This window comes from Aquarana catesbeiana, linkage group LG02 (genome assembly GCF_042186555.1).
Source record: "Aquarana catesbeiana isolate 2022-GZ linkage group LG02, ASM4218655v1, whole genome shotgun sequence".
NCBI lineage: Eukaryota > Metazoa > Chordata > Amphibia > Anura > Ranidae > Aquarana > Aquarana catesbeiana.
In genome coordinates, this window is record NC_133325.1 from 34,349,559 (window position 1) to 34,421,647 (window position 72,089).

The 72,089-nt window shown below is 43.7% G+C and overlaps 2 protein-coding genes across 2 annotated transcripts; both read left to right on the forward strand.

Annotated features, from left to right (window-relative positions):
• Positions 1-30,799: 30,799 nt before the first annotated feature.
• LOC141126493 (olfactory receptor 10H4-like) lies at positions 30,800-31,750 on the forward strand. Its single transcript, XM_073612433.1, has one exon. It carries the CDS (start codon positions 30,800-30,802, stop codon positions 31,748-31,750), a length of 951 nt encoding a protein of 316 aa, XP_073468534.1.
• Positions 31,751-49,410: 17,660 nt separating this feature from the next.
• LOC141129706 (olfactory receptor 51E1-like) lies at positions 49,411-55,240 on the forward strand. Its single transcript, XM_073617799.1, has 2 exons — positions 49,411-49,600; positions 54,462-55,240. Exons 1-2 carry the CDS (start codon positions 49,411-49,413, stop codon positions 55,238-55,240), a joined length of 969 nt encoding a protein of 322 aa, XP_073473900.1.
• Positions 55,241-72,089: the final 16,849 nt, after the last annotated feature.

A 72,089-nucleotide genomic window follows, 5' to 3' on the forward strand; every position in this document is an offset into this window, starting at 1 on the left:
GGATCTTCGTACGCACAGACACACACACCCAGTACGCATGGGCCATGGCCCATGTAGTGGGTGGATATAGGTAGTCCTGGTTTTTTATAACCAGGCCGATACAAACATATATACACTTTTTGCACCCATTAGACTTTATGTTGGAGTGCACACCAATACATAATATACATTGTTTCCATCTTTTTTATTCTTCTTTCCCTGGGTTGTTACTGCAGGTGTCTTCCCTATTTGACCGCCTGGGTGGCCTGCGTATAGGGGGTGCCTCTTAGTGTGACCTCTTGTAAGTCACATCTCTTTGGGATCTTCCTCCCCCTGGAAATGGGGGCTGCGGCGGTGATGCCATGAGACCTCCGGGGGAAGGTGAACGGGCAATCTTTTAACCTTAAAGGGATCTACCCAACAAAGAAGCTCCTGGGTTTAGAACACTCATTACTGGGTAAATATGCTGTATTGATATGTTATGTATTTGTTTCCAATGTACACTGACTTTTTTTGACACATGCATCTCTTGATATAATTTTAGCAAAATTGACCTTTGAAGAAGACCTGGAACAGGTCGAAACGCGTCAGGTCCATTTATATTTTGCCTAAGTCAACCTTCATGTCATGTTGTCATGAATATATATTTACAGTGTATGTGTTGAGTGTTATGCATTGATATACACCCCATGGGAGCTCATTCTTTTTAACCAGTGTGTTCAAGTTTTTTGTACAATAAAGATACATTTTTATGAATTGGCTCTCCACCCTTTCCCTTTTTTTTGCTGCCTAAAAACCCCAAGTGGGGAATTTGTCTCTTTCTTTTTTGTTTCAATCATCAGGGGTGAGCAGCACCTTCTCTCTTCCCTGTGTCCCCCCTTCTTCTTTTGTCAAATTTGGGTGGTTAAACACCCCTTTCCCCGTTGACACATGGGAAGAAAAATATGAGCTCCAGGGTGTAGGGTTATTCACATGTTTTCTTTTCTGGTATTCACGATACTTGAGAGGTTCTTTGTATTCTTACAAAAATGAGCAACTATCAGGGAGAGGAATGGGCCAAATTAATGTTGGGATATGAGACAGATTTCGAACAGGGTGATCGTATGAAAACCCTGATCTTTTCCTTAGTCCAAAAGCTAAATAAAATCTTGGAGAAAAAATCAGCACTTTTCTGGCACGTCAAATCCTTAAATAGGTATATTGAAGAAAAAATTAACCCTCTGGGATTACGGATCCAGGTTTTCCCTAACCTGGATCAAATTAGTGTCGACCTTAAAAACGAATGGGAGGCCAATCTTGATGCATGCTCTCGGCAGATGATGGTTATCCTCATTCGAGAGTATAATAAACAAATAGCATCATTAGATGAAGAAATTAACCATATAGAAAAAGCATTAAAACCTTTTACACAGCATGCCCTCTTTTTGGAACTACAGGGGAACCTTCGGGATAACCTGTCGGCCCATAATAAAGGCATCCTACAGAAAAAAGAATCAAAATTCTGGAGGGACAAATCCGCATTTACAGATGGGCGGGCATATAAGTGGAACACCCAGATCTCGCGTAATTTAAGGAATAAACAATATACAGTACAACAACAACCCAAGAATATTAATAACAAAAAGAATACAAACAATGTATTCAAACCCCATGATAAATCTGATTCCAACCAAATTAAAAAGGGACCTCCCAAGGGCTCTGGGAAATTCAAAAGAAATCGAAATAACAGGGGTTCTCCTGAACAGGAAAGGAAAAAACGTATTGTGGAAAATAATGGGGAAAGTGCACATGATTCTCCTATAAGTGAGCAACCTACACTTTCCAATCTTGGACCATATGGTCCAATGATTGGAACAAGTGAAACAGATCCTCTACCTCAAAATATCCCCACAAACACCACTCATACAAACCAAACATCAGGGCGCCCGAAAACTGGACCTCAGAGTCCTTTAAACCCAATACGGGGATCTCCCCTATCCCAGACAAACAGGGGAACAGGAAATTTGGACGCTTTTGTCACAAGGGGACAACAGAATCCCTCAGCGTAATTAACCTGTCATCTCATCCCCTTTCTGCAGCAGAAAATAGCGTACTTTCACGTGGTTTAACTTTTTGCCCACAGAACGACTTTGACATCTTTGAAGTGATCACTGATCTGCATCTCTTTGCACGCCGGCTACTACTTAAAAGCCTCCATGCAAAAGTAGATGAAAATGACGATACAATGGACTGGCCTAGCTTTAACATGAGAGAGTTTAAGGCCCTACGGGACTTGACTCTCCTATTTCAGGAAAGCAATAATCTGGACCTCATTGATCAAATTGATTTGGAGACTTTACTCTCCACTGTCAACGAGTCTACTCAGTACCCCACAACACGTTTTAAGAAACCTTCTGCAAAATTTCCTCCCCTCAGTTTGAATCCAAGTATTGAGATCTTTGTTAAACAAACATTAAGAGATCTTCTAAAGCTCCAACACATCAAGAATGCACGCCCTGAAAATTTAACCAAAGAGGAGTCTCAAGCTTTAGACTCCTTATGTAAAAATACCAAAATTACAATTAAGCCATCTGATAAGGGCGGCAACGTGGTCTTGATGAATAATGAAGACTACGTATGTATGTGCCAAAATATCCTTGATAATGAGGAGTGGTATAGGACCGTCCCCATCAGACTCATACAGGCCTCCTACACTGACTTTTATAAACTGATTCTATCAGCATTTGAAAGGGGAGTTATTACTAAGGACCAATACGAATTCATTTGTATCAAATATCCAAGGGTGGCAACCTTTTATAGTTTGCCCAAGATACATAAGAGCCAGACAGATCCCCCTGGACGACCCATCGTCTCGGGCAATGGGGGTATATCGGAAAACCTGAGCCGACTTATCGACTCCTTTCTGCAACCCTTCGTCCTTAGTATGCCCTCCTTTCTGAAGGACACAATACACCTGTTACAAAAAATTGATGAGCTTACCCTTCCAGCGAATTCTCTCCTGGTAGCTATCGATGTCGAGGCCCTGTATAGCTCGATCCCCCACAGACAGGGGATCGCTGCTGTGCGGGCGGTTCTGCATCGAAACCAAAAATATGATGAGGCACTGAACGAGTTCATTGTGGACGGACTTGACTACATCCTACACCATAACTTTTTTTGTTTCAACAATTCCCACTACCTCCAGGTGCAGGGCGTGGCCATGGGCACTTGCTGTGCCCCGGCCTACGCCAATCTGTACCTGGGGGAGTGGGAGAGGGCCCTCCGAGATGATGGGGACCTCGCGGTGTACACGGGCCACATCCAATTGTGGCTACGGTACATTGATGATGTCCTCATCGTCTGGGAGGGTTCGGAGGAAATGTTACTTCAATTTTTGAATCATATTAACCAAAATAAATACAATCTGAAGTTTACTATGACCTATGATCCTGATCAAATGACATTTTTGGATGTCAAATTGATACGTACCCCTGACAATAAGATCTCAAGCACTCTTTTTCGCAAAAGCACGGCCGGCAACACAGTGTTGCACGCCGAAAGCTTTCACCCTACAGTTCTGAAGAGGTCGATACCATATGGTCAGTACCTGCGTCTACGCAGAAACTGCTCAAGTGATACCCTCTTCAAAGAGGAAGCCTATAAGTTACAAACCAGATTGCTGGCACGTGGCTATAGCCGCTCCTGCTTACGAAAGGGATATAATAGAGCAATTGCACAATCTCGGTCTGAACTTTTATCCCAACACAATAAAAAGCCTATGGAGGGTACTAACATTGGCCCCACTAGGATCATCTTGCGGTTCTCTAGACAACATCAGGTGGTCAACAATGTTATCCAAAAACATTGGCCTATATTGTTTAATGACCCAAAGGTCTGTAACTTTATCTCCAATAAACCATCAATTACTTATAAACGCGCTACATCTTTACGAGACAGACTAGTTCAAAGCGAGTTCAAAGATGAAATAAAGAGATCCAAACATTGTGTGACTTTGGGGTCCTTCCCCTGTGGACATTGTTCTACCTGCCAATACATCAGACGGGAGAAAACTTTCCACCTCCCAAATGGGGCACTGTTCAAGCCCAAACACTTCACGAATTGCCAAACTAGAGGGATCGTTTACCTTATGTCTTGTGAATGTGGGGCTTATTATGTTGGTAAGACCAAACAGGAATTCCACCGTCGCATGTCCAAGCATATTTATCATATGCAAATTGGTAATTATTATCTACCATTGGGCCGACATGTGATGTCAGTGCACAACTACAAAATGCCTAAAGTATCCTTCACCGCTCTCGATAGAGTACATATACCAAATCGAGGCGGTGATTGGAACAAAATCCTGTTGCAACATGAACAAAAGTGGATATTTCAATTAAATGCCACCTCGTTCCCAGGACTTAATGATGCTATATCTTTTGCCCCGTTTTTAGAAGGGTTTGTTTCGGGTAAGACCCAATAAGGCCCTTTTTGCCCTCTGCCAACCTTAGAAAGCCAATGTGCCCCCTAGGGGGGGCTCCCCTGCTTTATCGGTTCCCACGTCTTTCCCTTCCCTTTCCCTTTCCCTCCCCCCCCCTTCCCTTCTTCCACTTCCCCTTCCTTCCTCCCCCTTTCTCCCCCTCCCCCTCCCTCCCCCCTCCCTTTCCCCATCCCCTTTCTGATAGTTTAGGGACACTCATGACCATCTATGTATTCATTCTGCGTACACTTTTTGATGTGCAGTGTACATGCAATTCTTGATTTCCATCTGTGTTGTCTCTTCTTTTGCTCTAGAATGTGTTTTTTATCTCATGTTTTTTATCTCATGATATCTCTATATACCTAGATATGTGAATTTGCCCTGCATATATGGATGTCTTATATGAAAATCTTTTTTGCCAAAATTGTGTGCATCAATATAGGATGACACACTTACATTCATATTTGTTACTACTCTTGTACTTTATTGATCTTGTACAATTATTGAAATGTTGTCCCCTTTATCAGCTTGCTCCCCTTCCCCCTTGGAGTAGCCATCGTGGCTGCCTGCGCCGCCCCATTCCCGGGGTTGGCTCCCCCAGATGTGTCTTCCCGGCAAGGTAAGGCGGGGAGGCGGGACTCCTCTATGGATGGTTCCCCCTCCCGCCGTTCCCCATTGGATACCCAGGGTGGACCTGGTTGCCAGATTGGGGATTCCCCCTTGCCGGCGGCGTTCAGGGACATCCCCGGACGTCTCCGCTCACTGCGCATGCGCGGGGCCCCGCGCGTGCCACGTGACGCGGGTAGGTCACGCAGTTGCGACGGTGATGACGTCAGTGGACGGGGCGCTTGCTCTCCCTGAACGCCGAGGAGATCACACGAGGCCGCTTCGCGGCCGCCATGCCCCCGCACTAGGTCCCCCCCGGAGCGGTCTTATCAGTGGAATACTGACACCTGCCATCAATCAACCCACATTGGAGCTCCGCCCTAATCTCAAGGGCCTATATACATTCCCTCATCCCCTCTCTATCACTCTGAACACTTCCTGTCTAGCTGATGGTCTCCCCTACGGCTTCTCATCGTAAGTACACTATTTGGTTTCACGTTATTGCACTTTTGCTGCCCTTTAATATAATTTTTGGTCTATTACAACGACCATATACATATACATATTAAATACTCAATATTTTTTATTTTATTCTATACTTTCAGACTTGCCAAATGGTAACCTGGACAGGCGCTTATTTAGCCAGTTCTAGGCAGTGACCTATCCCGGGTCAGGTCATACCTAAGTGCAAGCAATATTGGGCAACATAGTGTGATTTCTGCACTGTTTTTATCTTGCTTATAAGGTAATTTACCTGGCACACCTGATATATAATTTTTTCCCTCACTAGAGGGCACTGTTCACCTGGCTTTCACATTTATTATTTTGCAATGGTTTTTGTTCCTCACCATATTTTTGTGTGTTCACTTCTCACACACCTCTTTGTTCACATCAGGGATTTATATCCCAGGTCTTTATAACTTTTTTCACTTTCCTGTTTTACCTTTCATCAATCACATTCCCTATTCTACTTACACTCCTTTATAGGGTTGAGGTACTAATTCGTTTTCTATTACCTCCTTTTTGATTTAGATAATTTTTCTACCCTAGTGTGCACTCCGCCATATCTCTCATATCTAAATGGGTAATTTAAACCACGATTATGGTATATATATGTGGGTGTGCATACACGCACATATATGTCTGTGCGGATCTTCGTACGCACAGACACACACACCCAGTACGCATGGGCCATGGCCCATGTAGTGGGTGGATATAGGTAGTCCTGGTTTTTTATAACCAGGCCGATACAAACATATATACACTTTTTGCACCCATTAGACTTTATGTTGGAGTGCACACCAATACATAATATACATTGTTTCCATCTTTTTTATTCTTCTTTCCCTGGGTTGTTACTGCAGGTGTCTTCCCTATTTGACCGCCTGGGTGGCCTGCGTATAGGGGGTGCCTCTTAGTGTGACCTCTTGTAAGTCACATCTCTTTGGGATCTTCCTCCCCCTGGAAATGGGGGCTGCGGCGGTGATGCCATGAGACCTCCGGGGGAAGGTGAACGGGCAATCTTTTAACCTTAAAGGGATCTACCCAACAAAGAAGCTCCTGGGTTTAGAACACTCATTACTGGGTAAATATGCTGTATTGATATGTTATGTATTTGTTTCCAATGTACACTGACTTTTTTTGACACATGCATCTCTTGATATAATTTTAGCAAAATTGACCTTTGAAGAAGACCTGGAACAGGTCGAAACGCGTCAGGTCCATTTATATTTTGCCTAAGTCAACCTTCATGTCATGTTGTCATGAATATATATTTACAGTGTATGTGTTGAGTGTTATGCATTGATATACACCCCATGGGAGCTCATTCTTTTTAACCAGTGTGTTCAAGTTTTTTGTACAATAAAGATACATTTTTATGAATTGGCTCTCCACCCTTTCCCTTTTTTTTGCTGCCTAAAAACCCCAAGTGGGGAATTTGTCTCTTTCTTTTTTGTTTCAATCATCAGGGGTGAGCAGCACCTTCTCTCTTCCCTGTGTCCCCCCTTCTTCTTTTGTCAAATTTGGGTGGTTAAACACCCCTTTCCCCGTTGACACATGGGAAGAAAAATATGAGCTCCAGGGTGTAGGGTTATTCACATGTTTTCTTTTCTGGTATTCACGATACTTGAGAGGTTCTTTGTATTCTTACAAAAATGAGCAACTATCAGGGAGAGGAATGGGCCAAATTAATGTTGGGATATGAGACAGATTTCGAACAGGGTGATCGTATGAAAACCCTGATCTTTTCCTTAGTCCAAAAGCTAAATAAAATCTTGGAGAAAAAATCAGCACTTTTCTGGCACGTCAAATCCTTAAATAGGTATATTGAAGAAAAAATTAACCCTCTGGGATTACGGATCCAGGTTTTCCCTAACCTGGATCAAATTAGTGTCGACCTTAAAAACGAATGGGAGGCCAATCTTGATGCATGCTCTCGGCAGATGATGGTTATCCTCATTCGAGAGTATAATAAACAAATAGCATCATTAGATGAAGAAATTAACCATATAGAAAAAGCATTAAAACCTTTTACACAGCATGCCCTCTTTTTGGAACTACAGGGGAACCTTCGGGATAACCTGTCGGCCCATAATAAAGGCATCCTACAGAAAAAAGAATCAAAATTCTGGAGGGACAAATCCGCATTTACAGATGGGCGGGCATATAAGTGGAACACCCAGATCTCGCGTAATTTAAGGAATAAACAATATACAGTACAACAACAACCCAAGAATATTAATAACAAAAAGAATACAAACAATGTATTCAAACCCCATGATAAATCTGATTCCAACCAAATTAAAAAGGGACCTCCCAAGGGCTCTGGGAAATTCAAAAGAAATCGAAATAACAGGGGTTCTCCTGAACAGGAAAGGAAAAAACGTATTGTGGAAAATAATGGGGAAAGTGCACATGATTCTCCTATAAGTGAGCAACCTACACTTTCCAATCTTGGACCATATGGTCCAATGATTGGAACAAGTGAAACAGATCCTCTACCTCAAAATATCCCCACAAACACCACTCATACAAACCAAACATCAGGGCGCCCGAAAACTGGACCTCAGAGTCCTTTAAACCCAATACGGGGATCTCCCCTATCCCAGACAAACAGGGGAACAGGAAATTTGGACGCTTTTGTCACAAGGGGACAACAGAATCCCTCAGCGTAATTAACCTGTCATCTCATCCCCTTTCTGCAGCAGAAAATAGCGTACTTTCACGTGGTTTAACTTTTTGCCCACAGAACGACTTTGACATCTTTGAAGTGATCACTGATCTGCATCTCTTTGCACGCCGGCTACTACTTAAAAGCCTCCATGCAAAAGTAGATGAAAATGACGATACAATGGACTGGCCTAGCTTTAACATGAGAGAGTTTAAGGCCCTACGGGACTTGACTCTCCTATTTCAGGAAAGCAATAATCTGGACCTCATTGATCAAATTGATTTGGAGACTTTACTCTCCACTGTCAACGAGTCTACTCAGTACCCCACAACACGTTTTAAGAAACCTTCTGCAAAATTTCCTCCCCTCAGTTTGAATCCAAGTATTGAGATCTTTGTTAAACAAACATTAAGAGATCTTCTAAAGCTCCAACACATCAAGAATGCACGCCCTGAAAATTTAACCAAAGAGGAGTCTCAAGCTTTAGACTCCTTATGTAAAAATACCAAAATTACAATTAAGCCATCTGATAAGGGCGGCAACGTGGTCTTGATGAATAATGAAGACTACGTATGTATGTGCCAAAATATCCTTGATAATGAGGAGTGGTATAGGACCGTCCCCATCAGACTCATACAGGCCTCCTACACTGACTTTTATAAACTGATTCTATCAGCATTTGAAAGGGGAGTTATTACTAAGGACCAATACGAATTCATTTGTATCAAATATCCAAGGGTGGCAACCTTTTATAGTTTGCCCAAGATACATAAGAGCCAGACAGATCCCCCTGGACGACCCATCGTCTCGGGCAATGGGGGTATATCGGAAAACCTGAGCCGACTTATCGACTCCTTTCTGCAACCCTTCGTCCTTAGTATGCCCTCCTTTCTGAAGGACACAATACACCTGTTACAAAAAATTGATGAGCTTACCCTTCCAGCGAATTCTCTCCTGGTAGCTATCGATGTCGAGGCCCTGTATAGCTCGATCCCCCACAGACAGGGGATCGCTGCTGTGCGGGCGGTTCTGCATCGAAACCAAAAATATGATGAGGCACTGAACGAGTTCATTGTGGACGGACTTGACTACATCCTACACCATAACTTTTTTTGTTTCAACAATTCCCACTACCTCCAGGTGCAGGGCGTGGCCATGGGCACTTGCTGTGCCCCGGCCTACGCCAATCTGTACCTGGGGGAGTGGGAGAGGGCCCTCCGAGATGATGGGGACCTCGCGGTGTACACGGGCCACATCCAATTGTGGCTACGGTACATTGATGATGTCCTCATCGTCTGGGAGGGTTCGGAGGAAATGTTACTTCAATTTTTGAATCATATTAACCAAAATAAATACAATCTGAAGTTTACTATGACCTATGATCCTGATCAAATGACATTTTTGGATGTCAAATTGATACGTACCCCTGACAATAAGATCTCAAGCACTCTTTTTCGCAAAAGCACGGCCGGCAACACAGTGTTGCACGCCGAAAGCTTTCACCCTACAGTTCTGAAGAGGTCGATACCATATGGTCAGTACCTGCGTCTACGCAGAAACTGCTCAAGTGATACCCTCTTCAAAGAGGAAGCCTATAAGTTACAAACCAGATTGCTGGCACGTGGCTATAGCCGCTCCTGCTTACGAAAGGGATATAATAGAGCAATTGCACAATCTCGGTCTGAACTTTTATCCCAACACAATAAAAAGCCTATGGAGGGTACTAACATTGGCCCCACTAGGATCATCTTGCGGTTCTCTAGACAACATCAGGTGGTCAACAATGTTATCCAAAAACATTGGCCTATATTGTTTAATGACCCAAAGGTCTGTAACTTTATCTCCAATAAACCATCAATTACTTATAAACGCGCTACATCTTTACGAGACAGACTAGTTCAAAGCGAGTTCAAAGATGAAATAAAGAGATCCAAACATTGTGTGACTTTGGGGTCCTTCCCCTGTGGACATTGTTCTACCTGCCAATACATCAGACGGGAGAAAACTTTCCACCTCCCAAATGGGGCACTGTTCAAGCCCAAACACTTCACGAATTGCCAAACTAGAGGGATCGTTTACCTTATGTCTTGTGAATGTGGGGCTTATTATGTTGGTAAGACCAAACAGGAATTCCACCGTCGCATGTCCAAGCATATTTATCATATGCAAATTGGTAATTATTATCTACCATTGGGCCGACATGTGATGTCAGTGCACAACTACAAAATGCCTAAAGTATCCTTCACCGCTCTCGATAGAGTACATATACCAAATCGAGGCGGTGATTGGAACAAAATCCTGTTGCAACATGAACAAAAGTGGATATTTCAATTAAATGCCACCTCGTTCCCAGGACTTAATGATGCTATATCTTTTGCCCCGTTTTTAGAAGGGTTTGTTTCGGGTAAGACCCAATAAGGCCCCTTTTGCCCTCTGCCAACCTTAGAAAGCCAATGTGCCCCCTAGGGGGGGCTCCCCTGCTTTATCGGTTCCCACGTCTTTCCCTTCCCTTTCCCTTTCCCTCCCCCCCCCTTCCCTTCTTCCACTTCCCCTTCCTTCCTCCCCCTTTCTCCCCCTCCCCCTCCCTCCCCCCTCCCTTTCCCCATCCCCTTTCTGATAGTTTAGGGACACTCATGACCATCTATGTATTCATTCTGCGTACACTTTTTGATGTGCAGTGTACATGCAATTCTTGATTTCCATCTGTGTTGTCTCTTCTTTTGCTCTAGAATGTGTTTTTTATCTCATGTTTTTTATCTCATGATATCTCTATATACCTAGATATGTGAATTTGCCCTGCATATATGGATGTCTTATATGAAAATCTTTTTTGCCAAAATTGTGTGCATCAATATAGGATGACACACTTACATTCATATTTGTTACTACTCTTGTACTTTATTGATCTTGTACAATTATTGAAATGTTGTCCCCTTTATCAGCTTGCTCCCCTTCCCCCTTGGAGTAGCCATCGTGGCTGCCTGCGCCGCCCCATTCCCGGGGTTGGCTCCCCCAGATGTGTCTTCCCGGCAAGGTAAGGCGGGGAGGCGGGACTCCTCTATGGATGGTTCCCCCTCCCGCCGTTCCCCATTGGATACCCAGGGTGGACCTGGTTGCCAGATTGGGGATTCCCCCTTGCCGGCGGCGTTCAGGGACATCCCCGGACGTCTCCGCTCACTGCGCATGCGCGGGGCCCCGCGCGTGCCACGTGACGCGGGTACGTCACGCAGTTGCGACGGTGATGACGTCAGTGGACGGGGCGCTTGCTCTCCCTGAACGCCGAGGAGATCACACGAGGCCGCTTCGCGGCCGCCATGCCCCCGCACTAGGTCCCCCCCGGAGCGGTCTTATCAGTGGAATACTGACACCTGCCATCAATCAACCCACATTGGAGCTCCGCCCTAATCTCAAGGGCCTATATACATTCCCTCATCCCCTCTCTATCACTCTGAACACTTCCTGTCTAGCTGATGGTCTCCCCTACGGCTTCTCATCGTAAGTACACTATTTGGTTTCACGTTATTGCACTTTTGCTGCCCTTTAATATAATTTTTGGTCTATTACAACGACCATATACATATACATATTAAATACTCAATATTTTTTATTTCATTCTATACTTTCAGACTTGCCAAATGGTAACCTGGACAGGCGCTTATTTAGCCAGTTCTAGGCAGTGACCTATCCCGGGTCAGGTCATACCTAAGTGCAAGCAATATTGGGCAACATAGTGTGATTTCTGCACTGTTTTTATCTTGCTTATAAGGTAATTTACCTGGCACACCTGATATATAATTTTTTCCCTCACTAGAGGGCACTGTTCACCTGGCTTTCACATTTATTATTTTGCAATGGTTTTTGTTCCTCACCATATTTTTGTGTGTTCACTTCTCACACACCTCTTTGTTCACATCAGGGATTTATATCCCAGGTCTTTATAACTTTTTTCACTTTCCTGTTTTACCTTTCATCAATCACATTCCCTATTCTACTTACACTCCTTTATAGGGTTGAGGTACTAATTCGTTTTCTATTACCTCCTTTTTGATTTAGATAATTTTTCTACCCTAGTGTGCACTCCGCCATATCTCTCATATCTAAATGGGTAATTTAAACCACGATTATGGTATATATATGTGGGTGTGCATACACGCACATATATGTCTGTGCGGATCTTCGTACGCACAGACACACACACCCAGTACGCATGGGCCATGGCCCATGTAGTGGGTGGATATAGGTAGTCCTGGTTTTTTATAACCAGGCCGATACAAACATATATACACTTTTTGCACCCATTAGACTTTATGTTGGAGTGCACACCAATACATAATATACATTGTTTCCATCTTTTTTATTCTTCTTTCCCTGGGTTGTTACTGCAGGTGTCTTCCCTATTTGACCGCCTGGGTGGCCTGCGTATAGGGGGTGCCTCTTAGTGTGACCTCTTGTAAGTCACATCTCTTTGGGATCTTCCTCCCCCTGGAAATGGGGGCTGCGGCGGTGATGCCATGAGACCTCCGGGGGAAGGTGAACGGGCAATCTTTTAACCTTAAAGGGATCTACCCAACAAAGAAGCTCCTGGGTTTAGAACACTCATTACTGGGTAAATATGCTGTATTGATATGTTATGTATTTGTTTCCAATGTACACTGACTTTTTTTGACACATGCATCTCTTGATATAATTTTAGCAAAATTGACCTTTGAAGAAGACCTGGAACAGGTCGAAACGCGTCAGGTCCATTTATATTTTGCCTAAGTCAACCTTCATGTCATGTTGTCATGAATATATATTTACAGTGTATGTGTTGAGTGTTATGCATTGATATACACCCCATGGGAGCTCATTCTTTTTAACCAGTGTGTTCAAGTTTTTTGTACAATAAAGATACATTTTTATGAATTGGCTCTCCACCCTTTCCCTTTTTTTTGCTGCCTAAAAACCCCAAGTGGGGAATTTGTCTCTTTCAGATTTTGAAGATTATCATTTAACATAAATTTATTTTGCGAGCGCTGTTTTGTATGTATTTAAAAAAAATGAATGCAGCCGCCACATCTAGGAATTGGTTTTACACTATTGGAGCAATTATGTTTCATTACATGCTGTGCGCATCCCATGAGCTTGTTTTCCAATGAGGTGATCTGAGGATCCGACAGCAAGTCATCACGCTTGGTGTATTCCACAGTCACAGCCATTATATGCTTACCATGATCCTCTGTAGTGGGGGATCATGGTCGTTTGGTAAGAAGTGATTTCTTCTATAGCGGTGGTGGATCACATGTTTGTATCACACAGCAGATGAAGAGTCATCTCAATTTTTTGGACGGACTTGACTCCCTATGTGCCAGTTCACACAGGGGCGGCATGACCTGCACACGACTTCAGCGGCGACTTGCAAAACGACTTCTGCATAGAAGTTAATGCAAGTCCCCTGAAGTCACCCCAAAAATACTACAGGAACCTTTTTCTAAGTCGGAGCGACTTGCGTCGCTCCTATTAGAACGGTTCCGTAGTACAGAATGGGAGGCGACTTGTCAGGCGGCTAGGTCGCCTGACAAGTCGCCCCTCTGTGAACCGGCACTATTTGTGCATGGGTGGATGTTGCTATTTCCAGCCACTCACTGAGACTGTTTATTTGTACTTTTATTTTTACTCTTCTTTATTTACATTTTTTTTATCACTTATGCCCCGTACACACGGTTGGATTTTCCGACGGAAAATGTGTGATAGGACCTTGTTGTCGGAAATTCCGACCGTGTGTAGGCTCCATCACACATTTTCCATTGGATTTTCCGACACACAAAGTTTGAGAGCAGGCTATAAAATTTTCCGACAACAAAATCCGTTGTCGGAATTTCCGATTGTGTGTACACAAATCCGACGGACAAAGTGCCACGCATGCTCAGAATAAATAAAGAGATGAAAGCTATTGGCTATTGCCCCGTTTATAGTCCCGACGTACGTGTTTTACGTCACCGCGTTCAGAATGATCGGATTTTCCGACAACTTTGTGTGACCGTGTGTATGCAAGACAAGTTTGAGCCAACATCCGTCGGAAAAATCCTAGGATTTTGTTGTCGGAATGTCCGATCAATGTCCGACCGTGTGTACGGGGCATTAATGTTCTTTTCTTTACAACCCCTGACATTTAATGTTTATGGGATGTATATTTAATATTTAATATTTGTGTTTCACTATTTATTTTGAAATGTCAATGATTTGCACAGTACATTTAATTCATTTACGGTTTACTCATATTCACTGGTCTTGCGCAATTCTAATGTTTCTATTTAATTAATTATTATATATTATTATATATATTGATGTTGTATAAGAGAATCGCTGCTTCCATTTCACATCTTGTATACCACTATAGGTGTTTATTGCTTTCCTTGGATATCACCCATAGGCGTTTACCTTAGTGCAGTTTTTTTCCCCCCTTTTTTCCTATAGAGATGCAGCAGCTGTATGAACACAGCCCCGAGTCCTACTTTCTCAGGCGTATGGTTGCAGGTGTAATGCCCTGAACACAAACAGTGTGCATTGGGGGCCACTCACCCAACCATGCAGTTGTGTCATATTAAGACCTATGGCTGTGTTCATACAGCAGATGCATCCTCATAGGGTTCCCGGTGGCCCCAACCTCACAAACAAACTGATCATTCACACTGTATGGGCCAGAGAACCCGAGTGAATGTGCCCTTAATTTTTTGTTTTTATTTTTTTTTACACTTTCCTTTATTATTATTATTTTTTTAATTACTTACATTTTTTATATTTATTTTTCACAATGTTGTTGGGGAGGGAGCTAATAGACCCCTGATATCACACTTTTGAGACAGAGAAAGGCATATCAATTCTTCAGACCCTTTCTCTGCAGCCTCAGCTGCGCTCTATACAGAGGCTCCTGTTCATTCACAAACTGAAGCATAGTACACACAGTTTACTATGCTTCAGTTATGAATGAACAGTGATTGGAACTGATTACTCATTGTATTTATTCAGGAAAGGAAGGATTCGGTAAACATTACATACATATTACATTCCCCCTATGCCTGCTGCAGCAGCTGGCGGGAGCAAGAGGAGAGAGGGGAACAGTCTTCGGGGGAAAGAGGTTTGCTTATCGGCAGCCCTGGTTACCGTAGACCAGATGGGTGTCCTTTAGGGCACTTTCACACTGGGGCAGGCAGGGTTTGACGGTGAAGCACCGATAAATAGCGGCGGTTTACCATTGCTTTTGCGCCACTTTTCGGACGCTAGCGGGGCGCTTTTAACCCCCGCTAATGGCCGAAAAAGGGTTAAAAGCGCTGGCGCTCAGGGGCACTTTAGGAGCGGTGTATACACCGCTCCTAAAGGACCTCAAAGATGCTGCTTGCAGGACTTTTGTTAGCGTCCTTCCAGCGCACCGCCCCAGTGCGGAAGCATTCGAGAGGCGCTTTACAGGCGCTTTGCAGGAGCTATTTTTAGCACTATAGCGCCTGCAAAGCACCTCAGTGTGAAAGTAGCCTTACTGTAATGCTGCGTACATACGGTCAGATTTTCAGATGGGAAATGTTCGATGGGAGCTTGTTGTAGGAAATTCCGACCGTGTGTAGGCTCCATGGGACATCGGAATTTCCGACAAACAAAATTGGAGATCAGGATCTCAAATTTTCCAACAACAAAATCCGTTGTTGTAAATTCCGATCGTGTGTACACAATTCCGACGCAAAAAGTCCCACGCATGCTCAGAATCAAGCAGAAGAGCCGCACTGGCTATTGAACTTCATTTTTCTCAGCTCGTCGTGCGTGTTGTAAGTCACCGCGTTTTTGGCGTTTGGAATTTCCAATAAGATTTGTGTGACCTTGTGTATGCAAGACAAGTTTGAGCCAACATCTGTCGGAAAAGAAAACATGGATTTTGTTGTCGGAATGTGCGATCGTGTGTACGCGGCGTAAGAATGCTTACATTCTGGTCCGAGCTTCTCCTTCATACTGTTTAGTGTCCTCTGTGTTCCAGGGACGCCCACTGTTGCTTGCCCTGGAGGGGTTGTCGAGGTCTTCTGTCTTTTCCAGTATGCCCACCTTTGTGCTGTTGTTCAAGGTGTGGGATTCAATGGGGTTTTTTTTCCCTCACTCAATATACCCCTATTTGGGGCACTGACAGCCTCCCCGAGCTATCAACCCTGCAGGGCTTTCAGTGGTGGGAACGGGCAGGGGTACTTATTCTTTCACAGCTATATGAGAGGGGTTCACTTAAACCCTTTGAGCGGCTGTCGATGGAATTTCCCCTGAACCAGATGTGGTTTTATCAATTTTTGCAGCTGCACTATGTACTACAAACCCAATTTCCTACCTCTCCTGTTTGGTTTTCTCGGGGGGCCTGTGTTGGAGAGAGTAGCTCAATTAACCTCTTCTAAAGGCCTTATCTTCGGTACTTACTTGTCTCTATAAGAGACTACTATTCATTAATTCCACTTGTCCTCTAAAGTGGAAACAGAATATTGTGCCTATTTCTAACAATGCTTGGGAAGAGATTCTTCGGGTCCTCCCATTTGTGTCTCTCTCACCCTCACACAGGTTAACCAAAATTTTTATATTACACAGGATGTATAGAACCCCCGGAATTTCTGTGTACTATTGGCTTTAGAGCCAATTAAGTTTGTCCTAGATACAGCAATTCAGGGTCTTTGATACATCTATTATGCTGTTTGTTCACCAAGGTTCTCTAACAAATATCTGAGGGCTTCACAGAACAGCTGTATTTATACTGAGATTAAATTACACACTATTTACCAATTAGGTGACTTCTGAAAGCAATGTGTTCCACTAGATTTTAGTTAGGGGTATCAGAGTAAAGGGGGCTGAATACAAATCCACGCCACACTTCTCAGATATTTATTTGTAAAAAATGTTGAAAACCGTTTATCATTTTCCTTCCAACTTCACAATGTGCCACTTTGTGTTGGTCTATCACATAAAATCCCAATAAAATACATTTATGTTTTTGGTTCTAACATGACAAAATCTGGAAAATTTCAAGGGGTATGAATACTTTTTCAGGGCACTGTAGTTACTGTAGACCATTTGGGTGTTCTTTACTGTAAGAGTGCTTGCACTGAAGACCAAGAAGATTTTCCCAGCTTTAAGAATAGTTACTATAGACCAGGTGGGTATAGTTTACTATGATAGTGCCTACACTATAGATCAGGAGGGTGTTCTTAAATCTAACAGTAGTTACACTGTAGACCAAAAGGGAGTTCTTTGCTGTAAGAGTAGTTACTGTAGACCAGGAAGGTGTCCGTTACTGTAAGAGTGCTTACACTCTAGATCATAAAAGTGTTTATTAATGCATTAATAGTTACAAACAAAGTGTATACAATTCAGCACTCCTATCTTATTACAAATGTATCCTATTCAAATCTCCACATGAAGAAAATAGGTCTGCCAGACCCTGTTAGGTACCATAAAGCGGCACATTTGTCACAGATCTTGAGCTGATGTGCCCCCAATTCAACTAAAGGATGGGTTCAATTTGAACAGTCTTTTGCCAATTGTAAACAGGGGGGCCTCCCATGGCTGCAGACAGAATCTCTCTGCCAAATCCTCTATCACCCGACAATCGGACTTACACTAGCAGTGGTGAAATCCCTTTGATCTGTTGTCATTAGGTATGAGCTTCGAGTTCGACTCGAACATCGGCTGTTCGCCAGTTTGCTGAACAGCGAACAATTTGGGGTGTTCACGGCAAATTCGAAAGCCGCAGAACACCCTTTAAAAGTCTATGGGAGAAATCAAAAGTGCTAATTTTAAAGGCTTATATGCATGGTATTGTCATAAAAAGTGTTTGAGGACCTGGGTCCTGCCCCAGGGGACATGGATGAATGCAAAAAAAAGGGAGCAGTGATTTTAATAATGCTTAAAGTGAAACAATAAAAGTGTAATATTCCTTTAAATTTCGTACCTGGGGGGTGTCTATAGTATGCCTGTAAAGGGGCGCATGTTTGCCGTGTTTAGAACAGTCTGACAGCAAAATTACATTTCAAAGGAAAAAAAGTCATTTAAAACTACTTACGGCTATTAATGAATTGCCGGTCCGACAATACACATAAAAGTTCATTCTTAAAAACGGCATGGGAATTCCCCACAGGGGAACCCCAAACCAAAATTAAAAAAAATAAGTGACATGGGGGGTCCCCTTTAATTCCATACCAGGCTCAGCAAAAAATAGCGTGGGGTCTCCCCTCAAAATCTATACCAGACCCTTCAGGTCTGGTATGGTATGTCATTTCTATTTAAGGGGAACCCAGTGCCAAAATGTAAAAAAAAAAGGCATGGGGTCCCCCAAAAATCCATACCAGACCCTTATCCGAGCACGCAACCTGGCAGGCCGCAGGAAAAGAGGGGGGGATGAGAACCGTACCAGGCCACATGCCCTCAACATTGGGAGGGTGCTTTGGGTTAGCCCCCCAAAACACCTTGTCCCCATGTTGATGAGGACAAGGGCCTCATCCCCACAACCCTTGCCCGGTGGTTGTGGGGGTCTGCGGGCGGGGGGCTTATCGGAATCTGGAAGCCCCCTTTAACAAGGGAACCCCCAGATCCCGGCCCTCCCCCCTGTGTGAAATGGTAAGAGGTACAAAAGTACCCCTACCATTTCACAAAAAAACTGTCAAAAATGTTAAAAATGACAAGAGACAGTTTTTGACAATTCCTTTATTTAAATGCTTCTTCTTTCTTCTATCTTCCTTCGGTTTCTTCCTCCATCTTCTTCTTCTTCTGGTTCTTCTGGTTCTTCCTCCGGTGTTCTCGTCCGGCATCTTCTTCTCTTCATCTTCTTCTCCGGGCCGCTCCGCATCCATGATGGCATCCATGATGGCATGGAGGGAGGCTCCCACTGTGTGACGCTTCTCCTCTTCTGACGGTTCTTAAATAACGGAGGGCGGGGCCACCGGGTGACCCCACCCCCTCTGACATCACGGGGATTACCACAGGGAAGTCCCCGTCAAGTCCCTGTGCGTCAGAAGGGGGCGGGGTCACCGGGTGGCTCCGCCCTCCGTTATTTAAGAACCGTCAGAAGAGGAGAAGCGTCACACAGCGGGAGACTCCCTCCATGCCATCATGGATGTGCAGCGGCCCGGAGAAGAAGATGAAGAGAAGAAGACGCCCGGAGGAGATGCCGGACGAGAACACCGGAGGAAGAACCAGAAGAACCAGAAAAAGAAGAAGATGGAGGAAGAAACCGAAGGAAGATAGAAGATAGAAGAAAGAAGATAGAAGAAAGAAGAAGCATTTAAATAAAGGAATTATCAAAAACTGTCTCTTGTCATTTTTAACATTTTTGACAGTTTTTTTGTGAAATGGTAGGGGGGTACGCTTGTACCCCCTTACCATTTCACACAGGGGGGAGGGCCGGGATCTGGGGGTCCCCTTGTTAAAGGGGGCTTCCAGATTCCAATAAGCCCCCCGCCCACAGACCCCCACAACCAGCGGGCAAGGGTTGTGGGGATGAGGCCCTTGTCCCCAGCAACATGGAGACAAGGTGTTTTGGGGGGCTACCCCAAAGCACCCTCCCAATGTTGAGGGCATGTGGCCTGGTATGGTTCAGGAGGGGGAGCGCTCTCTTGTCCCCCCCTTTTTTCCTGCGGCCTGCCAGGTTGCGTGCTCAGATAAGGGTCTGGTATGGATTTTTGGGGGAACCCCACGCCAATTTTTTTTTTATTTTGGCGCGGGGTTCCCCTTAAAATCCATATCAGACCTGAAGGGGCATATAAGCCTTTAAAATGAGCACTTTTGATTATTCATGTTCTTGTCCCATAGACTTTAACGGTGTTCGCGTGTTCGAACAAATTTTTTGCCTGTTCGCAAGTTCTTGTGTGAACCGAACAGGGGGGTGTTCGGCTCATCCCTAGTTGTCATCATGAATGCGCACCCCTCTGAAATAATTACACATACTTATTATTATTATTATTATTATACAGGATTTATATAGTGCCAATAGTTTATGCAGTGCTTTACAATATAAAAGGGAGACAGTACAGTTATAAAACAATAAAATACAAGAGGATTAAGAGGGCCCTGCTCAGAAGAGCCTACAATCTAATAGGGTGGGGCAGGTGGTACAAAAGGTTGTAACTGGGGGGAATGAGCTGATGGAAGTGGTAAAAGATTAGTTAGAGATGTTATGGGCTTTCCTGAAGAGATAAGTTTTCAGGTACCGCCTGAAGGTAGCAAGAGTAGGGGATAGCCGGACAAGTGGAGGTAGCGAGTTCCAGAGGATGGGAGAGGCTCCGGAGAAATCCTGGAGACGAGCATGAGAGGAGGAGACGAGAGAGCTTGAGAGTAGGAGGTCTTGAGAAGAGCAGAGAGGACGATTTGGGTGATATTTGGAGACAAGATTGGTGATGTAGCTTGGGGCAGAGTTGTGAATGGCTTTGTATGTTGTGGTTAGTATTTTGAATTTAATTCGCTGGGTGATTGGGAGCCAGTGTAGGGATTGGAGGAGACGGTTGGCAGACACTGAGCAGTTGGTAAGGTGGATAAGTCTGGCAGCAGCATTCATGATAGACTGAAGAGGGGAGCAGCCTATGGAGAGGCAGGCCAATGAGAAGGGAGTTGCAATAGTCAAGGCGAGAGATAACAAGGGAGTGAATGAGGAGCTTGGTAGTTTCATCTCCTTCACTGATGTGCACTGATGGGGCTGCACTGATGGGCATTGATAAGGCAGCATTGATGGGCACTGATGAGGTGGCACTAATGAGGTTGCACTGATGAGGTGGCACTGATGGGCACTGATGATGGGCACTAATATGTGGCACTGATGGGGCACTGATAGGCGGCACTGATGGGCACTGATAGGTGGCACTGATATGCAGCACTGATGGGTACACATAGGTTGCACTGATGGGTACTGAAAGGTGGCACTGACAGGTGGCACGGATGGGCACTGATAGACAGCATGGATGGGCACTGAAAGGTGGCACGGATGGGCATGGATGGGCACTGATAGGTGGCACTAATGTACATTAATGGATGGTACTGATGGTGCCAAACAATAATGCCTGCCAATCAGTTATGCCCATTGTGGGCACTGATTGTCATCCATTGTGGGCACTGATTGGCATCCGTGGTGGCCACGTGTGGCATACCTTGTGGTGACTAGTGGTGGGCATCCCTGGTGGTCCTGGTGGCATTCCTGGTGGTCCAGTGTGGGCATCCTGGGGGGGGCTGTGCTGATAATCAATCAGCGCAGACCCCCCCCATCAGAAGAGCAGCCAATACTGCCCTCCTCTACTCGCGTCTGACAGACACGAGTGAGGAAAAGCCTTACAACTGCTCTTGCTGTTTACATTGTGATCAGCCGTGATTGGACACGGCTGATCACGTGGTAAAGAGTCTCTGACAGGGACTCTTTACCTAGATTGGAGTTGCGGTGTGTCAGACTGACACACAGCAACAACGATCTCCGCAATGCCCCGGGGGGCATGCAGCGGCTTGATATTCTGGCAACGCCGTATGACGTCCGGTCAGGATATTGCAACCACTTTGCCGATGTCATATTGTTATATGGCGGGCGGCAAGTGATTAAAAATTTTTGACAGCTAATTACTAAAGGGTTTAATTGCTTCTATTTGTTCTTGTCTCATTAAGACAACTCTGACATGTCTCATTAAGTCATATTAACCTGCACGCTTGCCGAGGGACTCCACAGAGGATTAGGAATATGGAATACTCCGGGGTGATCATTTGGCTTTAAAGAGACTATAATAAGTTGGCTTGTCATTTAGCGGTTTTGCTCTAAAGGAATCGCAATGTTAGGTGATTATGAATAAACAATATTTGCTGCAAACATATTATGTAATCGTTTGCAGAATTCTATTATACTGAAATGTTTTATCACAAGAATCATCAACATCAAAGAAGACCATTAAGCTGCACCCTCCATAATAATATAAACATACCTCAACAGGAGAGATCATGGGAGATATAACACACCATTAGGGAAGGGCCGAACACCCCCCAGTTCAGTTCACACCAAACACTGCGAACATGCAAAAAGTTCTAGCGAACCCTATTAAAGTCTAGGGGACACGAACATGAAAAATCAAAAGTGCTCATTTTAAAGGCTTATATGCAAGTTATTGCCATAAAAAGTGTATGGGGGCCCGGGTACTGTGCTAGGGTACATGTATCAATGCAAAAAAAAAGTTTTTCAGGAGCAGGGATTTTAATAATGCAAGTGAAACAATAAAAATTAAATATTCCTTTAAATATCGTGCCTGGGGGTCCCTTTGATCTGCCTGTATAGTGGTGCATCTGTGCAATGTGTAGAACATGCCGCACCAAAATGACATTTCTAAAGGAAAAAATGTAATTTAAACTTGCTTGCGGCTATAATGCATTGCTTTTTACATTTTTTCTACTTTTCGGGTCCGTCGGTCGGCGTAATTGAAGATGGATGGACATCGCAGGACATTTTTTTTTCTTTTTCTTTTTTAATAAAGGCATTGTCAAAAACTGTCTGTTGTGGTTTTTATTTTTGGCACTTTTTTTGGTGATGGCGTAGGGGTATAATGTACTGATAGCGGGATCTGGGGGTCCCCTTGTTAAAGGGGGCTTCCAGATTCCGATAAGCCCCCTGCTCGCAGCCCAGGGTTGTCGGGAAGAGGCTCTTGTCCCCATCAACATGGGGACAAGGTGCTTTGGGGCAGGGGGGTGCAGCGCTCGCTTGTTCCCCCTTATCCTGATCTCCAGGTTGCATGCTCGGATAAGGGTCTGGTATGGATTTTGAAGGGGCCTGGTAGGGACTGGGGGGGGACTCTACGCTGTTTTCTTCCTTGATTTTTTAATCTATATTGCCAGGAGCCAGCAATACATTACAGCCGCAAGCAAGTTTACATGAAATATTTTCCTTTAGAAATTTCATTATTGCTACAGCATGTTCTACACATTGCACAGATGTGCCACTTTACAGGCAGACTAAGGGGACCACCAGGCACGATATTTAAAGGAATATATTTTTTTTTGTTTCACTTTAAGCATTATTAAAATTAATGTTGAGGGCATGTGGTCTGGTATGGTTTTATGTTTTATTGAGGGATCTGAACTTGGATGGAGTATAGGAAGTATGGAATGCCCAATGGAATTTTGCAGAACTTGCTGGGACAGCTATATACACTCAGGCATTTACACTGCATTTCTCCTCCTGCACATCACTTGACCTCTACTGTTCATTCCTCTCTCCTCCTGCTCTCTAATGTTCACTCCTCTCTCCTCCTGCACTCCTCCAAGCCTGGCACAACTTTCACATAATTTTCCAATTGAATTCAATAAAAAAGTTTTAATCTTGGGGTAATGTTGTGTGAATTGTGAATGAAAATATCAGTAAACAAACCCCCAGCAGCAGCCCGTACATTAGGGGCGCCCGGGTACCGCCCCCCCTCTCTACCCCCTATATGACTAATGGATAGATTCATGATTAGCATGAATCTATGCACGGCCACCGCTGCCACCCCCTATTCAGGCGTCCAGCCCTTTTCAGGATGCTGGGCACCTGAATTACAGCGGCGGGGGTGTTTTTTTTAAGCACCTGATTAGAGCCATAGGCTCTAATAGGCTTCAAAATATGCGGGATCGTGGCGCAGAGCATTGCGCCATGAGCCCATCCAGGTGTTACAACAGAAAATGAATATTCGCTGTTGTAACGCTGATCCTCAATCCGGCCAATCAGAAGTGGGTGTGAGACTCATTTTCTGATTGACCGAAAAGAGAAGACTCCCAATTGACCGCCGAGAAATTGGGAGGAAACGGGAACCAGAGCCATCTCCCGCGGAGAGCAGGAGAACGAGAGAACCGCCACTGCTGAGAGCCCGGGAAAAGCGCTGCATAGATGGGGTAAGGGCACCAGTCCCGCCCGCCGATGGACCGAGTGACCGACGGCCGCCACTGCAAACCCCTAAGTATATGAATGAAGAGCGTACGCAAAGTTAGGAAAAATGCCTTTCATGGTGTTATTAGACACTGCCGCAAGTGTAAAAGTGGTTGTAAACCCTTTTTTAGAACTTCTACCCATAGGTAAGCCTAGAATAAGGCTTACCTATAGGTACTGTAAATATCTCCTAAACGTGCGCCGTTTAGGAGATATTTACCTTGTAGTTCACCGATGATGTCATCAGCGCATGCGCTGTGAAGAAACGGCCCTCTGCTGATGGCTCCGGCTCGCACATGTGCGGGATTGACATCACGCTGCTCCGGCCAGTCACACAGCCGGAGTCTGTGACCTCGGAAGGAAGAGGGGCGAAGATGGATGCGGCCTGCAACTGGGACATTGCGGCCTTTGATTGCAGGTAAGTGGAGCATAATGGGCTAGTATACGATGCGTAGTAGCCCATTATGCTTTTACTTTGCATGGTTTGCAGGGAACAAAAGAGGAAGTAAAACCCATCAGGAAGATCATTGCATGACTCTATCTATGGTTGCCGCTGACATCCCCTATTCAGGTGTCTGGACCCTTTTCGGGCGCCGGGCACCTGAATTACAGCAGCAGGGGTGTTTTTTGGAAGCACCTATGCACCCAAAAAGGTGAACAGCGGGCACAATGCTGTGCGTTCGCTGTTCACTCAGCTTGCTTTGCTAACACTGACCCGCCTCTCAGCCAATCAGGTGCTTGGGTCTGTTACCTGTCACCTGATTGACTGAAACGTCAGGTGCTGTGATTGGACGCCTGATAAAGAGGACGGAAGAAGACATCGAGGAGCGTGCAGGACACCGCAGCTGACCCGCTGCGAGACAGGTAAGTTCCGGGCGATGCACACTGGCAGCATTTGATGGGGCACAATAGCGGCAATTGATGGGCACACTGGCAGCATTTGATGGGGCACAGTGGCGGCAATTGATGGGCACACTGGCAGCATTTGATGGGGCACAGTAGTGGCAATTGATGGGCACACTGGCAGCAATTGATGGGCACACTGGCAGCAATTGATGGGCACACTGACAGTGTTTGATGGGCACAGGGGCTGCGTTTGATGGGCACAGTGGCTGCATTTGATGGCACAGTGGCTGCGTTTGATGGGCACAGTGGCTGCGCTTGATGGGCACAGTGGCGGCAATTGATGGGTGCAGTAGCTGCATTTGATAACACAGTGGCCACAATGGATTTTTTCTTTTTTCAGTTTGTTTGCGCCCCCCCAAAAAATTTTGAGCACCAGCCACCACTGTCATCAGGGTTTACTTCCTTTTTAAGTAAGGCTAATAGAGAGGGCTAATCTCCCCAGCGAGGACACATACAAACTAGGCAATGGAATCTAACCCTTACCTGGTCTAAAATAAAAATAAAAAAAGTTAAAAAGTTAAAAAGTTTTTCATCTCTATACACTTGTCAGATCAGTTGAACCAGAGGGCCGCAACCTGGGAGTCATCAGCAGCGAAACCCATGCTTGTGAAAACCAGATGGTTCCACAGATCTCTGGCTTTCCCTGTTCATTCCCCAACTAGTTCATTCCCCGACTTACTTGGGGTAGGCGGAACACTTTGGTGGGGGTGGGTCAGCCACGCCTCTTGACCTTTGACCTGTGGGGATACGCCTTCTGACCTTTGAGCTTTGGAGCAGGTCCCTATTCCAATCCCTGAGTCTTAACCTTGTTCTTCAAGGGAAAACCCTAATCCTAGCCCCTAACCCTAACCCCCTAACCCTAACCCTAAAACCCTAACCCTAATCCTAACCCCTAACCCTAACCCACTAACCCTAAACCCTAACCCTAATATGGCTTTTTCTGAGACTCCACTGGTACTCTGTGAGGTTTATTTACTAAAGCTGAAGAGTGCAAAATCAGGCTCTCTTCTGCATAGACACTAATCAGCTTTTAACCTCAGCTAGTTCAATTAAGCTTTGGCAATAAAACCTGAAAGCTGATTGGTTTCTATGTACAAGTGAGCCTGATTTTGCACTCTTCAGCTTTAGTAAATAAACCCCTGTGTCTCCTCTATGATCTATGCCACCGCCTAGCCCCAGCTTCTATAACCAAATCCTGGTTTAGCCAGTTGGCCCCCTCCTGCCAGTTGGAACAGACTCCTGCCCATGTTAAGATCTACAGTGATTTGTGGAGAGATTTGACCCTTCAATGAGTTGCTGAGGAAGGAGGAGGAAGGAGGAAGAAGAAAATGACTCAGAATTGCCAAGACCATCCGGTCAAGCAAAGGGCCCAGAAAGTCTCCAGAATCAATAGAGAATGAATGGACCAATCAGTGTAAACAGGCCATTCACCAGCTAAAGAGAAGTTTGACCAATGCCCCTGTCCTGGCTTATGCTGATCCAATTTGGCCTTATGAGTTACATGTTGACACCAGTTGGACTAGGTGGGGTGTTATATCAAGAGCATGAAGGACACCTATGACCTGTTGCCTATGTGAACTGGAGCCTTACTCACACTGAAAAGAACTATTCCAGGCACAAACTGTCTTGAAATTAGACATGTGCAGGATGAAAAAAATTGTTTTGTTTTGATTCGTTATTTAAATAAATTAGTTTAGTTAATTTTGTTACATTCGATTCATTTGTTTTCGGAATTTGTTTCATTCATTTTGTATTCGAATTCCAAAAATTCAACTGAATTTGAAAAAATCTGACCGCAATCGAAAAAAAAATCGAAAACATTTATCGAACCGGTATTCGAATTTGAAAACGCATTCAAATTCAATTTTTTTCCATTTAAGTGCAGCTGTCCTATGGTCCGTTGGCATGGACCATAGGGTGAGTACATGGATTGAAAACTGGCTACAAGGGCGAGTTCAGAGGGTGGTGATAAATGGGGAGTACTCAGAATGGTCAGGGGTGGGTAGAGGGGTCCCCCAGGGTTTTGTGCTGGGACCAATCCTATTTAATTTGTTCATAAACGACCTGGAGGATGGGGTAAACAGTTCAATCTCTGTATTTGCAGACGATACTAAGCTAAGCAGGGCAATAACTTCTCCGCAGGATGTGGAAACCTTGCAAAAAGATCTGAACAAATTAATGGGGGGGGGGGCAACTACATGACAAATGAGGTTCAATGTAGAAAAATGTAAAATAATGCATTTGGGTGGCAAAAATATGAATACAATCTATACACTGGGGGGAGAACCTCTGGGGGAATCTAGGATGGAAAAGGACCTGGGGGTCCTAGTAGATGATAGGCTCAGCAATGGCATGCAATGCCAAGCTGCTGCTAACAAAGCAAACAGAATATTGGCATGCATTAAAAAGGGGATCAACTCCAGAGATAAAACGATAATTCTCCCACTCTACAAGACTCTGGTCTGGCCGCACCTAGAGTATGCTGTCCAGTTCTGGGCACCAGTCCTCAGGAAGGATGTACTGGAAATGGAGCGAGTACAAAGAAGGGCAACAAAGCTAATAAATGGTCTGGAGGATCTTAGTTATGAGGAAAGGTTGCGAGCACTGAACTTATTCTCTCTGGAGAAGAGACGCTTGAGAGGGGATATGATTTCAATATACAAATACCGTACTGACCCTACAATAGAAATAGAACTTTTTCGCAGAAGAGAGTTTAACAAGACTCGTGGCCACTCATTAAAATTAGAAGAAAAGAGGTTTAACCTTAAACTACGTAGAAGGTTCTTTACTGTAAGAGCGGCAAGGATGTGGAATTCCCTTCCTCAGGCAGTGGTCTCAGCAGGGAGCATCGATAGTTTCAAGAAACTATTAGATAATCACCTGAATGACCACAACATACAGGGATATATAATGTAATACTGACACATAATCACACATAGGTTGGACTTGATGGACTTGTGTCTTTTTTCAACCTCGCCTACTATGTAACTATGTAACTATGTTACATTAGGCTATTGATGCTGACTGTCTGAAAATTCCAAAATTAGAATAAAATAGAATTAAACAGAAACAATATATAACCATCTTCCCACATTCGAATTTCAAATAGAATGAATTCACATTTGAATAGAAAATAATAGAAAATAATAGAATAAAAAATAAGAGAATAGAATAGAAAATCCAATATGAATTTCTGAAGATGGTTATATTCTTTATATTTCTTTCTATTCTATTGTTTTTCTATTTTATTCTATTCTCTTATTTTGTATTCTATTATTTTCTATCATTTTGGATTCCAATGTTTTGAATTCTATTTTAATCTATTCAATTCAAATTTATTCTATTCGAATTTCGGAAGACAGTCATATTCTATTTTATTCAATTCTATTCTATTAAATTTTATTCTATTCTTTACTATTCTTTCATTTTTATTCTATTGCTTTATTATTTTATATTCTATTTTATTGTATTATTTTTTAGAAAATCGATTTTTAATATTTTTAAATTTGATTTTGATTGTAATTTGTTTTCGATTTGAATTTCGTCCAAAATTCGGTTCATTATTTTGGATTTGTTTAAATTTGTTACTAGTGTAATTCGGTAATTCGGATACATTCAAATTTCCTGAATAACAAAAAATGTGTCCGAATTTCAATTTGGAACTAAACGAACTGCACGTCTACCTGTGGTTTATACTTACTATAGCCTAGCTGGAGGAACGGGAGAGCTGAGAAATCATCATGGCTGGCAGTAAGGGGAGCGGGGGGGTCTTCTCAGCACTGTAAAAGTGATTTAACTCAGGCCGAAGACAAATCACTTTGGAAAAATGCTATGTATGTTGTCATCAGGTGTCAACAAAGACTTGAAGGCACATAATAATAATAATATTAATAATAGCAATAATATTACTGCTAATGATAAGAATAGTAATAGTAATAAATAAAAAATAATAATGAACATTCTGCTGGTCCAATGGGGGAGTCATGGGAGGAGCGGAGCAGTCCAGATTTGTCCTTTTCCAGCAATGTCTTAAATTTTGAAGGATATTGTGGGTTCTAGGGTGAAGTGGTGGATGTAAACCATTCACCTTGCTCTGGGTTTACTACACAATTGGCATGGTTAGAGACCTCTACCATTCATCTATTCAAAGTGTACTGATGTATCGAATCTTAGTTTGGTACCCCAATTGTTCAGTGAGGAATAAGACTCTCCAGAAAATAATTCACACTGCACAGGAAATGTTGGGCTGTAAATTTTTGTTGGATGGTTTTTCCGACGGAACTCCGCTCAAGCTTGGCTTGCATACACACGGTCACACGAAAGTTCTCAGAACTTTTCGACCGTCAAGAACGTGGTGACGTACAACACTACGATGAAGTTCAATGTTTCTGAGCATGCGTCAAATTGTATCCGAGCATGCATGTTTTTTTGCGTGTCGGAATTGCATACAGACTAACGGAATTTCCGATAGGAACTTTTTCCGACAGAAAAATAGAGAACCTGCTTTCAATCTTTTGCTGGCGGAAATTCCGATAGAGCATACACACGGTCGGAATTTCCGTCCAAAAGCTCACATTGGACTTTTGCTGGCGGAATTTCCACTTGTGTGTACAGGGCATTAGAGAGAGTTTTTTCAAGGGCTATAAAAACATTAAATATGTAAATAATATCCAATTATCCAATTCGGGTGGTTTTGGGTTACTGTTATTATAACAGGTGTTTTTAGTAGTTTGTACTTGATTTATGTACTCTGCATGAGTGTGTGATGTCATGTTTTATGTTTTTTAATGGTTTGTTAATGTATTCTATGCATTAAGATAAAAAGCCTTCTGTGTGCAGTAGCCTTGTTAGGCCCCCTAATACATACCTGAGCCCCTCTTGATCCAGAGATGTCCATGAGTGCCTTGGCCGTCTGGGACCTTCCCTCCTGGCTGAGACCCAGCAGCGGCGCCATTGGCTCCCGCTGCTGTCAATCAAACTCAGTTAGCCAATAAGGAGTGAGAGGGGGCTCCGTGTCCGAATGGATACACGGAGCTGCGGCTCGGGTGCCCCCCATAGGAAGCTGCTTGCTGTGGAGGCACTCAACAGGAGGGAGGGGCCAGTAGCACCAGCCAGGGACCTGTGAAGAGGAGGATCTGGGCTGCCCTGTGCAAAACCACTGCACAGAGCAAGTAAGTATGACATGTTTATTTTTTTAATTGAAAAAAAACAAGACCTTACAATCACTTTAATGTGAGGAGTAGGATAGAAAATGAATTGGGAATTTATTTTTGCAATGTCAATAAATATTATGTTATCTCTTATGTTGTGCATGATTCAATAACATCAATAACCTCAAGCCAACAAAAAAATAGAGATATGTTTTACACCATTAATAGACAAACTAAGATCAGTTCAGATTTAATCCAAAATTTATTTTCATGTTTCATTTTTTTTTTCATGTTTTATTTTTCATTGGGAAAGCTTGTTCATTCTATCTTCACTACTTCATTCGATTTCAGACACTAATTAGTCCATTAGTGGCAGATGTAACAGCTGTGGTCCACTGGGAAGACTTGGATGCAGTGATTGTAAAGTTTCTACATCTAGTTTGTGAGTGAGGTGATAGCTTTATGAAACCTATAAAAGCCCAACTGAATTCAAGAGAAAATCATTGTGATGGCAATAGCACTAATATTCACACAGCCTCTATGAATTACCTGAAAAGTGTTCAGGTTGAATAGAACATTTTAGGAATTGTTGATTTTGCAAGACATAAATCCAAGTCATGAGTTTATCTCCGAAAAATGTTTCTGTGACCAACTTTGTTCTGGTGGGGCTTGTTGAGATTGAGTCATTTGGATATGTATGTGCTGTTTTGGCTCTAGCATTATTTTCAGTCACATTGTTTATGACTTCTATGATTGTCTATGTAACCTGGACAGAGAAAAGCTTGCATGAGCCTATGTACATCTTAATATGCGTCTTGGTTATGAATGTGATGTTGGGGAACGCATCATTTTTTCCCAAGCTGGCCATTGACTTGTTGTCTGGATGCTCAACAATCTCACTCGCAGGATGTCTCTGTCAATCTTTCTGTCTCCAGCTTTATGGAACTTATGAAATATTTACTTTTACAACAATGGCATATGACCGATATCTGGCTGTAGGCCACCCTCTAAGATACCACGCTTTGATGACTAATGTTACAGCTCAAACAATATCACTTGCCATATATGTTTTCAATGTGGTGATAGTAATTGTGGGTACATTGTTGACATTAAGGCTAACTTTTTGTGGGGTAAATATTAACAATGTCTTTTGTGAGATCCTGTCTCTAATACCGCTTGCTTGTAATGATATAACAGTTATTGTTATGTATGGAACAATTTTGACTTTGTCATTGGTGATTGGCTGCTTGCTTGTTATAATGTACTGTTACATAAGAACAGTTGTCATCTGTCTGAAACTTTCTGCAGAATCCTCCCAGAAAGCTATACATACATTGATGACTCACATATTGGCCTTCTCCATTTATATTGTCACCATTCTGTTCATTGATTTCAGGTACAGTCTAAGCACAGGTTCTGTATCAAGCAAAGTTGATGTTATCATACCTTTGATTGGAACTGGCATAGCTACTACTGCAAACCCTCTGATCTACGGGATAAGGACCAAAGCTCTCAGAGAAAAAATTTCATGCAACCTGTATAAAATTGTTGGCAAATCAAAAGAATAAAATTATTTTTTATATTTTTTCAGCAGAAGTCTTACCATTGTGAAGATGTGTTATTTTTCCAAATTTTCTTTCACTTTTTTTAAAATTTTGTTGGAAACAGAGGGCTGTGTTCCAACCTGTTGGAGTGTTGCCTGTTAGTGTTTCAAACACTTGCTGCTTGAGGTTGCTTCAGCAGGGTGTGTTAGAGAAGTGTCATCTTGTGTTATGGGTATTTAGTTTAGTGCCAATCAACAGGTTTGGGGGCATTATGAGCTGGTTGGGAGGGTATTAAATATTTCATATACTTCCAGGCACATGGTCTTCTCTCCTGAGCTTCTGCCTGGTGATGATGCTACAGTGAGCACTCTCTTTCTCCCAACCCTTTTGGCTTCGGGATTGGAGTGGTGCAAGGATTTACCCTACTGGCTGTAAAGGATGTTCTCTCTTGGACATAGAGAAAGTAAACTGCAGCTGTACCCCAAAAGAGTGGTGGTGAGTGATTGGTTGAGTGGAAAAGGGAAATTAAGAAAGTAGAGAAGGATAGGGCAATCTAGTGGTGAAAACTGAGACCTACACACCTAACACTCTGCTACATTTCTCACATTGTTAAGGAATGCAGTCTCTGGCATTACATTACATGTAAACATACCAGTAGAACAACCAAAAAGAACAATGTAAAAAACAGATAACTAGTAAATATTTCAAGTAAATGTAGCTCCTATTTAGGTGCTAGCTAAGTTAGGAAAATGTAGTTCTTTGGCTCCTCTAATCAGTGGAGCAGCATGTAATTGCTTTTGTCAGCTCTGAGGAATTTCACTAGCTGTGGGTTTGACTGCTCCCCCTGGTTTTCTGGAGAAGTATGGAAACTAGTGGGCTGGAAAAGTCAAATTTATAGTTGTAATATTTATGTGGTTCCAGACAATCCCTGGGGGGAGGGTGCCCAGTAGGTGGCTAGGGGAATGCTTGAGCCTGAAAGGTTGCTGCCCTTCTGGGTAGTCCAGCTATGTTTTTGCCTCATGCCTGTGCATTTGCTCAATGAGGTCCCAGCTGAGTCAGCTGAGGTGGGGGTCCTATTCTACTGAACTTTCCTGGAGCTAATTGATGGATTTCTACTTGGGGATCTGGTTGGAGAGTTCACGGGAGACATGGTTGGTGGATATTGGACATCTAATTAGCCAAGGACATTTGTGAGTACAGACTGGAGTGTGAGATCCCAGTGACTGTGTATTGTTGCTATCCCTCTGGAATCATGGTCAGCCTGTGTTAAAAAAGTGGACATCTTTTACATATATAGTTACATAATAGGTAAGGTTGAAAAAAGACAAAAGTCCATCAAGTCCAACCTATGTGTGATTATGTGTCAGTATTACATTGTATATCCCTGTATGTTGCGGTCATTCAGGTGCTTATCTAATAGTTTCTTGAAGCTATCGATGCTCCCCGCTGAGACCACCACCTGTGGAAGGGAATTCCACATCCTTGCCGCTCTTACAGTAAAGAACCCTCTACGTAGTTTAAGGTTAAACCTCTTTTCTTCTAATTTTAATGAGTGGCCACGAGTCTTGTTAAACTCTCTTCTGCGAAAAAGTTTTATTCCTATTGTGGGGTTACCAGTACGGTATTTGTATATTGAAATCATATCCCCTCTCAAGCGTCTCTTCTCCAGAGAGAATAAGTTCAGTGCTCGCAACCTTTCCTCATAACTAACACCCTTTATTAGCTTTGTTGCCCTTCTTTGTACTCGCTCCATTTCCAGTACATCCTTCCTGAGGACTGGTGCCCAGAACTGGACAGCATACTCTAGGTAGCCTATCATCTACTAGGACCCCTAGGTCCTTTTCCATTCTAGATTCCCCCAGAGGTTCTCCCCCCGTGTATAGATTGCATTCATATTTTTGCCACCCAAATGCATTATTTTACAGTTTTCCACATTGAACCTCATTTGCCATGTAGTTGCCCACCCCATTAATTTGTTCAGATCTTTTTGCAAGGTTTCCACATCCTGCGGAGAAGTTATTGCCCTGCTTAGCTTAGTATCGTCTGCAAATACAGAGATTGAACTGTTTATCCCATCCTCCAGGTTGTTTATGATCAAATTAAATAGGATTGGTCCCATCACAGAACCCTGGGGAACCCCACTACCCACCCCTGACCATTCAGAGTACTCCCCATTTATCACCACCCTCTGAACTCGCCCTTGTAGCCAATTTTCAATCCATGTACTCACCCTATGGTCCATGCCAATGGACCTTATTTTGTACTGTAAATGTTTATGGGGAACTGTGTCAAATGCTTTTGCAAAATCCAGATACACCACGTCTACGGGCCTTCCTTTATCTAGCTGGCAACTCACCTCCTCATAGAAGGTTAGTAGATTGGTTTGGCAAGAACGATTCTTCATGAATCCATGCTGATTACTGCTAATGATACCGTTCTCATTACTAAAATCTTATATATAGTCCATTGTCATCCCCTCCAAGAGTTTACATACTATTGATGTTAGGCTAACTGGTCTGTAATTCCCAGGGATGTATTTGGGGCCCTTTTTAAATATTGGTGCTACATTGGCTTTTCTCCAATCAGCTGATACCATTCCAGTCAGTAGACTGTAAAAATTAGGAACAACGGTCTGGCAATCACTTGATTGAGTTCCCTAAGTACCCTCGGATGCAAGCCATCTGGTCCCGTTGATTTATTAATGTTAAGTTTCTCAAGTCTAATTTTAATTCTGTACTCTGTTAACCATGGAGGTGCTTCCTGTGATGTGTCATGAGGATAAACACTGCAGTTTTGGTTACTGAAGCCCCCCGATTCACTTGTGAAGACTGAGGAGAATAATAAATTCAATACCTTCGCCATCTTCCCATCCTTTGTATATGGTCTGTCCTCCCTTTTTTACTGTTTACATACTTAAAGAATTTCTTGGGATTTTTTTTGCTCCCGCTATGTGTCTTTCATGTTCTATCTTAGCTGTCCTAATTGCACCCTTACATTTCTTGTTGTATTCTTTATAAAGTGTGAATGCTGATGATGATCCCTCAACCTTGTATTTTTTGACGGCCTTCTCCTTTGCTTTTATATGCATTTTTACATTGGAGTTAAGCCATCCAGGACTTTTGTTTTCTCTTTTAAATGTATTAACCAATGGAATGCATTGGCTAATGCCCTTATTTAATATGCTCTTAAAGCAAACCCATCTCTCCTCCGTGTTCTTTGTTCCTAATATTTTATCCCAATTTATGCCTTTTAGCAAGGTTTGTAGTTTAGGGAAGTTGGCTCTTTTGAAATTCAGTGTCTTTGTATTCCCCTTATGTTTCCTATTTGTGTGATTTATACTGAAACTAATTGACTTGTGATCGCTGTTACCTAAATTGCCCCGTATTTCCACATCTGTGATCAGGTCTGTATTGTTGGTAATCAGTAGATCCAGTAATGCTTTATTTCTAGTTGGTGCATCTACCATCTGACCCATAAAATTGTCCTGCTAGGCATTAAGGAACTGGCCTTAAATGAATGTGCGGTTCCCTCCGCCCAGTCTATGTCTGGATAATTAAAATCCCCCATTATGATAACACTTCCCATCCTTGCTGCTAATCCAAATTGTGATAGGAGATCTGTCTCCACTTTCTCCCTCAGGTTAGGGGGCCTGTAGCATACTCCCAGTATTATTTTCCCCTTAGCTTCATCCCTTTGGAGCTCTTCCCATAAGGATTCCACCTCCTCCCTAGCTCCCTCAGTGATGTCATCTCTCACATTCACTTGTACATTATTCTTGATAGATATGCATACCCCTCCCCCTTTTTTACCCTTTCTATCCTTGCGGTAAAGGGTATACCCTTGAATGTTTGCCAGCCAATCATGAGAGCTGTTGAACCAGGTCTCTGAAATTCCTACAAAATCCAAATCCTCCTCGTACAGCAGTATCTCTAGTTCACCCATCTTGTTCGCCATGCTCCTGGCATTGGTGAACATGCCACATAGTTTAGACCAGTCGCATATTGTCCTTGCATTGGGTTTTCCGAGATTGCTTTTAGCCACTTAGGGCTCAACTAATGTGCTGGTGTTCCCCCTGAGGAAGCCACATGTCCCTGTGGCATAATGCATAGGGGAGAGGCAGTAGGACAGCACAGTGCTTGTACCCTGAATAAGATTCTGTGTATGCATGCAGCTTGCAGTCATCAAATAGTTAGGTGTATTAGTCTAGCAGCAGCATTCACAATAGACTGAATGGGGGATAGCCTGTGAAACGGTATGCCAGCTAGAGAGAGAGGTGCAGTAGTCAAGATGGGATATAACCAAGGACTGAATACGTTGTTTTGTGGTGTAGTAGTCAGGAAGGGGCGAACTTTGGAAATATTGTGGAGCTTAAGGCGGCAATATTTAGCCAGTGATTGGATGTGGGGCCAAAGAAGAGGTCAGGGTCTAGGATTACACCCAGCATCCTGGCGTGTGTGGAGGGACCAATGGTTGTGCTGTTGATCTCAATGGTAAAGTCATGGGGGGATCAGGGAGGAGGAAAGGTTACAAACTAAGTTTTAGAAAGATTGAGTTTAAGGAAGTGGTGTGACATCCATACTGATATGTCGCTCAGTAAATTTGTGTTACGTGAAGAGATCAAGGGGGTGAGTTGGGGAGTGGAGAAATAGATCTGGGTGTCACTAGCATAGAGGTGGTATTGAAAGCCATGGGAGGTTATCAACTGGCTGGGGGAAGAGTTATGTAGAGAGAAAAGGAGGGGTCCAAGAAAACAGCCTTGGGGTACCCCAACAGAAAGAGGAAGAAGAGCGAAGATGGTGTTGGTTGTGATGCTGAAAGTGCGCTGAGGTAGGTAAGAGGAGAACCAAGAAAGAGCAGAGTTGTAGAGGCCAAGGGAGTGGAGTTTACTGAGTAGGAGTGGGTGGTTAACTGTGTCAAAAGCAGCAGAAAGGTTTAAGAGTATGAACAAGTAGTAATGACCGTTGGTTTTAGAAGTTAGTAGGTCATGGTGAGTTTTAGTAGGGCAGATTCAGTGGAATGTTGTGGGTGGAAGACAGACTGTAGGGGATTGAGAAGGTTGTTGTCAGTGAGGTAGCAACACATATGATTGTCGACAAGACATTCAATAAGCTTGGAGACAAACAAGAGCAAGGAGATGGGTCTTAAGTTATTCAAACAGGTGGGGCCCAGTGAAGATTTTTTAAGTATGGGGGTCACCAGTGCATGTCTGAGTGGGGAAGGAAAGGTGCCAGAGGTGAGAAGGAGGTTAAAGGTGTGGGTTATAGAGTTTAGCAAGAAGGGGGTCATAGTAATTTTGAGGGTACACGGTCCAGGGGACAGGTGGTGAGGTGGGCCTCAGAAAGGAGTATGGCAACTTCCTTAGTGTTGAAGGAGGAAAGTATTGAGTGTGGGGTTGGACCTGATGTGTTGGTTGGAGGAGAAGGCTGGACGCTGAATAGCTTATCATGAATTGTGTCGATTTTGTTTTTGAAATGATTGTCAATCTCATGGGTAGTAAGTAAGTTGGTGGGAGGAGGCAGTGGGGGGTAAAGTAAGGAATTAAGGGTAGAAAAGAGTTGACAAGGATTGGATAAGAGGGTTTGATAGGAGAAGTGTAGTAGGTTTGTTTAGCACCGTGGAGGCAGAAGTTGTATTTGAGAAGGGCAGGTTGGTAGTAGGGATGAGCTTGATGTTCGACTCGAACATCTCGTGTTTGCCCGTTCGCCGAAGAACAAACATTATGGGGCGTTCGCAGGAAATTCGAGCACCCATGGAACACCCCATAATGCACTGCGAGATCACAGTGCATTGCTGTATGATGATTGGCCAAAGCATGCACCTGACCTGCATGCTTTGGCCAATCCCAGCGCCTTCTGCTAAGAGAGCCATAATTGGCCAAAGGCAGGGTGCCTTTGGCCAATCATGGCTCAGGGGGACTAAGTTCACGCCCCACACTCTATAAGGCTGCCTACGTGGCGGCCCTGTGTAGTGTTGTTGGCATGGACGGAGAGATAGCTTAATTTAGATTAACCAGGCAGGTTATTCAGTTAGTGGCAGTGTATTTGATATATATATACAGTCAGTCTAGTATATATATATATATATATATATATATATATATATATATATATATACTCTGCATCAGAGGCACAACTAGAACCTTCAGGGCCCCGGTGCAAGAAACCATGATGGGCCCCTCTTCCATCTGAGCCCCAGGCTTCCAATTTTGGGAGGGTGTCCATGGACACCCTCCCAAAACCCCCTCAGGGTGGGACGTGCATCCAGCGCAATCACAGTGGCCCTTTACCATGTGATATCAGCTGATCACATGTAAACAGACTTGCCAGTTATCTGCAGCCCTTTCCTCTCATGCTGTGTCTGTGTTAGAAAAAGGGCAGCCATTAACTCTCAAGAATGTCAGTAAATTGTTTACACTGATAAACAGTATCCCAATTATCAGTGCCATCTATCAGTGCCCATCAATGCTGCCTATCAGTGCTCATCAATGCCGCCTATCAGTGCCCACCAATGCCGCCTACAAGTGTTACCTATCAGTGCTCATTAATGTTTACCCATCAAATCTGCCTATCAGCACCACCTATTAGTGCTCATTAATGCCGCCTAACAGCGTCCATCCGTGCCACCTATCAGTACTCTTCAATGCTGCCCATCAGTGCCCATCAATACTGCCTGAGTTCTGCCTATCAGTGTTCCTCAGTGCCCATCAGTGCAGCCTATGAATTCTGCCTATCAGTGCTCATCAATGCCCATCAGTGCCACCTATAAGTGCCCATCAATGCCTCCTATCAGTGCAGCCTTTCAGTGCCCCTATTAGTGCTCATCAGTAAATCCTATCAGTGCCTCCTATCAGTGCCCACCATTGCCTCCCATCGGTGCCCCCTATCATTGCCCCCTAGTGCCTTCTCAGTGCCCCCTATCAGTGTCCCCTATCAGTGCCCCCTATCAGTGTCCCCTATCAGTGCCTTCTCAGTGCCCCTATCAGTGCCTGCCTTCAGTGCTCATCAGTAAAACCTATCAGTGCCTCCCATCGGTGCTCCCTATCAGTGCCTTCTATCAGTGTCCCCTATCAGTGCCCCTATCAGTGTTCCCTATCAGTGCCTTCTATCAGTGTCTTCTATCAGTGTCCCCTATCAGTGTCCATCGGTGTCTTCTATCAGTGTCCCCTATCAGTGCCTCCTATCAGTGCCCATCAGAGTCATCTGTCTTCTCAGAACAGCACGGCTCTGAGCGGAGAGCGTGTCTCTCATGTAACAGCAGCACAGAGACACCAGCATTGACAGTTTTATATCCCACTCCATCTGTCCTCTCTCACACGGAATGACACCGGACACACAGCTGATCTGTTCCCCCTTCTCCCCCCTCCCCTCTCCTGTGTGCTCCGCGGGCAGTCAAGTGTGAAGCTAACGAGCTCACATTTCCCGTGGAGCACACACAGAGGAGAGGGGGGGGGGGAAGGGGGAACAGATCAGCTGTGTGTCCGGTGTCATCCCATGTGAGAGAGGACGGACGGAGTGGGATATAAAACTGTCAATGCCGGTGTCTCTGTGCTGCTGTTACATGAGAGACACGCTTTCCACTCAGAGCCCTGTGAATAGCAACCCAGCTCCCCCCCCCCCCACAGTGGCGGAATGCCAGGGCCCCGATTGTTGCAACCCTGGTAATTCCGCCACTGCTCTGCATCCAGTGTAGCCTAAATCTACATTCTACAGCGAATTCCGTTGTGTACTATTTCTAATCTACTTCAGGCAGTGTATTTGATATATATATATATATACAGTCAGTCTAGTATATATATGTATACTCTGCATCCAGTCAGTGTAGCCTAGATCTGCATTCCGTGGTGAACTATTTCGAATCTACTTCAGGCAGTGTATTTAATATATACAGTATCCCACAAAAGTGAGTACACCCCTCACTTATTTTATTATATCTTTTTATGTGACAACACTGAAGAAATGACATTTTGCTACAATGTAAAGTAGTGAGTGTACAGATTGTATAACAGTGTATATTTGCTGTCCCCTCAAAATGACTCAACACATAGCCATTAATGTCTAAACAGCTGGCAACAAATGTGAGTACACCCCAAGTGAAAATGTCCAGTTTGGGCCCAATTAGCCATTTTTCCTCAATGGTGTCATGTGATTAGTTAGTGTTTCAAGGTCTCAGGTGTGGATGGGGAGCAGGTGTGTTAAATTTGGTGTTATCGCTCTCACTGTCTCATACTGTCTCATACTGGTCACTGGAAGTTCAACGTGGAACCTCATGGCAAAGAACTCTCTGAGGATCTGAAAAAAAGAATTGTTGCTCTACATAAAGATGGCCTAGACTATAAGAAGACACAATCCACTCAAAACAGGCCTCGCCATGGTCAACCAAAAAAGTTGAGTGCACATGCCTAGCATCATATCCAGAGGTTGTCTTTGAGAAATAAATATGAGTGCTGCCAGCATTGCTGCAGAGGCTGAAGGGGTGGGGGGTCAGCCTGTCAGTGCTCAGACTGCACACTGCATTAAATTGGTCTGCATGGCTGTCATTCCAGAAGGAAGCCTCTTCTAAAGATGATGCACAAGAAAGCCCACAAACAGTTTGCTGAAGACAAGCAGACTAAGGACATGGATTACTGGAACAATGTCCTGTGGTCTGATGAGACCAAGATAAACTTATTTGGTTCAGATGGTGTCAAGCGTGTGTGGCGGCAACCAGGTGAGGAGCACAAGGACAAGTGTGTCTTACCTACAGTCAGTCAAGCATGGAGGTGGGAGTGTCATGGTCTGGGGCTGCATGAGTGCTGTTGGCACTGGGAAGCTACAGTTCATTGAGGGAACCATGAATGTCAACATGTACTGTGACATACTGAAGCAGAGCATGATCCCCTCCCTTCAGAGACTGGGCCGCAGGGCAGTGTTCCAACATGATAATGACCCCAAACACACCTCTATGATGACCACTGCCTTGTTAAAGAAGCTGAGGGTAAAGGTGATGGACTGGCCAAGCATGTCTCCAGACCTAAACCCTATTTAGCATCTGTGGGGCATCCTCAAACGGAAGGTGGAGGAGCACAAGGTCTCTAACATCCACCAGCTCTGTGATGTCATCATGGAGGAGTGGAAGAGGACCCCAGTGGCAACCTGTGAAGCTCTGGTGAACTTCATGCCCAAGAGAGTTAAAGCAGTGCTGGAAAATAATGGTGGTCACACAAAATATTGACACTTTGGGCCCAACTTGGACATTTTCACTTAGGGGTGTACTCACTTTTGTTGACAGTGGTTTAGACATTAATGGCTGTGTGTTGAGTCATTTTGAGGGGACAGCAAATGTACACTGTTATACAAGCTGTGCACTCACTACTTTACATTGTAGCAAAGAAGTTTTTTAAGTGCAGCAACCTTTTGGACTTTTCTTCTATATACAAGGTCGGTGGGAAGACCTGATTGCTGGCACTAAACTGTAAGCAGAGTGCGGTTCTCCTCTACAAGTGAATATATATATATATATATATATATATATATATATATATATACTCTGCAGCTTCCAGTGTAGCCTATATATCTACAGTGCATTCCATGGTTGCTACTACTTTTCTGGCGGTGTACACATTACACAATACAGTGCAACTGTAGTTCAGTTGCTACTACACTTCTGGTGGTGTACCCAGTACACAATACAGTTCAATCATAGTGCAGTTGCTACTACTTTTCTGGTGGTGTACACATTACACAATACAGTGCAACCGTAGTGCAGTTGCTACTACTTTTCTGGTGGTGTACACAGTACACAATACAGTGCAGTGTGGTGTTGCAAAACAAAATATACATCATGCCCTGAAGGCCACCAAGGAGAGGCAGACGCTCACAGGCCACTAAAAGAGGGCAAGCAGGCTCTGTGTCTACAGTCAACAGTGCTGGTCGTGGCATCTCCTTCCCTAGCCCCACCATCATGCATGGAGTAGTCCCCCAAATTATTCGACCACAGTGTCGGGTACACGCTGCAGGAGGATGCGCAGCGATTAGAAGGCTCCAATGTTGGTTACCAGGTTGAGGAAGGAAGGAAGTAACGTGAGTTTAGAGAGAGGGGGCACCCAAGAAGGACAAGAAACTGGCAGTCATGTTACCCTAGTTGCAGCATACTGCCAAGTTTGCTCCAGTGACAAGGAGGGAGGGTCACTGACTCTACTTGGGTGTCTGATAGAAGAGAGGAGGAGGAAGCACAACTCCAACGAGGCAGGATGTCCTCTAGGGGGCAGTTTAAGGGCAGCCACCCTACTGCATCACACCGCAGAGCTCCGCAGGTGCAGGGCGCTGCTGACTCCCCGCTTATGTTGAAAAGTTCCTTGGTGTGGGCTTTTTTTGACATGTGTGCAGTAGATTGCACCATTGCTGTTTGCAACCTATGTCTGAAGCGGATCAAGCGTGGCAAGAACAGCAGCCGCTTGGGCACCACATGCTTCACCAGACATATGACGACCTCCCATGCAGTCCGTTGGCAACAGCACTTGAAAGACCCACATCAAAGAAAAAGGCGGACTTCTCCTTGCTCCTCATCTGGGATCTCCAACCCCAATATACCTCCAGTCCTCTCAAAAACCTGCACTGAGAGGAATGAAGGTATAGCAATAGGGGTCCCAAGTACTTGCAGCCAATCTGCTATCAGTACACCTCCATTTGATTTTAGCAGGCAAATTTTCCTACCCCAGTTGCTAAACTGTAAAAAGAAATTCAGTCCCAGCCATCCACATGCTCAGCTTCTGAATGCTAGCTTGGCCAAATTGCTAGCACTGCAACTGCTGCATTTTCACCTGGTAGACTCTGCCCCCTTTATGAATTTGTGGAATGTGCTGTACCTCAGTGGCAGGTTCCAAAACGCCATTTCTTTTCATGGCAGGCTATTCCGGCTCTCTACTGGCATGTAGAAGGCAATGTTTTGGCCTCGTTGGACAGGGCGGTAAGCAGTAAAGTGCATATTACCGCTGACTCATGGTCTAGCAGGCATGGGCAGGGATGTTACCTTTCCTTCATGGCGCACTGGGTAACTCTGCTGGCAGCTGGGAAGGATGCAGGACCGGGTTCAGTATTGTTGGAGCTTGTTCCAGCACCATACCTCCAAAAGGCTAGTGGTGATTCTGCCACAGCTCTCTCCTACACCCCCTCCTCTTCTTCTTCCTCTATGGCCTCTTTTACAGATTTCTCCTCTGAACCAGTGGTGCTCCGTAAGCGTTCAAGGGCCTACGCAAGCACTCAGGCAAAAAGATGCCATGCGGTGCTTGAGTTGGTCTGCTTAGGGGACAGGAGCCACACTGGGGCAGAGATTCTGTCAGCTCTGCAGGGGCAGGCTCAGAGGTGGTTGACGCCACGCCAGCTTCAGCCAGGATTGGTTGTATGCGACAATAGCACCAACCTTCTCTCTGCCCTCCGACAGGGACACTTGACCCATACCCCATGTTTGGCACATGTCTTGAATTTGGTGGTGCAGTGGTTCTTGAGCAGGTACCCAGGCTTACAGGATCTCCTGAGGCAGGCCAGAAAAGTCTGTGGTCATTTCTGCCGGTCATACAATGCCAGTGCTGGGCTGACTGACATTCAAAGGGAATGCAACTTGCCCACCAACCGCCTCATTTGTGACATGCCCACCAGGTGGAACTCAACGTTGGCAATGCTGTGGCGGCTGCACTCACAGCAGAGGGCCATCAATGAGTACCTGTGTGAGTATGGCACCAGGACAGGGTCAGGGGAGCTTGGCTTTTTTTCGCCACGCCAGTGGCTACTGATCAAGGATGCATGCACTGTCCTGTCACCATTTGAGGAGGCCACGAGGATGGTGAGCAGCGACAATGCATGCATCAGTGATACTGTCCCACTTGTCTTCCTGTTGGAGCACACGCTTTGTGGAATAATGGACAGGGCACGTGAGGCAGAACAGCGGGAGGAAGAGGAGGACTTCCTTACCTCTCAAGGCCCCCTTTATCCAGATAGCATTCCTGTGGGCCCGCCAAAAATACAGGAAGAAGAAGAGGAGGAGGATTGTGTCAGCATGGATGTAGAGGATAACACTCAGAAGCAGTTTCAAGGGATGGTTTTCAGTCCCCAGAAACCCAAGGAGTTGTACGTAGTTGGGAGGAGGTAGTTCCTGACAATGTCATCCTCAGTGACCCAGAGGACTCACAATTGAATGCTTTTGCAAACTTACACTGCATGGACTCCCTGATTCTGCAAAGCCTGTGAAAGGACCCTAGGATTCGTTGTATCAAGGAGAGGAACCATTACTGGCTGGCAACCCTTCTTGATCCATGTAACAAGGGTAAGGTTGCACTCATCCTGCCTTCGCAGAGGGAGCAGAGGATGAAATATCTTCAGGAGGCCATGAAGAAAGGTTTGTGCAATGCGTTTCCAGACCCTGGGATGTTACAATTTCCTGGTGCTGGACAACGTGTTGCTGAGGCTTCGTTCAGTCAGAGGAAGAGTGGTGGAGAAGGTGGCCGGCTGACCGATGCCTTTAGACAATTTTTCAGTCCTCAGCGCCAAGTTCTGATTGGTTCAAGCAACCACCAGCGTCTGCATTACATGGTGCAGGAATATCTAGGGGCAAGAGCAAACTTGGAGACCTTTCCACCAGACCATCCACTGGGTTACTGGGTCTTGAGGATAGACCACTGGCCAGAACTTGCTCAATATGCAATTGAGCTACTGGTCTGTCCCGCATCCAGCATTCTTTCTGAAAGCACATTCAATGCTGCTGGAGGGTTTGTAACGCATCATAGAGTGCGCCTGTCCACAGACTCCGTTGTAAGGCTCACATTCATAAAAATGAATCAGTCTTGGATCAGCAGCAGCTATCAAGCACCTGATGCTGATGTAACTGATTGATTTTTGTATGGATGTGGGATCCCTTGAAGACTGTCTATGCTGAGATACTATCCTATTCCTCCTCAATCTTGATGATGCTATGATCAACAATATTTTTGGTTTAGGGCACCACCACCACTGCCTAAGGCCCAATTTTATTGCCCCTGTTTAACAGGGGCATGTAATTACAATTTTTGATCAAGTACTTCACAGCAGGGCCCATTCCTGCACCCAACAAGAGTATCTGTGAGAGGTTACAGTGTTGTGGCACCACCACCAACACTGTCTAAGGCCCAATTTTTCTGTCCCTGTTTAACAGGGGCATGTAATTACAATTTTTGATCTAATATTTCACAGCAGGGCCCGTTCCTGCACCCATCAAGCATAACTGTGAGGGCTTACAGTGTTGTGGCACTACCACCACCGCCACCACCAAAGGCCCAATTTTTCTGCCTCTGTTTAACAGGGGCATGTAATTACAATTATTGATCTAATATTTAACAGCAGGGCCCGTTCCTGCACCCACCAAGAGTATCTGTGAGGGGTTACAGTGTTGTGGCACCACCACCACTGCCTAAGGCCCAGTTTTTCTGCCCCTGTTTAACAGGGGCATGTAGTTACAATTTTTGGAATAATATTTAACAGCAGGGCCTGTGTTCCTGCGCACAAGAGTAACTCTGAGGGGTTACAGTGTTCTGGCACCACCAACACCAAGGGCCGAATTTTTTGCAGAGTATATAGGGCAGGCCGTACAGTATATATACTTCTGTTCTGAGTATATAGTGCCTGGGGGTGCCAACGCCATTTATTTTTTAAATTTGGGTGCGGGGTTCCCCTTAATATCCACCTAGGGGATACCCCCCAGGCACGATATTTAAAGGAATATTTCATTTTTATTGTTTCACTTTAAGCATTCTTAAAATCACTGCTCCTGAGGAAACTTCAGTTTTTAAAACTTTTTTTGCATTGTTACATATCCCCTGGGGCAGGACCTGGGTCCCCAAACACTTTTTAGGGCAAAAACATGCATATAAGTCGTTAAAATTAGCACTTTTGATTTTTCACGTTCGTGTCCATAGACTTTAACGGTGTTCGCGTGTTCGAACAAACCTTTTTGCATGTTCGGATGTTCCGGTGCGGGGAGGGGGGGGGGGGGTGTTCGGCTCATGATGATAAAATGATATGATAAAAAGCTGCATTTGGAGGCCCTCTATTTTTTCTATTATAAGAGGGCTATAAGAGAGGCTAAAAAAAACTGTTTCCGGGAGCGAATCAGGGAGGCAGCCAACAGCACAGCTGAACTCTTTAAGATCTCTTCTGAGTTAACCCACCCGGAAGCTTCCATCTCTGCTCCTAAGGAGTCACAGAATTGGTGCTAGGAGCTTGCCAACTTCTTTGTCTCTAAGGTTAAGACCATTAGAGATAATATCATCAGGCCAGAGATTGTGCAGGAGGACATCTGTCGAACAGTGATGGCCCCTGGACTGTCCTGTTTCCAACCGGTAACTGCTGAACAGGTGGTTGAGGTAATTGCCCCTTTGAGACCATCTTCCTCCCCCCTAGATGTCTGTACTGCCAGTTTGGTTAAAGAAACCGCTGTTCTTCTTGCCCCCTTTATTGGGGAGATAGTTAACTGCTGCTTCAGGACAGGCACCGTCCCAGGCGTTCTGAAGCAGGCCGTGATCTTGGCCCTGCTGAAGAAGCCAACCTTGGACCCTGCTGTCCCGGGCAACTATAGGCCGATTTCCAACTTGCATTTTGTGGCAAAGGTGATGGAGCACTTGGTGGTTATCCAGCTACAAGCCTATCTTGAGTCCTTCTACCTTTTGGACGAATTCCAGTCTGCATTTTGACCGCGTTTGATACCATAAACCATACAATTTTACTGAGGCGGATGAGAGCAGTTTTGGGCATGAGTGGGTCGGCTTTGGTATGGGTGGCCTCTTTTTTAGAGGGCAGAGTTCAGGTAGTCAAGACTGGATCCTTTTACTCTAAGAACACCGCTTTGGACTGCAGAGTGCCACATGGTTCTGCCCTGTCTCCTCTGCTGTTCAATATCTATATGAGGCCTCTTACCGACCTCCTAAAGATCCACGCCGTCCAGTACCATGTATATGCAGATGACACCCAGGTTTACCTGAAGATTTCTAGGAACCAGCCGGCTGATGCCACCCTTGCCATCTGTCTGGAGGCCGTCAACATATGGATGTCCACCAATTTTTTGAAACTCAATGGTGGAGAAACTGAAGTAATCATCTTCAGTGATCTGGCTATTCCTCCATATATTCTGCCTTGGCCTTCCTCATTTGGTTCTGCTCCGGAGGCAGCCTCCCAGGTTTGTGACTTGGAACTCGTCTTAGACTCAGGTTTAACCCTGGTCCCTCAAGTAAATAAGGTGGTCAGTGCATGCCACTGGCAGCTAAAACTCCTGAGGGTGTTGTTCAAATGCCTGGATCTACCGGACAAGAAAACCGTCATCTGTGCCATGATAGGCAGCTGCCTAGACTACTGCAACTCATTATATCTGGGATTGTCAAAAAAAATAGTGCAGAGGCTTTAACTCATACAGAATGCTGCGGCAAGGCTACTTATGGGCATCCCTTTGAGGGATCATATCACCCCAGTTCTTTGTGCCTTGCACTGGCTGCCGGTTTACCATAGTACTCTGTTTAAAGCAGGTTGTATCATGTTTAAAATCATGAGAAGCTTTGCTCTGAGTTACCTCTGTTCACGCTTCCACAAACGAGTTCTGGGCAGATCACTTAGATCGAGCAGAAGAGACCTCCTCCACAGCTCTGTGCCTAAGAAGACCCCTGGTGGTCCCACCAGGGTGCCGTACTGTGGAATAGCCTCCCTGCCGAGCTCCAGGAGGCCCCTACCATCCTGGTCTTTCGCAGCAAATTGAAGACTTGGCTCTTCACACAAGCCTTTCCTGCGTAGCCTTTCTGGTTCCATTTTTCATGCTGCTTTCCTGCTGCTGTCTCCTCCTAGTCCCTGGGTTTCTCCAGGGACTCCGCCAAGTGCGTCGGGACCCTTCGGGGTAAGAACGTGCTATATCAAGATATCTCTCAACTCAACTCAACTCATCCCTAGGTGGAGTGAAGTCTTGCAGAGATTTTGTTTTATGACACACTCGATCAAGAGCATGGTTGTGTGTCTTGGGACTGTTTGCCAGGGTTGTAGCAGGCAAGAACTGGTTCTGCACTTAGAGAGAGGAGCAAGTGTGTCCAGGGAGGATGACAGTAAGTTGTTGTAGACAGAAGTGGCCAGCTCTGGGCAGGACAGGGGTGCGATATTTCATAAATGAAATCAGCAGCAGAATGAAGAAGGGACATGTTTTAGTATTCTGGGTATTGCATTGATTTATGTACTGGGCAGGAGTGCATGATGTATTGTTTTTATGTTTTATATGGTTTGTTAATGTAATGAGTAGGATTGAAATGTAGTTGTGAATTTTTTATTTTTTTTTGCAAAGACAAAAAATCATATCTTATTGTATCATATAGGCTCTTATTGTAGCACCCTCTAGTGTGTGCTATCTGTAAGGTAGGTTTGTTAATGTAGTACATTTAGTTTGGCTCAGGGCTAACCCTGAGCTGTGAATCTGGGTCAGGGTTAAGTGAATCAGGGCTGGGTGACTCATCCTGACAGCTCCTCTGGTTCCTCCCCCTGTTCTAGAAAGTTGAAGAAACATCTAGGACTAGTGGGTGGAGGTTAAGAGGTGCTGTTTGGAATATTCATTAGGGCCTCAGCAAATCCCCAGTAAAGGGCTGGCAGAGGGTAGGTTCACCTCATAAATTGGCATGAGCCATGCCAGCAAGGGCAGTCGTGTAGAAGATGGAGATATAGTGCTGTGGAGACTGTCGGTGGCCCTCTGGGGTACCCCCTTGTCTGGGGGGGGGGCCTTGGGCAAGGACTCGGGTGCTGGAAGGATCCTGCCACAACACACAGAGGAAGCCCTTCCTAAACCCACAGTAGCAAGTGTGAGAACAATGTGAGTAGAGCAGCACTACTGGGGGCTTACAAGGGTGGAGATTGCCAAATGTAGCCAGTTCTCCCTGAAGGCTGCGTTGTGTCAAGTCTTCATTCCTTGCCTGGGAGATCTCCTACAGAGTCAGCCGGGTGAGCTGGTGAAAGTCAGTTTGGAGGACTGTGAAGGAAAGTTAGCCTGGAGGACTAGAGAAAGAGGCAGCTGCAGTCAGATGGTTTGGCAATGCCTGAAAAGGTGGTGCTGGGGCCAGTAGCCAGAGGAGGGAACGAGTGCAAGCTGATCACTGTGTACTACTACACAACAAGGGACTCAGAGTTCCTGTCTGCAAAAGGCCATTGCGAAATATGACTGTGCCTGTCAGATTCATCTACGCTGATCCAGCTGGAGTCTTATCTTATCCTATCTTTTATGATTGTGCATGATTGAGTTATCGATAACATCAAACCAACAAAAGAGTTTTACACTCATACCATGCAAAACTATGGTCAGTTCAATTTGTAATTCTAAATTTCTTTTCATGTTTCATTTTTTTTTCAGGTTTTATTTTTTATTGGGAAAGCTTGTTAATTTTATCTTCACTGATTCATTCCATTTCTGACACTAATTAGTCCATCAGCGGCAGCTGTAACAGATGTGGTCCACTGGGAAGACTTGGATGCAGTGACTGTGATAGTTTCTAAATCTAGATTGTAAGTGAGGTGACAGCTTTATGAAACCTATAAAAGCCCAACTAAATTCACGAGGAAAACAATTCAACAAATGTCGCACTAATATCCACACGACATCTATGAATTACGTTTTTAAAGCTTTCAGACTGAATAGAACATTTTAGGAAGACATAAATCCAAGTCATGAGCTTATCTCCGAAAAATGTCTCTGTAACCAACTTTGTTCTGGTGGGGCTCATTGAGATTGAATCATTTCGATATGTATGTGCTGTTTTGGCTCTTGCATTATTTACAGTCACATTGTTTATGACTTCTATGATTGTGTATGTAACCTGGACGGAGGAAAGCTTGCATGAACCTGTAATGGAAATTTGTAAGTTCTGTATATAATTGTATTGTATTTTGTATGTATTGCACACTGCCCTCACTGTGCACACGGCACTAATAATGTTTTCAGTAAATGTTTACATTCTTTTGAGTCCTGATTAGAATAAGCCTGCCTATGTAACGCCCCTTGTTACCATAAACGTACAATTGTAATATTAATGTGATACCTACGTAATCATGTGCATAAAAACCTTCAATTGCGTCATAATAAAGCAGAACAGTAATTTGGAAAGATGCTGAGCGTATCTTTTGTGTCTGTTCCCTACTGCAGTAGATATTATTAATTTGGAACCACTAATCAATATGAGGATAGGAGTTGCCTATCATCAATTCAACCGAGTCAGCATGGCGAGCTTTGCCTTAGGAGGGGATTCCAGGTGACCCTGAGTATCCGAAACGAGGAGCTTGAGACGATCCGGGAATTTCTGATAATCAGCCGGCTGAGGTAAGCCTTTTGCTTACATTTGAGTTATCAGACTTCCTTGATCGGTAAGGCATTTTCGGGACAAAGGGTACCTATTTTACTCCCCTTAATCGAACTGTATTGATTGGTGGTTATATGTTATGTTGTCCCTGTCTATTGTCCATCGGAGTGTTATAAATAAGAAAGGGAAGAATAGTACTGTTCACAGGTATATGTAGTACATCTGCTAGATAAAGTAGTTTAGAGGCAAGAGGGTATAGGCACAAGTAGAGAAGAGAGAAGACTGGCCAGTCATTATGGGCATTGAATTAAGTAAGGGAATGAAGGGTAAGAGACCCTCAAAAATGCCCAGCGCAAGAGGAGCGCTACATATGAACCAAAGGTGCGGTTCCGCCTATACTGAGCCCCTAGATTAATGGTTAGAGTGGACAGGGATCCACAATGGGTAACTGGGTTACCAAAGTCCACAGGGACTAAGAATCGTGCAGAGTAAACAGCTAGAGAAACAGCTATCTATGTGAGCAGGATGGATCAAGGGTGACATTAACACTAGACAGAAAGGGACATTTTCATGTTAAGTTGTGGGATGAATTTGGGGTCAGGCACTACAACTATTAGAGTCAGAAACAGAGAAATGAGAATTAAAACAGAATACTTTATATGTTGTCAGAGAGGGAAGATGGGATGAGCACTCTGGCTCCCCATCTGATCATAGAAGCTAGATATAAAAGTTATTTAAACAAAATAAGGAAAGCAGAATTTAGGCAGGGAAATATTAAAGAGTTAAACGAAAGTGAGAGAATGATATGCATGTGTTGTGTACAAATGGGAAAAATGTAAGCGATTTTAGAGAGATATTGGAGTATGCGTGTGCGAATGCTGGGACCTTTAGTTCTATTGCTTGTGTGTGTCATGTAGGCAGATGTGACCCCCTCCTTTGTGCTCTCATGAAAGAAATGTGGCTGGGATGAGAGGTTAGTGATAAGCTGGAAGGACATCATGCCAATTCCAGTTTTTTAGACAAAACATTTATAACAAAATGTGCCAGGTTAACGAATCTAATGGTAAACAATGTGATCACAATTATTTTGAATCTGTTTTCCAAACATGGTAAAATGAAGGTTACATTTAACCGTGTATTACACAAATTGAATATCCTTTGATAGTGGAAACAGTGCATTTAAAAAAGGGAAATTAAGTAAAATTAAGTAGTAATGAGTATTAATTTCTAATATGAGTTTAACAATTATATAGATATATTGAAACTGGTTTAGACAACCTTTGGTTGGAAATGAAATCCAGGTTAATGGGGAAATTTGTAATGAATGGGATTAGTTTAGATTAAGTTAACAAGTTTGTAAAAAGATTAAGATGAGGTTGTTATTTGGAATAAAGCTGCCATAATATTTAACAAAGCCAAGATGGATGGGATACATAAGAAGTTTTTCTACAAAAATGAAATTTCAAGGTTCTTGATAATAACTTGATGTCAGTCCATGATGTGAGAGTTGTTATAAATAAAATTTAAATATAACAGACCCATCACATCAAGTCCACACACCCTGTTAGGATAGATGCCACCTGCAGCCAGTTGTTTTATAGTTTTTGATGCTTTCTGGTCCATCATACAGATTGTTGGTCTTTTTGTTTTTATTTATTTTTATTTTTGAAATCCAAAGCAGAATGTGTGGATTGTGAAATGATGTGCCCATTTTTCTTGTAAGTGCAGTGGTATAAGCAGAAGAATAGTTTTGGATTTATGGACATCTCTGCATGACCGCAGGGTATTGTTATCATTTATTATAATATTGCCAGGAAAAAGTTGTCTTTTGAAACATGAAACTGGAGTTCTTACACAAATAGTGTGATAGAAAACAAGCCATTGTAATATATTTATGCAAGCTGGACCCAGTAATGAAGGGTTCACCCCGATATATCAGAGCTGTGGCTTTATGCAAAGGTGCTATTAGACAAAGTTAGATATTGTTTTGGTCAAACATTTAATTTTTAATGGTCCGACATTCTGTGCAGCAAATATACAGCTAACTAAATGTTTGTTTAATGAAAGGTTTAAAATATGAGTTTGTTTATGTACAAATCTAACAATGAAAAACGCGTACATTTATTCAAAAGAAAGGAAAAGACACATGTGTTAAATTGATGGTGTAGGAATCAGCTGCTGTGAGCCCAGTGCGGGACACACTCCCTGAAGACCCAGATATTACATTTTTTGTAGATTTGAGTATGCAGTTTATCACCCAGAAGGATACTCTGTATTCAAAGTCATTGGATCCTTTTTCCCCAGCTCAAGAAGCAGAGCTCCATGTTTTAGCAAAGCCTGTGAGCTATAAAAAGAGTATATATTTATATAGATAGTCGAGATATAGAGAGCTTTTGGTTCCATTTGAAGGGCCAGAAGTTTGTTTTTACTTCGGCAGGTAAACCAATCAAGCATGCCAAGTTAATTTTATCGGCTGTTTTCAGCCTTCCAGCTTCTTGCTGAGGTAGCCATATTAACTTTCACACATGGAAGCAGACCAGGTGACTAAGGATGCTGCATTTACAGCCCCGGACACTTGATGGGTCTGTGCAACGCACAGATTCCACCCTAGTTCTGGCCCAGTATAGCTGGGATTAATAATTCAACTTTAAGGACCCCAGAACGAGAAGAACAAGTGGTCCACAGGGGGCAACTTCTTATGAAACAGGACTTTGGAAAAGGTGATCATTTATGTCTGCCAGCCACTCTTTTCCCTTCAGCTTGACACATGGACCGTGTCATCAGTCACAAGCAGTTATGGCTGCCTTAGTAAATGAGCATGGGATAGAGCCAGGGTTCACCACAGTTGTTTTACTAACATACCACTTCTTGTTTTACCTGTTACCAAAGGTGTTACCAAAAGCTGAACATCCCTCCCAGAGATTACAAAAAGATATATCCAGATGCCCAAGTCAGGATCTTACGAGTATGCATTTTGTCTGTATGGACATGTTTTTTGGATGTCCAGTGGCAAATGCTACTGCAAAGGCCACAGTAAAAAGTGTTATCAGAAGTAGTTTGTAAGTACAGAGTGCCAGAAAGTACAGAGAGTAACAGAGGAAATCATTTTTTTTTTTATAGGAGAGTCCTTACTAGAAGTTTTGAGGTTTTATTTTTACACCCCCCCACTGTCTACAATGTAGTGGACAAAGTAGAGTAAGAAACTAGAAAACTTTTGCCTGAATGTTTTCTTATATTTTATGAAGCCCCTAAGGGGGATGTTGGACTCTCTCCCTATGGGATTTGGTTTGGGAGTGTGTTACTCACTTGCTTATATTTTGTCTCAGCAGCTGAAGTCCTCCATTCAGATCTCACAGAGAATGCTGATGATCTTTTAAGGTTTTTTACAAACTCATTTATGTGTTTTCTCCCCAATTCCAGATCCTAAAAGTTTGGAAGGATCTAAAACTAAAGCCAGGTGACTTGTGGATTGTTAAGAGACATTTATATATAAGGAAATGTTTGGAGACTCAATACAGCATCTATTTCATGTACAGTTTTTGCAAAACTTGAAGGAAAAGTCACCTGGATCCACACCAGACACTGCAAAAATGACTTAATTAAAGAAATCTCTGAGTTTGATTTGTTTCACTCTTGTCATCACAGTCTAGGGTACTTTTTGATTCAGTTACTTTAATTGTAAGGGATATATATATTTGAAAAATAGTTTAGCCATGTTGAAGTCATATTTGTCTTTTGTACGTCTTCCATTTTATGTAGAATTGTCTGTGTTTACATATGCTGATAAGTCAGCATGCCAACAATTAAGCTAGAAGGCCATTCTGGCCACAGGAGTGTACAGCCAGTACTCTGTAAATATGTCTTATCAATCATTTGTTTTTCACAATGAAAAGTCATTTTGTAATGAAAAAGTTGCTCAGCTATTATTTTCTCCACAATGGAGTTTTTTGCCTCTTTGGCCAGGACTACCTCCACCTAAGCGTGTGGAGCTTCCAGGTTAAAGGTGATAGCAGATATGGTTAGTGATCAAAATATTGATCAAAAGAGGGGAGACTGTAATGGAAATTTGTAAGTTCTGTATATAATTGTATTGTATTTTGTATGTATTGCACACTGCCCTCACTGTGCACACGGCACTAATAATGTTTTCAGTAAATGTTTACATTCTTTTGAGTCCTGATTAGAATAAGCCTGCCTATGTAACGCCCCTTGTTACCATAAACGTACAATTGTAATATTAATGTGATACCTACGTAATCATGTGCATAAAAACCTTCAATTGCGTCATAATAAAGCAGAACAGTAATTTGGAAAGATGCTGAGCGTATCTTTTGTGTCTGTTCCCTACTGCAGTAGATATTATTAATTTGGAACCACTAATCAATATGAGGATAGGAGTTGCCTATCATCAATTCAACCGAGTCAAACCTATGTACATCTTAATATGCGTCTTGGTTTTGAATGTGATGTTGGGGAACGCATCATATTTTCCCAAGCTGGCTATTGATTTGTTATCTGGATGCTCTACCATCTCATTCGTAGGATGTCTCTGTCAATCTTTCTGTATAGAGCTTTGTGGAACTAATGAAATATTTACTTTTACGGTAATGGCATATGATCGATATCTGGCTGTAGGCAACCCTCTGAGATACCACACTCTCATGACCAATGCTAAAACGCAAACAATATCACTTGCCATATATGTTTACGTGGTGGTGATAATAATTGTGGATACATTGTTGACATTAAGGTTAACTTTTTGTGAGGTAAATGTTAACAATGTCTATTGTGAGGTCATGTCTCTACAACCGCTTGCTTGTAACGATATAACAGTTAACGTCCTCTATGGAACAGTTTTGGCCTTGTTCAATACGATTGGCTGCTTGCTTATAATAATCTACTCTTACATAAGAACAGTCGTCATCTGTCTGAAACTTTCTGCAGAATCCTTACAGAAAGCTATACATACATTGATAACTCACATAGCGGCCTTCTCCATTTATATTGTAACCCTATTATTCCTCAATTTCAGGTACAGTCTAAGCACAGGTTCTATATCAACCAAAGTAGATATTATTATACCTTTGATTGGTACTAGCATAGCTACTTCTGTAAACCCTCTGATCTACGGGATAAGGACCAAAGCTCTCAGAGAAAAAATTGTATGCAACCTGTATAAAATTGTTGGCAAAACAAAATAATAAAATCAGTTTATATCTTCTTCCTCAGCAATCTTACCATTGTAGAGATGTGTTATTTTTTTACATTTATTTTTACCTTTTTGGGGTTCTGTAGGGAAAAAATGGCTATAGACCAGCCTGTTGGAGTGTGCCTGTTAGTGTACTCTATGCATGGACAATACTGTCTTAGTCACTTGCTGCTTGAGCTTGTTCCATCCGGGTGTGTTAGAGAAGCGCCATTCTGTGTTCTGAGTGTTTAGTTCAGTGGCTTGATGGGGGGGCTTATAAGTTGTCTAGGAGGGTATTTAACCGTATGCCGACTGGCTCACGCCGAAATACGTCGGCAGAAGGGTACGTACAGGCATATTAACGTACCTGTACGTTGCCCTTTAAGAAGCGGCTTGCGGCGCGTGCACGCGCCCGCAGTGAGCTCCGTGAGTGTGATGGCGAGTCCCGTGCGAATACCCGCGATCGTCTCATGGAGAGGAAGAACGGGGAAAAGCTGATGTAAACAAGCGTTCTGCCTAGTGACACTGACATCTGATCACAGCTCCCTGTAATCGGGAGCGGTAATCAGTGTTGTGTCACGCACAGCCCCTCCCCCCCACAGTTAGAATCACTCCCTAGGACACAATTAACCCCTACAGCGCCCCCTAGTGGTTAACCCCTTCACTGCCAGTCACATTTACACAGTAATCATTGCATTTTTAATCGCACTGATCGCTGTATAAATGTGAATGGTCCCAAAATAGCGCCAAAAGTGTCAGATCTCTCCGCCATAATGTCGCAGTCGCGATAAAAATCGCTGATCGCCGCCATGACTAGTAAAAAAAAATTATTAATAAAAATGCCATAAAACTATCCCCTATTTTGTAGACGCTATAACTTTTGCGCAAACCAATCAATAAATGCTGATTGTGATTTTTTTTAACCAAAAATATGTAGAAAAATATGTATAGGCCTAAAGTGAGGAAAAAAATGTTTTTTTAGATATTTTTTGGGGATATTTATTATAGCAAAAAGTAAAAAATAATGCGTTTTTTTCAAAATTGTTGCTATTTTTTTGTTTATAGTGCAAAAAATAAAAACCGCAGAGGTGATCAAATACCACCAAAAGAAAGCTCTATTTGTGGGGAAAAAAAATAAGGACGTCAATTTTGTTTGGGCGCAATTGTCAGTTAAAGCGACGCAGTGCCGAAATGCAAAAAGTGCTCTGGTCTTTTTCACCCTAATGCATTCTCTGCATTGAGCTAAAATACCTTGTGTGTACAGCCCCCACTTTTACTTACCCGATCAATTTCGATCCAGCGTTGTGCATGAGAGCAGAAGCTCTTTGTTCTTTCCCTCCTCATTGGCTCAGAGACAGCAGCAGGAGCCATTGGCATAGCCAGAGAGGAGGCAACAGAGGGCTGGGCTGGGTCGCACTCTGTGTGTTTATAGACATACAGAGCATGGCTCAGGAGTGAGCTCACATGAGTGTCCCCCAAGCAAACTGCTTGCTCTGGGGCATTTGCTGGGGTAGGGAAGCCAGAAGAGCTGGCGGGGGGGATCATACACCGCTACTTTCTTCATATGGCTTTTCTCTTTATTTTTGATGTTTGGTTGTGTGTATGCAAATACAAAAATTTTAAAAAGTTGATGTGTGTGTAAAGGTAGGCGTCCCAATCCTTTTGGCCTAGGGATTTCAGTGCTGCAAGGATTTCCCCTACCGGCTGCAAAGGATGTTCTCTTTTAGGTCTAGAGGAAGAAAACTGCAGCTGCACCCAAAAAAAGAGGTCACGAGTGACCGGTTGAGTGGAAAGTGGAAATTAAAGTGGTTGTAAAGCATATATCCAGTGAAGTGACTGGCCGCGGGTGATACACAGAGATGAAACATACCCTACATAAGTTGTACTTGTCTGTCTACAGCCGTTTTCCCCCTACAGCCATTGAAACTGCAGAATTTTAAAGCTTTTCTGAGAGTTAAAAAAAGGGGGGCAGAAAATTGATGTTACACCCTGTAGAGCTCAGTGACGAGAGCTCTGAGAGCTAATTGGAGGGAAGAGACATGCCCCACTCCACACAGAGCTGAGGCTGTCAATCAGCTGGAGATCCGTCCCCTGTCACCATATTTCTCTCAGGGTCAGGAAAACTTGTCAGAAGAGACTCATGCTGATAGCAGAGGAAAGAAGCAGACAGAAGTGACACTTAGTGCTTTTAGTTGAGACAATTACACACTGTAGAGGGATATGCTTTGTTCATATTCCAAGTCTGAAGTTTACAGCTATTTTAAGGAACTAAAGAAGGGTAGGAATATCTAGCAGTGAAAGTGAGAATTATATACCTAATGCCGCGTACACATGAGTGGACTTTCCGGCAAACTTTTCCGGCGTACTGGAGTCCGTCGGACAATTCGATCGTGTGTGGGCTCCAGCTGACTTTTTTTTCTCAAAAGTTTGCCGGACTTAGATTTGAAACATGTTTCAAATCTATCCGATGGACTCGAGTCCGGTCGAAAAGTCCGCTCGTCTGTATGCTAGTTCGACGGACAAAAAGCCACGCTAGGGCAGCTCGCCCGCTCGTGTGTACGCGGCATTACACCCTGCTACAATTCCCACCCTGCAAAGGAATGCAGTCCCTGACATTAAATGACATGAGCAATCAAAAAGAACAATGTATATACACAGATAACCAGTAAACAGTTCAAGTAAAGTAATCAGAGTACTGGGCTGACATTAGTCCCAACTATGCCTGATTTCGAAAGGACTGTCCCTGGTTTGAAAGTCCCTCTGTCCCTCTTTCCTCCTCATTTGTCCCTCATTTTGGCCTGATCCATATAGTTGTATATAAAATGCACTATTTATCTTTCAAATAGTGTTACCCAGTGCTAAACCTTTCATCCTAACTCTAAATCGTTTGTAAATTTCAAAAGCCAGTATAAAGGAATAGTAGTAGTAAAAAAAGCACTTGTGGGTTTAACTAATAATTTTTTTTGGTATAATTCACCTTTAAGGGGGCGTGGCAAGGGATGTGTCCTGTGCCTACACACTTTTGCTAATAGGTGTCCCTCGTTTCCATCTCAAAATGTTGGGAGGTATGTTAGTCCCCTCATAGTTCACCTGATCAGGCATGCTTCAGTGTCCTGGAACTGTACATTTTCTTTAGGAGGATCTGATGTGCTTGGACTACAAGTTTCTCTGTAGGATGGTCCATTCCAAGGCTCCTTTAGTTAAAATATCCTCATTGCTGTCCATCTTGGCAGAAGGTGGAAATATGGGGACGGGTGCAGCCCAAAACAAGTCAATACTTAACACACATGGTAAAAAGAACTCACCGCTCCAGGTGTAACCGATACGCCCACTGGAACACACACCTGAGTGCTAGCCCTGGCTTGCCTCTGTGGTAAATTTTCAAAATAAGAAAGAGCTGTACCTCACGTGGGCTCCAAGTAAAGTTTATTGGAATATGAAAATATCCAAAATGACACTAGAGGACACCAGCAGTGGTCAAGGTAGATGCGTTTCACACAGCAAAAATGTTCTTAATAATTAAGCACATTTCTGTGCTTAATCACGATTAATGATTAAGCACATTTCTGTTGTGTGAAACATTTCTACCTTGACCACCGGTGTCCTCCAGTCTCATTTTGGATATTTTCATATTCCAATAAACCTTTTTTGGAGCCCACGTGAGGTGCAGCCATTTATTATTTTGACACTGAACACACATTGACAAAGCAGGTTACGGTGCAACTGTTTATAAAGTCTATCTGGTTCCTCGGACACAAATGCTTTCTACTTGAAATGAGTACACCAATATTTGGCAGGGGGGTTATCATCACTCTGTAATGGGATAGGAGGCCCATGGCCCTTTTTTTGATCTCTGGGTGCTTTGTGTCTGAAGAGTTCAACAAGCATTAACAAGATACTGTAGTTGACTCTTTGACTGTCCAGTCACCAGTGACCAAGCTTCTCATAGAAGGAGGGAAACATTCCGTTCATGCAGAGCTTTCCTGTCCACAGCTATGGAGAGGTGTGTGTTGGAGGAAGCTGGCAGATGACTTAGGGTTTGAACTAATCCAGCAGCACAAGGAACACTTCACATTGAATGTAGATGTAGAAAGGAGCTGGATATTTACCTATTCCTGCAATCAGGGGACACTTGTGGCATTGTTGCAAGGGGAGCTGTTTTCCTCTAGTGTTGAGCTGATGCTGACCTGTTATCTTCTTAATCAGAGACAAGCCAGAGCAAAGCATCTTGGGACATGTAGTCCAAACAGATGGGATTCACCCTCTGGCTGAGTAATGTGGAACTACAACTACCAGCTGGCTGATAAGAAAGAGCAGACCTCATGGAGAGACTATAATGCCCCGTACACATGGTCGGATTTTCAGACGGAAAATGTGTGATAGGACCTTGTTGTCGGAAATTCCGACCGTGTGTAGGCTCCATCACACATTTTCCATCGGATTTTCTGACACACAAAGTTTGAGAGCAGGATATAAAATTTTCCGACAACAAAATCCGTTGTCGGAAATTCCGATCATGTGTACACGAATCCGAAGCACAAAGTGCCACGCATGCTCAGAATAAATAAAGAGATGAAAGCTATTGGCTACTGCCCCGTTTATAGTTCCGACGTACGTGTTTTACGTCACCGCGTTCAGAATGATGGGATTTTCCAACAACTTTGTGTGACCGTGTGTATGCAAGACAAGTTTGAGCCAACATCCGTCGGAAAAAATCCTAGGATTTTGTTGTCAGAATGTCCGATCAATGTCCGACCGTGTGTACGGGGCATTAGAGGGAAGGATTGAGGCGTGGCGTGCTCTCTTGGGACCCGGCGTGGATCTCTATGCAGGGAATCTGTTATAATGGAAGCTGCAGCTGAGTCGTAGCCTGCCTTGCAGAATTATCCAGCGGATATTTGGAGGGACACCTGCGGACAGCTTCCTTTAGCTGTTCAGTGGCAGCCTGGAGGCCACTCTGATTCCATCCATCCTGTAGTGGTATCAGATTCGGGTGACCTGTGGTGCGGTGGGGTGGAGACCGGAAGTCATCCCTTGAGCCACATTCCTGAGAGATCATCATCCTCATAACCATCACCCTCAACATCATCATCACCATCATCATTAACCACTTCAGCCCCGGAAGCATTTACCTCCTTCCTGACCAGAGCACTTTTTGGGATTCGGCACTGCGTCGCTTTAACTGACAATTGCACGGTCGTGAGACATTGTACCCAAACAAAATTGACGTCCTTTTTTTCCCACAAATAGAGCTTTCTTTTGGTGGTATTTGATCGCCTCTGTGGTTTTTATTTCTTGCGCTATAAACAAAAGAAGAGGAACAATTTTGAAAAAGACGCATTATTTTTTACTTTTTGCTATAAAAAATATCCCCCAAAAATATATAAAAAAAATTTTTTTTGCTCAGTTTAGGCCAATATGTATTCTACATATTTTTGGTAAAAAAAAATCACAATAAGCGTATATTGATTGGTTTGCGCAAAAGTTATAGTGTCTACAAAATAGGGGATAGATTTATAGCATTTTTATTATTATTTTTTTTTTTTTACTATGATCTGTATTTTTTATCGTGACTGCGACATTATGGCGGACAAATTTTGACACATTTTTGGAACCATTGACATTAATACAGCGATCAGTGCGATAAAAAATGCATTGATTACTGTAAAAAATGTCACTGGCGGTGAAGGGGTTAACACTAGGGGTGGTGAAGGGGTTAACTGTGTTCCCTGGGAGGTGATTTTAACTTAAGAGGGATGGACTAACTACAGGAAATGACAGATCATGGTTCCTAGGTAATAGGAACACACGATCTGTCACTCCTGTCAGAACAGAACAGGGAAGTGTGTGTTTATACACACTCGTCCCTCTTCTGTGTCTCTTGGTCACGATTGCTCGTGGCTGGTGGTCATCGTGACCGTCAGCCATGAGCATCGGTACCCCCGCTGTGCAGCGGGCGCCTTCTATCCGGACTCCGCAAGATCACGTACAGTAACATGATTACACGCAGGGGAGCCAACCTGCCGCAGTAAAGCTGCGGCAGCTGGTCTAGAAGTAGTTAAGGAGGAGCCGAACACCCCCGTTTCGGTTCAGACCAGAACATCCGAACAGGCAAAAAATTCGGAAGAACACACGAACGCCGTTAAAGTCTATGGGACACGAACATGAAAAATCAAAAGTGCTCATTTTAAAGGCTTATATGCAAGTTATTGTCATAAAAAATGTTTGGGGACCTGGGTCCTGCCCCAGGGGACATGTATCAATGCAAATTTACATTTCTAAAGGAAAAATTGTCATTTAAAACTGATCGCAGCTGTAATGAATTGTCGGCTCTCTGCAATATACATAAAACTCATTGAAAAAAAGGGCATGGGTCCCCCCCCCAGTCCCTTACCAGGCCCTTTGGGTCTGGTATGAATATTAAGGCAAACCAAAATGTAAAAAAAAAATTGTGTGGGGGTACCCCCAAAATCCATACCAGACCCTTATCCGAGCATGCAACCTGGCAGGCTGCAGGAAAAGTGGGGGAGACAAGAGAGCGCCCCCGCTCCTGAACTGTACCAGGGCACATGCCCTCAACATGGGGAAGGTGCTTTGGGGTCTGACCCCAAAGCACCTTGTCCCCATGTTGATGGGGATAAGACCTCATCCCCACAACCCTTGCCTGTTGGATGTGGGGGTATGTGGGGTGGGGTTTATGCGGGGCCCCCCCATGTGAATTGGTAACAGGCTACCATTTCACAAAAAAAAGTGTCAAAAACGGTAAAAAAGACGAGACAGCTTGGGACAAGTCCTTTATTAAAAAATAAAAAAATAAAAATGTCCAGCAATGTAAATTCACGCCGCCCGATGGACCAGAATAAAAAAAGCCGCATGGGAGGCTCCCGTAGAGTGACGCTTCTTCTGGGTGACAGCTGTTACCTCCCCTCTTTTCCTGCGGCCTGCCAGGTTGCGTGCTCGGATAAGGGTCTGGTATGGATTTTGGGGGGGACCCCTACGCCATTTTTATTTAAATTTGGCACAGGGTTTTTGGGTGACAAGCTTCACGCAATGCAGTTTGCCACAATTGCAGCACGATCTTTTAAGCAACAATCAGGGCAGAACCGTACAGTGTTTTTAGGCACCATTAAAATGAATGGCATCTGAAATTCGTGTTGTGTGATTTGTCATTTTACCAGAGCGTTTTGAAATCAAGGGCAGAATCGCAAATCTTCACGCGATTCAAAACGCCCAGGTGTGAATACAACCTAAAAGTGTTTGGTTGGCTGTAGAGCTGTCCTGATCACTTTTAGGCTGGGTTCACACTGCTGCAGTGCGAATTTACCGCGATTTTACCGCGAATTTACCGCGATTTTACCGCGATTTTACCGCGATTTTACCGCGAATTTCAGGAGTTGGATATAGCTGCGATTGATAGTCTAGCCAATGGAATCATAATGTAAAAAAAAAAAGGGTCTTAACTTCCTGTGTACTTCCTGGTTTTTGTGGAGAGTAGTGTGGTGGAATTCGCACATATGTGAACCAATCAATGCGATTCAAGAACGATTTACATTGATGTCTATGGAGACTAAATTCGCAACGCAACGCAGTAAACTCGCACAGGACCTTTTTTTCACGCAGGTTATATTCGCAACGCGTCGATGTGAACGGCACTAATGTTAATCTATGTAATTTAAATGACTTGCGAATTTGAGCGATCGCAACGGCTCAAATTCGCAATAGAATTCGCAGCAGTGTGAACCTAGCCTTACTGAACATCTGATCATAGACTGTAAAAGTGGTACCAAGATCTTGTTATAACCACTTGCTGACATTTTTATACATACATTGGTCAGCAAGTGTTTACATAAACTCTCCTGTAAGTTCTAGATCTATTAGGGTTGCAACCTTCATCAGTCAGTTCAGACCTATTACTGCTGGATAAAAAAATCAGGTGTCACAGCCAAAACTATAACTATACCAATAAAATCCTTTTTTTTTTCTCAAGTTATAATGAATCAGAATGTGGTGTGGCTGTGTTTAAGTCACACTAAAAGTAAAAGGTAAAAACTAATGAACATGGTTACATAGTTAGTCTGCTTGAAAAAAAACACACGTCCATTTATTTTAACCAACAGAAGGAAGAAAAAAATATTATATATATATATATATATATATATATATATATATATATATATATATATATATATATATATACACACACTATATTACAAAAGTATTGGGACGCCTGCCTTTACACACACATGAACTTTAATGACATCCCAGGCTTAGTCCGTAGGGTTCAGTATTGAGTTGGCCCTCAGCTTCAACTCTTCTGGGAAGGCTGTCCACAAGGTTTAGGAGTGTGTCTATGGGAATGTTTGACCATTCTTGCAGAAGTGCATTTGTGAGGTCAGGCACTGATATTGGATGAGAGGCCTGGCTCAAAGTCTCCGCTCTAACCAATCCCAAAGTTGTTCTATCAGGTTGAAGTCAGGACTCTGTGCAGGCCAGTTAAGTTCCTCCACCCCAAACTCACTCTTCCATGTCTTTATGGACCTTGCTTTGTGCACTGGTCCAAATCATTTGGTGGAGGGGGGATTATGGTGTGGGGTTGTTTTTCAGGGGTTGGGCTTGGCCCCTTAGTTCCAGTGAAGGGAACTCTTAAGGCATCAGCATACCAAGACATTTTGGAAAACTTCATGCTCCCAACTTTGTGGGAACAGTTTGGGGATGGTCCCTTCCTGTTCCAACATGACTGCGCACCAGTGCACAAAGCAAGGTCCATAAAGACTTGAATGAGTGAGTTTGGGGTGGAGGAACTTGACTGGCCTGCACAGAGTTATGGCCTCAACCCGATAGAACATCTTTGGGAGGAATTAGAGCGGAGACTGCGAGCCAGGCCTTCTCATCCAACATCAGTGCCTGACCTCACAAATGCGCTTCTGGAAGAATGGTCAAACATTCCCATAGACACAGTTCTAAACCTCGTGGACAGCCTTCCCAGAAGAGTTAAAGCTGTTATAACTGCAAAGGGTGGGCCAACTCAATATTGAACGCTACAGACAAAGACTGGGATGCCATTAAAGTTCCTGTGCGTGTAAAGGCAGGTGTCCCAATACTTTTGGTAATCTAATATATATATATATATATATATATATATATATATATATATTTATATATATAAAAACATAAACACACACAATCCTATATACACATTCCTATACCCATCTACACATTGATAATGTGATGCCAGAATCTGGTATCACTGAGGCTGTCTATCGAAACTATAACACCACATGCAGCTTAAAGGCATTTTTTTCATGTCGCTCTGGAAGTAACAATAAACAGTTCACAACCGCCCTATAGGAGATTTAGTACTACAGGGCGGCCGTTCTGTATATATATATATATATATATCTATATATATATAGATATATATATATATACGTGATTCTGAACTTCCGCATAGGGGGCGCACGCATAATTAGTCACAGCAGATGCCGATTAGCGGGTGCCAGCCAATGAATGTCTGCCCACTGATCGGCAAGGAGAGACACAAGACACAGGACGGAGGTCTGCATATGTAAACAATGCAGAGCTCCATCCTGGCAGCAGGGTTGTGGTGGATTTTGTTTCGCTGTGTACACATAAACACTGATTAGGCATACATTTAAACCCTTGATCACCCTAGATGTTTAACCTCTTCCCAACCAGTGTCATAAGTACAGTGACAGTGAATATTTTTAGCACTGATTACTGTATTAGGGTGTAAAAAGTGTCAGTTAGCATCAGCTTGTCCGCTGCATTCCCACTATAAGTTTCTGATCGACGCCATTACTAGTATAAAATAATAAAAAAAACTCCAGTATACATACCATAGTTTGTAGACACTAAACTTTTTGTGCAAACTAATCTATATATGCTTATTGGGATTTTTTATACCAAAAACATGTAGCAGAATACATATTGGCCTAAACTTATGAAGAAATTAGATTTTTCTATTTTTTTTATTGGATTTTATTGGTTTTATAGCAGAAAGTAAAAAATACTGTTTGTTTGTTTTTTTTTCAAAATTGTCGGACTTTTTTGTTTATAGTGCAAAAAATGAAAAATGCAGAGGTGATCAAATACCACCAAAAGAAAGCTCTATTTGTGGGGGAAAACAATTACATAAATTTAATTTATGTACAGCGTTGCATGACCACGCAGTTGTCTGTTAAATTAACGCAGTTCAGTATCACAAAAAATGGCTTGGTCATGAAGGGTGGTAGATCTTCCGGAAGGCAATTGGGTAAAGATCCTCTCCTTACTGTACAGTAGGGCAGTGCCCAGCTCACCATGCCTTTTTTGACAATAGCTTGCCTATTAGCCAGGAAAATGGGCAGAATTCAGTATCAATATAGGCCCTCAATAGGGATGGGCCGAACACCCTTCCGGTTCGGTTTGCCCCAGAACATGCAGACAGGCAAAGAATTTATGCGAACATGCGGACCCTATTAAAGTCTATGCTTATATACAAGTTATTGTAATAAAAAGTGTTTGAGGACCTGGGTCTTGCCCCAGGGGACATGTATCAATGCAAAAAAAAGTTTTTTAAAATGGCCATTTTTTTGGGAGCAGTGATTTTAATAATGCTTAAAATGAAACAATAAAAATGAAATATTCCTTTAAATATCATGCCTGGGGGGCCCCCTTAGTCTGCCTGTAAATTGGCGCATCAGTCTGATGTGTTTTACAGTGCCGCAGCAAAATTACATTTCTAAAGGAAAAAATGTCATTTAAAATTGCTTGCGGCTGCTGGCAATATAGATAAAAACCAAGGAAAAAATCCACGCCAAAATTTTGAAAATAACTGTGTGGGGTCCCACACAAAATCTATACCAGGCCCTTCAAAAAAGACAGTAGTCAGCAGAAAAGACAGCAGTCGGCAGGAGCCCCCCCATGGAGGCGGAGTTTTCTTTCTATTTTTCAGGTCAGTTGGGCAGCGTGATTGACGATGAATGTACATCACGGGACACTTTTTTTTTTCTTTTTTAATAAAGGAATTGTCAAAAATTTTCTATAGTGGTTTTTACTTTGACACTTTTTTTGGTGAATGGGTAGGGGTACAATTTACCCTATACCCATTCACATAGGGGGGCGGGATCTGGGGGTCCCCTTGTTAAAGGGGACTTACAGATTTCGATAAGCCCCCCACCCGCAGACCCCCCACAACCACCGTGCCAGGGTTGTGGGGAAAGGCCCTTATCCCCATCAACATAGTGACAAGGTGCTTTGGTGGGGACCCCAAAGCACCCTCCCCATGTTAAGGGCAAGCGGTCTGGTATGGTTCAGGAGGGGGGTGCTCACTCACCCCCCCCTTTCCTGGCCTGCCAGGCTGCTTGCTCAGATAAGGGTCTGGTATGGATTTTGGGGGGGGAGCCACGCCAATTTTTTTTATTTTGGCATGGAGTTCCCCTTAAAATCTATGCCAGACCTGAAGGGCCTGGTATGGATTTTGGGGGAGACCCCACACTGTTTTTTTTTACATTTTGGCGTGGAGTTCCCCTTAAAATGTAATCAGGGCACTGATCATCAGTGCCCTGATTACAATAGTGAAAAATAGTGTCACCATACAGTGCCCACCAATGCCCACCAATGCCAGTGATCAGTGCCCACCAGTGGCAGCAATCAGTGCCCACCACTGCCCACAAGTGCCACCAATCAGTGCCCATTAACGATGCCAGTCAGTGCTGGCAACCAGTGCTGCCTATCAGTGTTGCCCATCACTGCTGTCAATCAATGCCCATCAGTGTCACCCATCAGTGCCACCCATCAATGCCCACCAGTACCACCTATCAGTGCCCACTAGTGCCGCCTATTAGTGCCCACCAGTGCTTCCCATCAGTGCCGCCTAACAGTGCTCATCAGTGCCACCTATCAGTGCCCATAAGTGCCGCCTCATTAGTGCCCATAAGTGCCACCTCATCAATGCCCACCAGTTCAGCCTATCAGTGCCCATCAGTGCCGTCTCATCAGCGCACATCAGTGAAGGCAAAAAATTACTTAGTTACAAAGTTTACTGACAGAAAAAAGTGAAAAACATTTTTTTTTCAAAATTTTTTTTTTTTTTTTTTTTGTAAAAAATAAAAAAAAAACAGCAGTGATTAAATCCCACCAAAAGAAGGCTCTATTTGTGTGAAGAAAATGATAAAAAATTTGTTTGGGTACAGTGTAGCATGACCGCCCAATTGTCATTCAAAGTGTAACAGCGCTGAAAACTGAAAAATGGCCTAGGCAGGAAGGGGGTGTAAGTGCCTAGTAGGCAAGTGGTTAATGTTGATAAATGTAAAGTTATACACTTGGGGGATAAGAATATGCATCATACATAATAGGGGGGTACAACTGGGGGAATCCTTAGTGGAGAAGGATCTGGGGGTTTTGGTGGATCATAAGCTTAATAATAGCATGCAATGCCAAGTTGCGGTTTACAAAGCGAGAAAAGTAAAGTCCTTTCTTGTATTAAGAGAGGTATGGACTTCAGAGAGAGAGATATCATTTTGCCCCTGTACAAAGTAAGCCCTCATGTGGAATATGCAGTTCAGTTTTGGGCACCAGTTCTCAAAAAGGATATCGGGGAACTGGAGAAAGTGCAGAGAAGGGCAACCAAACTGATAAGAGGCATGGAGGAGCTCAGCTATAATGAAAGATTAGAGGAACTGAATTTATTCTCTCTTGAGAAGAAGAGATTAGGGGGGAAGTGATCACCATGTACAAATACATAAGGGGGATATGATCTACATGCACAAATACATAATTGGTCCATATAGTGAACTTGGTGTTGAGTTATTCACTTTAAGGTCATCACAGAGGAAAAGGGGGCGCTCTTTACGTCTATAGGAAAAAGGATTTCATTTCCAAATATGGAAAGGGTTCTTCACAGTAAAAGCTTTGAAAATGTGGAATAGACTCCCTCCAGAGGTGGTTCTGGCCATCTCAGTAGATTGCTTTAACCAGTTGCCGACCGCCTCACGATGATGTACGTCGGCAGAATGGCACGGGCAGGCAAAAGGACTTACAGGTACGTCCTTGCCTGCCCGCAGGTGGGGGGTCCAATCAGACCCCCCCCGGTGCCTGCGGCAGTCGGCAAATCCTCCCCGGTGATCGGTGGTGAGGGGGAGGCCATCCATTCGTGGCCCCCCCTCGCGATCGCTCCTGGCCAATGGGATCATTTCCCTGCCTCTGTATAGTACACAGAGGCAGAGGAAATGATGTCATCTCTCCTCGGCTTGGCATTTTCCATTCCGGCGCTGAGGAGAGAAGTCTGGAATGTGAGTTACACAAACACACACATACAGTAGAACACGCCAGGCATACATTACACCCCCAATCCCCCCCCGATTACCCTCCGATCCCCCCCGATTACCCTCCGATCCCCCCCCGATCACCCCTCCCCCCCCGTCACACTGACACCAAGCAGTTTTTTTTTTCTGATTACTGCGTTGGTGTCAGTTTGTGACAGTTAGTGTGGTGGGACAGTTACTGTTAGCCCCCTTTAGGTCTAGGATACCCCCCTAACCCCCCCAATAAAGTTTTAACCCCTTGATCACCCCCCGTCGCCAGTGTCACTAAGCGATCATTTTTCTGATCGCTGTATTAGTGTCGCTGGTGACGCTAGTTAGGGAGGTAAATATTTAGGTTCGCCGTCAGCGTTTTATAGCGACAGGGACCCCCATATACTACCTAATAAAGGTTTTAACCCCTTGATTGCCCCCTAGTTAATCCTTTCACCACTGATCACCGTATATAAGTGTTACGGATGACGCTGGTTAGTTCGTTTATTTTTTATAGTGTCAGGGCACCCGCCGTTTATTACCTAATAAAGGTTTAGCCCCCTGATCGCCCGGCGGTGATATAAGTCGCCCTAGGCAGCGTCAGATTAGCGCCAGTACCGCAAACACCCACGCACGCCGCATACGCCTCCCTTAGTGGTATAGTATCTGAACGGATCAATATCTGATCCGATCAGATTTGTACTAGCATCCCCAGCAGTTTAGGGTTCCCAAAAATGCAGTGTTAGCGGGATCAGCCCAGATACCTGCTAGCACCTGCGTTTTGCCCCTCTGCCCGGCCCAGCCCAGCCCACCCAAGTACAGTATCGATCGATCACTGTCACTTACAAAACACTAAATGCATAACTGCAGCGTTCGCAGAGTCAGGCCTGATCCCTGCGATCGCTAACAGTTTTTTTGGTAGCGTTTTGGTGAACTGGCAAGCACCAGCCCCAGGCAGCGTCAGATTAGCGCCAGTACCGCTAACACCCACGCACGCACCGTACACCTCCCTTAGTGGTGTAGTATCTGAACGGATCAATATCTGATCAGATCAGATCTATACTAGCGTCCCCAGCAGTTTAGGGTTCCCAAAAACGCAGTGTTAGCGGGATCAGCCCAGATACCTGCTAGCACCTGCGTTTTGCCCCTCCGCCCAGCCCAGCCCACCCAAGTGCAGTATCAATCGATCACTGTCACTTACAAAACTCTAAACGCATAACTACAGCGTTCGCAGAGTCAGGCCTGATCCCTGCGATCGCTAACAGTTTTTCTGGTAGCGTTTTAGTGAACTGGCAAGCACCAGCGGCCTAGTACACCCCGGTCATAGTCAAACCAGCACTGCAGTAACACTTGGTGACGTGGCGAGTCCCATAAGTGCAGTTCAAGCTGGTGAGGTGGCAAGCACAAGTAGTGTCCCGCTGCCATCAAGAAGAAGACAAACAGGCCCGTCGTGCCCATAATGCCCTTCCTACTGCATTTGCCAATCCTAATTGGGAATCCACCACTTCTGCAGCACCCGTACTTCCCCCATTCACATCCCCAACCAAATGCAGTCGGCTGCATGAGAGGCATTTTCTTTATGTCCTCCCGAGTACCCCTACTCAACGAACCCCCCTAAAAAGATGTTGTGTCTGCAGCAAGTGCGGATATAGGAGTGACACCCGCTATTATTGTCCCTCCTGTCCTGACAATCCTGGTCTTTGCATTGGTGAATGTTTTGAACGCTACCATTCACTAGTTGAGTATTAGCGTAGGGTACAGCATTGCACAGACTAGGAACACTTTCACAGGGTTTTCCAAGATGCCATCACATTTTGAGAGACCCGAACCTGGAACCGGTTACAGTTATAAAAGTGAGTTACAAAAAAAAGTGTAAAAAAAAAAAAAAAAAAAAATAGTTGTCGTTTTATTGTTCTCTCTCTCTCTATTCTCTCTCTATTGTTCTGCTCTTTTTTACTGTATTCTATTCTGCAATGTTTTATTGTTATTATGTTTTATCATGTTTGCTTTTCAGGTATGCAATTTTTTATACTTTACCGTTTACTGTGTTTTATTGTTAACCATTTTTATGTCTTCGGGTACGCCATTGACGACTTTGAGTGGTTATACCAGAATGATGCCTGCAGGTTTAGGTATCATCTTGGTATCATTCTTTTCAGCCAGCGGTCGGCTTTCATGTAAAAGCAACCCTAGCGGCTAATTCGCCTCTAGACTGCTTTTACAAGCAGTGGGAGGGAATGCCCCCCCCCACCGTCTTCCATGTTTTTCTCTGGCTCTCCTGTCTCAACAGGGAACCTGAGAATGCAGCCGGTGATTCAGCCAGCTGACCATAGAGCTGATCAGAGATTAGAGTGGCTCCAAACATCTCTATGGCCTAAGAAACCGGAAGCTACGAGCATTTCATGACTTAGATTTCGCCGGATGAAAACAGCGCCATTGGGAAATTGGGAAAGCATTTTATCACACCGATCTTGGTGTGGTCAGATGCTTTGAGGGCAGAGGAGAGATCTAAGGTCTAATAGACCCCAATTTTTTCAAAAAAGAGTACCTGTTACTACCTATTGCTATCATAGGGGATATTTACATTCTCTGAGATAACAATAAAAATGATTAAAAAAAATGAAAGGAACAGTTTAAAAATAAGATAAAAAAGCAAAAAATAATAAAGAAAAAAAAAAAAGCACCCCTGTCCCCCCCTGCTCTCGCGCTAAGGCGAACGCAAGCGTTGGTTTGGCGTCAAATGTAAACAGCAATTGCACCATGCATGTGAGGTATCACCACGAAGGTCAGATCAAGGGCAGTAATTTTAGCAGTAGACCTGCTCTGTAAATCTAAAGTGGTAACCTGTAAAGGCTTTTAAAGGCTTTTAAAAATGTATTTATTTTGTTTTCACTGCACGTTTGTGTGCAATTTTAAAGCATGTCATGTTTGGTATCCATGTACTCGGCCTAAGATCATCTTTTTTATTTCATCAAACATTTGGGCAATATAGTGCGTTTTAGTGCATTAAAATTTAAAAAAGTGTGTTTTTTCCCCAAAAAATGCGTTTGAAAAATCGCTGCGCAAATACTGTGTAAAAAAAAAAATGAAACACCCACCATTTTAATCTGTAGGGCATTTGCTTTAAAAAAATATATAATGTTTGGGGGTTCAAAGTAATTTTCTTGCAAAAAAAAATAATATTTTCATGTAAACAAAAAGTGTCAGAAAGGGCTTTGTCTTCAAGTGGTTAGAAGAGTGGGTGATGTGTGACATAAGCTTCTAAATGTTGTGCATAAAATACCAGGACAGTTCAAAACCCCCCCAAATGACCCCATTTTGGAAAGTAAACACCCCAAGCTATTTGCTGAGAGGCATGTCGTGTCCATGGAATATTTTATATTGTGACACAAGTTGCAGGAAAGAGACAAATTTTTTTTTTTTTTTTGCACAAACTTGTCACTAAATGATATATTGCTCAAACATGCCATGGGAATATGTGAAATTACACCCCAAAATACATTCTGTTGCTTCTCCTGAGTATGGGGATACCACATGTGTGAGACTTTTTGGGAGCCTAGCCGCATA

What these genes read in the sequence shown, in the direction of transcription:
- LOC141126493 (XM_073612433.1), top strand. Translation starts at nt 30,800, where the DNA reads ATGAGTTTATCTCCGAAAAATGTTTCTGTGACCAACTTTGTTCTGGTG.
- LOC141129706 (XM_073617799.1), top strand. Translation starts at nt 49,411, where the DNA reads ATGAGCTTATCTCCGAAAAATGTCTCTGTAACCAACTTTGTTCTGGTG. An exon ending in TGAACCTGTAATGGAAATTT is followed by an intron (nt 49,601 to 54,461) that starts GTAAGTTCTGTA and finishes AATTCAACCGAG; the next exon opens with TCAAACCTATGTACATCTTA.